Source organism: Mytilus galloprovincialis, chromosome 8 (assembly GCF_965363235.1).
Source record: "Mytilus galloprovincialis chromosome 8, xbMytGall1.hap1.1, whole genome shotgun sequence".
Taxonomy (NCBI): domain Eukaryota; kingdom Metazoa; phylum Mollusca; class Bivalvia; order Mytilida; family Mytilidae; genus Mytilus; species Mytilus galloprovincialis.
Genome location: NC_134845.1, coordinates 33,301,090 through 33,361,225, shown reverse-complemented (window position 1 = coordinate 33,361,225; position 60,136 = coordinate 33,301,090). Strand labels below are relative to the sequence as shown.

The following is a 60,136-nucleotide window of genomic DNA, read 5'->3' as shown; positions in this document are numbered from 1 at the left end:
ACATGTCGCACCGTAACTCAAAAACGATTCTTGATTATTGCTTAACACTTTACACACTTCTTAGTAATATTAATCTTAATATCTGTATACTTTTTGGTGATGATTCAAAATTTCATTTTTGAGTTATTGAGTATTTTGTAAAAAAGGGGGAGGGTTTTTTTACATGTCGCGCTGTATCTCAAAAACGATTTATGATTATTGCTCAAAACTTTACACACTTCTTTGTTATATCAATCTAAAGATCTGTATACTTTTTGGTGATGATTCAAAATTTCATTTTTGAGTTATTGAGTATTTTGTAAAAAAGGGGGAGGGGGTTTTTACATGTCGTGCCGTATCTCAAAAACGAATTAGGATTATTGCTTAAAACTTTACACACTTCTTTGTTATATTAATCTAAAGATCTGTATCCTTTTTGGTGATGACTCAAAATTTTATTTTTGAGTTATTGAGTATTTTGTAAAAAAAGGGGAGTTTTTTTTTACATGTCCCTACGTATCTCAAAAACGATTTATGATTATTGCTTGAAACTGTACACACTTCTTTGTTATATTAATCTAAAGATCTGTATACTCTTTGGTTTGATTCAAAATTTAATTTTAGTGATATTTAGTTTTTTGTAAAAAAAAACCAGGGTAGGGGTGTTTCACATGTCCCGCCGTGTCTCAAAAACAATAAATGGTTATTGCTTAAAACTTTCTCAGAAACTATTTATGATTATTGCATAAAACTTTCACACAAGACGTCGGGCGTATCATGCGCTCGTGGCGCAGCTGTTTATTTTAATAATGTTAACAAAATAATTATTATTGAATTTTTTCGATGACCTGAGACTATTATACTAATTTGTATATAGCAGTATAGTTACAATTAGTGATAAATAAATTTTATTTTAATGCATGGTAGTTGTAATCCTACTATCATTTTCTATGTCGATTATGCATGCATATACGTTTGTCTTATTATCAACGTTTATCCTTAAGAAGATTTATTTTTAACGATGGTAGAAAAGATTACATACATGGAATGATTAGATTACTTATAAAGGTGTCCATTCTTTTGAGCGAGAAAATCACATATTAATTGTGTGTTTCGATTTTTAAGACCGTAAACTTTAATTTCAAGTTTAAACATGTTCAACATATTTTCCCATAACTCATATAGAAAACGCATATTAAGAGAGCTTTAATCTCAATATGCTGTTAAAAAAGTTCGGAATGCAAAGTAAAATTAAAATATTTGTGTTCTATAAGAGTAGGAATTTGCTTATTATTCATTTGAATCTGAGACTCATATAAAATATAAGCCGCTGTCCGGTGAACGAACTTGTTTTCGAACGACCCACAAAACTCCTTTTGAACGCTGAAGTTAAATAATCAATTATAATGTAATGTGATTATGATTTTTTTTATTTGACCAAACCGGGTTATACATTTTGAAATCTATGACGAAACCGGGTTGTATACATTGACGAAACCGGCCAGTTCCATTTTGACATGACCCATTTCTTTCGTTCCATACACAGAGTTACAATTATTGAGATGCTCATAATAACTAAATTTGCAATCTCCGTGTCAATATCTATCTTCCCGTACCTTTCTTTCCGTACAATGTGAACAATTTAACGAGAAATTAAACAATTTCGAGGCAAGGTTCACTCAATTCGTCATTTTGACGTGCATTTTTACTTATTTCTCCATTAATATAGAACGGTTGTAGAAAATATTGCATATCACAATAGAAAATAGTTGTATATGTATTTATATTCTTCGATATCATAAAAAAATAAGAAAATAAGGAGAAACTTAGCTTTCTTCTGTCTATTAATGTTCCGTCATTGTGCCGGATGTTAGATACCATCGAGTCCGAACAAATTTTGCCGGTGTGGTTTAGACACAGTGATATCATCTGACATTAAAAGGGGCTTTATTGATACCAATGCACCTGTATAACTTTTATCACGATAAGTATCAAAAATAATCACCGGCTTTTATTGGTCTATTTAAATGCTTTGTACAGCAATACATGTATATAGTTTAATAGGAAGTAGATAAAATGTTGTCACGTGATGTACTTGTACTTATTAAATCTCTTCCTATTTCGTAAATAAGCGGAAAGTTCAATTCAAAAGTATTTCAAGTTGTGATTTTATTAAATAAGCTTATTCGCGTTGAAGCCCATTCGGATGACGGTCGTGGTGCAAACATAGTCGACAACATGCTCAGGTCAGCACATTTAACAGATTAACATTTTAATCTAAAAACAAGTTACTTCAAATTATGAAAATATAATAATACACAATTAAAAAAACATATATACAAAATTTTAAAATACAGTTCGACAGATTATCAGGGATTAAGCAGACATTACACATCAATAGTATGAACATAAATTGATATTGAATCGATAGGAACATTTAGATGTTTATTCTGGTTTACAATATGTATATTAAACTAATATTTCAAGGGTGTTTACTGTTATGATTATCTTTGTTTCTAAAGAGACACAAACTTTTGAGATTCATCAACTAAACCGGTGCAATGTTCAAGGATGTTTTTGTTTTACAAAAGTACGAGGAGGTGAACATCATTTGTAATAAGTGTTCATCAGTTTTTGAAATATCATATTTGGTTCCATGCTTCTAAACCTTAAATAAATATATATTTGTATATATTCAAATTTAAAATTCGCAGACTACATTTCACATCAAATAATAACAGTGCGTTAAAATATATATACATGTTTTTCGTTTTACTGAAGTACAAATATCAGCAGTTTTACACATGGAATGATTTTATTGAAGCTAGGTAAACGTTCAGTGACTTACATTTCATACATTTTAGGACGTATCAAATTTATAATAAATACAAAAGGTAAAGGCTCTGTAAGGTATATCTCAGAGTTCAACATTTGTGCTCGACACACTGAAGCAAGAGATTTCATTGATGGATTTCTAAGTCTGTCTACAAAAGTCGTACTCCAAAATTTTATGACCACAAGGCCAGGATGACGGACGGCTAATTGGGACCGTCAAGATAAATGGGATTATGTTTGAAAAGCCATTGGCATTGTGTAAAGTGTCATATTTGTGTTTTGTAGCATAGTCCATGTTATTGTGATAGTTCTTTGTCTCGGATTATCTATTACTGAATTGTGTTTGCCGGACGACAATGTGTACTACCACAGACAGTTAGAGACTTGCGAGAAATGTGACAGTTGTCTGCGTGGAGCAGAAAAGGATACAGTTAATGTAAGTCACTTAATAATGGTTGTTGGTATGTTATCGTAAATAGTTATTTTTGAAGTAATTATGACTTAACATTTATATATTTCTGATCAAATAGATTAAAATTAGATTACGGAAGAAACCTGTATACAGGTATTGTTAATAGTTTCACAATGCTACACATAATTGTTGTATGTTCAGCTGTACACTTTATTTTCCGTAAATTAGTGTCTTTCAAAAAAGTATGATACCTTATGTTCTTAGTATTCCTTCCCTAAGATATATTTTGAAATAAAAAAAATAATCTTAACTGAATGAACCCGAACTGTATACAGGCAAATCGTATTATATTAATGTTGACACTGGACGGGAGATAGTGTAACATTTTTATTTTTTTCACACAAAAACCTTGTTCGTAAACTGAAAGATTAGCAAAGATGAATTATTTCCAAATACTCCAAAAACAATGAAATACGTACTGGGCTCATGTTACATACGGGAAATTTGCCGTTAGCATTGAAACGGGAAAAATCAGAAAAATTATATAACTTGAGACACTTTGCAATTACAGATATTATATTTCAAAAGGATACACTAATTTGAAAAATTTGAAAAAAATAAAATTAATAATAAATATATACAGCACCACTTTTGTTTTAATCTAAGAATGATTTGCAAATATATTATATTATATTATTTGTGCCAAATAGTCAATTGATAATTATATCGTGACATTATCGAAGCACTGATATTTACCTCATTTATGAATAACTTTACTGTATTGAAATCTCACATGTTTGCATGAATATTTTTGTTTTCAAAGGTTAATAAAAAAATCAGATGGGATGAAAATCATGGAGCATTGACTTGTACACCTTGTGTTCCATGTTCGAATGGATACTACAACAATCGAAGAGCATTCCACTGCCAACCATGCAAGAACTGCTCACAAGAGAATCGGTACGAATTACTGTCATGCACAAAAAGAAGAGACGCTGTTTGTGGAGACTTCATTATGTGAGTTAAAAAAATATTTTAGGTAAACCATGATCATGTACTTTTGTTCTATTGATATAATATCAGATTTTGGGAACAGTAGTTTTGTACTTTTGATATATTATCAGATTTTGGCAACAGTAGTTTAGTCCTATAATGTCATGTTGTCATTTTAATTTTATATTTAACGTTGCTATTAAAGCGGGAGGTTTGACATGCCACACAACCAGGTTCAACCAGGTTCAACCCACCATTTTTTTTCTTTATAAAGAATATCCTGTACCACGTCAGGAATATGGCCATTGTTATATTATAGTTCGTTTCTGTATGTGTTACATTTTAACGTTGTGTTTCTGTTGTGTCGTTTGTTTTCTCTTATATTTGAGTGTGAATTCACATTACTATAAGACATGTCACGGTACTTTTCTATCCCAAATTTATGTATTTGGTTTTGATGTTATATTTGTTATTCTCATCGGATTTTGTCTAATGCTCATGTCGTTCCTGTGTGTGTTACATTTTAATGTTGTGCCTCTTATATTTAATGCGTTTCCCTCAGTTTTAGTTTGTTACTCGATTTTTTCATCGATTTACGAGTTTTGAACAGCGGTATACTACTGTTGCCTTTATTTATCAATGTTCATATAACAAAAAAGAAATTTGCATTTACCAAAATTGTCACAGGAGGGCATATAACACAAATACAATATCCTATAAAATATTTGCAAAAATATATCATATAAAACATTTGCAGAACAATATTAAAAACAATTTAGACAATAGACAGCCGGAACAAAAACAGCAACGCATCATGATAAAATTAATATCATTTCACATTGATCCAATGACACTAGGCAAGTGTAATTTGACTTCCAAATGAACAGAAGGCATACTGCATAATGGAGAAATCTCTCCAGATAAGTAAAAAATATTAATAAAAAAAATACATTACTATGAGGTATACTGCAAATACTGAAATTATTTAATACAATACAGAATATAACGCTTAAAATGGATTACAAAAAAGAACAGTACAATGGAATTATAAAGTTACTGGACATACGATTGATATAATACATAAAACTGTAATATTAAGGCTTTATTTCAATTTCAATAACATCGCTGTTTTCAATTCCTGATTATTAAAGCAATACTATTTCAGTATATTTCGGTTGCCTTTATGAATTGAATTAGATATATTTTTCCCCTGTTTAATGATAAAACTTGAATGTGAAAGACTGATATGTAAACACTCCCACACTAGGAAGTTAAAGTTCGTCTGGTCATTGACACTTCAATAGTAGTATACTTCAGGAAGTTTGTAACTTTGAATAGTATTTTTTGCATTTTTTTTTATGAATGGTGACAAAGCAGAATGGGATTGGTTGCAAGAATATATTATCACGGTCATATTTCATTTTCCTTGTTGTAGATTTCACAGTAAAATGCAATTTTTGAAAGAATGTGTTTTTCTCTGAAATCATGTCATTCATCATCGCAGATAATTGGTTACTCCAAAGTTAAGAACTTTCTCTACAATATGTTTTTAGCTTTTGGGGATGTTTCGAAAAAAACTCGTTTCAGGGTCTTGGTTTGTTCATACATAGTTATGTGTGTGTTCCTGTGTGTCCTGATTTGTTTCGCTTATTTTTGGGGAGGGGTTCTGGCCATGGTTGTGTCTACTAATATTTCCAATAATTGGAAAATTAACCCTATAACCGTACGAAATAATCAGATGTACTATTGACTTAAATGTTACAGAAAATAGTAATATTATATCAATATGACTGTTGGATAAATATTGTTGCAGTCAGTTTAAATTAAAATTAAGTTATAGCTACCAGACGGAAAAAAACGAACATGATTTGTAAAAAAAAATCCCCGAAAATACAGATATATTGGTGCAAAGAAAAACACGGCAGTGAAAGATCGATGAATTACAAACGTTGAAAAACAGAAGGTTCATCAAGTTTCTTGTTGCAGGAAGCTGTCCTTATATTACCATGTGAGCATTAAAATAAAAATTTACAAATTGTAAACAATATTTAAATCATGTGTTTTAAATATGTTTGACAGAACGGAAGTACCTGTAACATACAGCACAAGAGAATCCATCCCTTCAGGTACAAATTGAATCTTTATATAGACGTTTTTGTGTATATGTCTTAAAGTTTGAAATAAAATGATATTTAATGATCAAGAAATCTGCCTTGGTATCTTAAAAATGTACATGTATTATAAATATTTAGTCAAAAACATGTCAGGCATAACATTTGTTTTTATCTTATTTTTTTGGTACAAGGTATTCGAGAAACAAATAATATGTTGTTATGCTAAGCGTACTAAAGTCAGTTAATAATTGTCTCAAGTTTTTTCTAAGTTAAATTAAATGCAAAAGGTTCTTATGCGTTTTGTAGATCGCACATTATGTGAGAAGCTATTTTATCATCAAATAATTATGATTTCATGAACATTTCTGTATTCTTGAAATGGATTTTATTTAAGAGAAATGTTTCCAGATTAAAACAAAAAATAAAACAATCAGGTTATTGCAGAATATAAAACAATAATAATCAGAAATATAGAAAAATCCAAAATGGAGGTGTAATTCATCATGGTGAGTCAGCAATGCCAATTCAAATGCAACGACCATTTATAAGCTAATTCATTGTTCGCAAAATGACAGAGATACCTTATACATTCAAATTAATGATGGCATTAAACAAATTCAATTTGGTTGTGAAACACCGATTTATCGTCTTATTTATTCTTGTTATTTCTTTCAGAGCCTTCGTATTTGGTTACATGGGTGGTCGGTGCCGTTGGCTCTGTTGCGGTAGTTTTGGCAATCATTGTATGTTTGCTACTCCTTCAAAAAAAGTTGAAGCAGTCTGAGAGTAAGTGTTGTAATAAATTATTCATATAAGAATTGTCTTATAAAAGGGGAGGTTTTATATTTAGCCGTATTTGGCACAACTTTTTGGAATTTTGGATCCTCTATGCTCTTCAATTTTGTATTGTTTGGCTTTATAACTATTTTGATATGAGCGTCACTGATGAGTCTTATGTAGACGAAACGCGCGTCTGGCGTACTAAATTATAATCCTGGTACTTTTGATAACTATCAGTTTATCTATATATACAATCATTATTTGGCAAAAAAAAGGGTATTTTTCCAATCCATTCAAAATTATATCGATTGAATAGATTAATAAATATGATGATGTATTCTATTTCGTTTATCTACTAACATGTCAATTTTGGTGGTTCTTTAATGTTATAATTGACATATGGACATTTTGCAATAAGTATAATTTTAAGTTAGTGTAAATTCATAAATTATTGCGGGTATGCATTATTGGGGTTTTTGAAGCAACAAAAATGCGAGAGTTATTATTGAAAATTTAAAAAATCTGCATACAAATAAATGTCTCAGATATCTGAATGAGAGTTCTTAGTACTCCGATTATCACACAATCGCATTAATCGTAATAATTTCAGAATTAACAGAATGTAAAAACTAAATGCAAAAATATATTTAACATCAATTTAGATCTTTAAGATATTTATGTAGTAGGGTAGCATGTAAGGGTTTCTCAGATTTTAGAGGGAATGTGGTTCTATCTTTAATTTTCAAATAACAAATATTTTTCTTTTTTTTTCAGAAAACTTTGAAATGAATAACCATTCGGAATATGCACAGAAGTAAGTTATTGTCAAACTAGACAAACATGTTTAATTTTTTTTTTTAATATATCTTGGATATATAAAAAAAGAAAAATAAATAACTAATAAAACGTCGATTGTATGCGTGTGTATTATTTCTTATGATAAATGTTTCACATAAGATCCAGGGTATAATAAAACGGTTATTCTTTTAAAAAAATTATATCACATACTTACATAAATGTAATTATTGTTATCTGAAGAAAAAAAAAAAACGCAAAAAAACGGAATAATCATATGATTTTTACGCGTACATCACAATTTATGTATGTGAACGAAACAAGTAATACATACGATTCACTGGAAGAAATTTTGATAATCATCCTTATTTAACTATTTTGTGAAAATAATCATTGTTTTTATTTATCATATTCTACCTTATGGTATAGGCTACCTTTGGTTGTTCTTGATAATAAATATTCTACCTTATGGTATAGGGTACCTTTGGTTGTTCTTGATAATAAATATTCTACCTTATGATATAGGGTACCTTTGGTTGTTCTTGATAATAAACCAAATTCCAGTGGTCAGAAATGGTTTGAAAGAATTGGTAGCTTCAGTTCAAACCGGGAATGAACAAATACTCTCTCAACCACTGCTGACAACAGCAGAAACAGTGTGTGTGACTGCGAAACAACACCGAAAGTGATTGTTGCCAGCGTTGACGATACAAATGACCACCAAAATCGAGAAACCACTGTCCATCTTAATCATGGAGAAACACTTTTTCATCAACAACACGCAGAGACAAAAGTAAAGAAAACTAACCTTATTTGCTGTTCTGCTACATTTGATCCGTCCATTGAGGATGTCAGCAAAAGCTCCTACATTTGCGATAGTTTGGATTCATCATCAGAAACATTATTGAAAGAAAGATCTTCAAATAATAAAAATACAGCTCTGTCAAAAATTGAATCACGTGATGTTAAAATATATGATTGTAGACCTCTGAATATCTTTTCTCATTTGAAAAACAGTAATGTGAACTATCCGTACTCTACTACAGTTTAATTTAAGGTGGTACCTAACACTACAGTGAAATAATTCTGAAAGATCAGCTAAACGTTTTAATCACGTTGTATTGCTAAGTAAATCTAAGCTTTTCAATGATCAAACTTAGTGTCAAACTGCTATATATCCAATAATTTTTTTTTTCTCGAAAAAGTGATTGATTCAAGTTTTTTGAAAGGGTCAAAGTGAATATTTCGTCAAAGTTTTATGAAACTGAAATGAGCCAAATAAATTTTGGTCAAGTTGTTGGGTACCACCTTAAGAAAGGGTATTATTAACATTTTGTCTTACAAGCTACTATGACCTTGAAGATATCTTATTACCAGGGTTATAATTTAATTTTCATCTATTCATTTTAACATATTCCAAGTCATTTCACATGTTTCACAATAATATTCTTATGTTGAAATATGCATTAAGAAGGGATATAGTTACGATACTGTTGTCAGGTCATCAAAGATTGCATATTTTGGCGTTAATATTGATTCACTTATAGGGTCTTTGCATCGGAACTAAACACATTTATTCAAAAACCAGTTGTTGTCATGACACGGGTTATGTTCTTCTCATATATGTTATGATGGTATGATACTAAACCCCTAACGGGAAGGATTGTGCCTGATGTTCATATGATGAAATCATAATCTTTCAGTCAGTTTAATTGAAGTCTGGAGCTGGCATGTCAGTTAACTGCTAGTAGTCTGTTGTTATTTATGTATTATTGTCATTTTGTTTATTTTCTTTGGTTACATCTTCTGACATCAGACTCGGACTTCTCTTGAACTGTTTTTAAATGTGCGTATTGTTATGCGTTTACTTTTCTACATTGGCTAGAGGTATATGGGGAGGGTTGAGATCTCACAAACATGTTTAACCCCGCCGCATTTTTACGCCTGTCCCAAGTCAGGAGCCTCTGGCCTTTGTTAGTCTTGTATTATTTTAATTTTAGTTTCTTGTGTACAATTTGGAAATTAGTATGGCGTTCATTATCACTGAACTAGTATATATTTGTTTAGGGGCCAGTTGAAGGACGCCTCCGGGTGCGGGAATTTCTCGCTACATTGAAGACCTATTGGTGACCTTCTGCTGTTGTTTTTGTCTATGGTCGGGTTGTTGTCTCTTTGGCACATTCCCCATTTCCATTCTCAATTTTATGTATATTATAGTATATTGTAGATTTCGGCTTATATCCCTGAAATCAAAGCATTTAGAGCAAATCTGACATGGGGGTAAAATTGTTTATCGGACAACCAGTTATTAGGTTGCTGCCCCTAAATTGGTAATTTTGCCAATTTTGGTTATAATCTTGAATATTATGTTAAATAGAGATGAACTGTAAACAGCAATAATGTTCAGCAAAGTAAGATCTTCAAATAAGTCAACATGACCAAAATGGTCAGTTGATACCTTAAGGATTTTTTGCCCTTTATAGTCATTTTTTAACAATTTTTCGTAATTTTTTTTAATCTTTTACAAAATTCTTCTACTCTGAAACGACTGTAACAAATTACACCAAACTTGTCCACAATCATCATATTGGTATCTTGTTTAAAAATGTGTCCGATGACCCCGCACATGAACCAAGATAGCCGAAATGGCAAAAATTGTACATAGGGTAAAATGCAGTTTTTGGCTCATATCTCTGATACCAAAGCATTTACAGCAAATTTGTTAACGGTAAAATTGTTTATTAGGTCAAGATGTATCTGCGCCGAAATTTTCAGTCCAATCAGGCAACTTGTTGGGTTGCTGCCCCTGAATTCGTAATTTTAAGAAAGTTTTGCAGTTTTGGGTTATTTTTTTTGAATATTATTATAGATAGAGATAAACTGTAAACAGCAATTATTTGCAGCAAGGTAAAACTACAAATAAGTCGACAATATCAAAATGGTCAATTGATCCATCAAGGATTTATTGTCCTTTATAGTAAATGTTTATCAATTTTTTTAAAAAATGTATTTTTGGTAATTCTTTACAAAATATTTTCCATTGTCACTTCTGGGCCCAGTTTATTATAGATAAAGATAATTGTAAGCAGCAAAAAATTTCTACAAACACATCACTATGACCAAAACACAATTTTTGTCATGAAGCCATCTGTGTCCTTTGTTTTAGATTCACATAGACCAAGGTGAGCGACACATGCCCTTTATGATATAATATTGATAACCGAAAAAGTTATAAGAGCATAGAAATCAAACTTATCATAGATGACAGTATTAGAATTGTGAACGGTAGACGCGAATGTCACCTCTAAAAGACTAAACTATGACGCTGGAAAAAGCAAAAAGGTTAAAATAAGAATGAATTTGAAGAGCACGGAAGATGCATAATTCAAAACTATTTCGCTAAGAGAGGGACAAAAAATACCAGAGACTCATAAATGGAAAACAAACTTACAACGGCATGGCTAACAATGAAACAGACAAACATACAAATAATAGTACACAAGACACAACATAGAAAACTAAAGACTAAGCAACACGAAACCAACCAAAAACTAGGGATGATCTCATGTGCTTCAGAAGGGTCAGCAGATCCTGCCCCACATGTGGCTCTCGTCGTGTTACTCATGTTATTACAAACCCGGTGAATTGTATCTTACAATATCTATTTCTGGGATAGGAAACACTTTTATTCATTAACAAAAATAATAATTTTTGTAAACAGTTAATTTATAACTATGACCATGTCAATGACAATTTATGTCAACACTACGATGCTGACTACTGGTTTGGTGATACCCCTGGACAGGAAACCTAAATAAAAATTGTTGTTTTGCTCAAAGTGATCCATTTATTATATATTCATATTACATTGACACATAACACATAATATTGATATGTAATCGTAGAACTAACACCATACTTCTAACAGCTAGAGCTTAGTCTTGTTTGAATGTATAATGTGCACTAAGCAAACATGCATTTCTCAATCAGCAATGTTGATGTAAGCAACCCTACCTAAGTAAAATAGAATGGCGATTATAAACTATCATTTGTATATGTAAAATAAACAAAAACCAATGAATTTGATTTATGTCTTTATTTTGTGCCAACAATATGTTGATAAAATGTAAATGACAGGCGAAATAAACCGGAGGGACAGTCAAAAATAAACTGAAACAGCCATTGCTTATAAAAAAAATAGCAGACAAATGATAAGTAAACAAAATCAACACAGAAAAACTTAAGACTGAACAACTCCAACTCCATATATACTCGGAATGATATCATGATCAGATGTTCCAAAAGGTAGACAGAACCTGCCACCCATGCGGCACCTACATGTGTAGCCATAGCATGATATTATTGTACTTCCAATGCAAGAAAGTCAAGAAATGGCAATGTTGGGTAACTTTTAAATTGATGACAAAATGCAGATATAGTTTAAATGAAAACACCATTGTTAACCAAAAGCGAAACGACGAATGGCAAACATTCTAGTTTTCCCATTTCTGTTTATTCATAAGTTTCGTATAGTATTTTACAAGATAAATTTACGAGATATAAACATCATTAAGCTGATGTTGTGACATAATTAAAATGACTGGATAGTTAAGCTTGCACTATTGTTGGACTTTGACCTAGGTATATAATGTAACATTAATTAATAAATTCCCCGACTAGTAATTTTGTATTACTAAATTTTTATTAGTGATTTAATTGAAATAGCCGGAGTTACGACTATACAAAAAACAACACGTATAGTTAGGATTAACAAAAGTAATTTTAGAATGATACGCCGTTGTTTTCCCCACATAACACTAATTATGAACACACCATTAAAGGAGATCTGTGACATTAACAATCAATGAAACAATCAGTATACATTTAAGCGACTTTTGAAAATTGAAATTGAGATCCACGCATACGTTGCTGAGGTGTATTTTAAATTAAACTGATCCGATAAATTCCACTGATGTTACCTTGGAATTCCTTAATAGACAACCTATAACCACGTTACCTCAGCAAAGAATCGACAATACAAACAAGATTGAAGATGTTTTATTATTCGAAATAATGAATTGAATACATGAATGTGTATTCGAAAAAAAAAAACAATGTAAAATCAGATATACTGTTTTTCATTTTTTCAACAATGGATTAAATTCTGCGTATCATCATTCCAGCATATTTCAGAGAATATTCGGAACCTTTCCATTGATCCCACTGTATAAGACTCTTTGTAGTTAGACCTTCTTTGTTGTTTGCGTATGCTAATGTAAAGCAGACAGAATCACATGCATTGAACCACCATCCGCTACCAACTCTTTTGCCAAGTGTTGCACAGTTCGATTTATGTTTATCATTGTCTTGATCAGATGTCTGAATTTCATCCCGTTATGATTTGTGGCTGCAAAAGCATTGCCTATAAAATAAAATTGAAAAAAAAAGATTTTTGTTTCTATTGAACCTAAAGACGTTAGAGCATCTTTTTATTATACTATGTAAATCGTGTTTAGATCTTGTCTAGCAATGCATCAATATGGAGTTTCACATGCGTATAAATACTTGTATTTTTTTTAACATCTTGGATCTCCCTTGGCATATTATGTCATTAAGTTTCTGTCTCATTGATATATTCCCTGTTAAATATATACATGGAATAGGCAGAAAACATGGAGAAACACAAATAAATTATGTGAACTACAAAAGTTTGGAAATATTACGATAATCAAATTAGATACTAAAGAAAACATGTCTGACACGGATCAAGACTGATAAGAACTAGACGTTTGCTGCGTGTTTCAAAAGCAATAAAATTGAGAAAGGAAATTGGGAATGTGTCAAAGCGACAACAACTCGACCATAGAGGAGACAACAGCCGAAAACCATCAATGGGTCTTTAATGTAGCGAAAGCAAGAATTCAATTTCATTATTAGTCCCTCATACATTTTTACTCACAATTTGAAGGAAAATGTAGTTTATATATATTTTGCACAATATTGTAAATCGTATTACCGCCATTTCCAGAATATCCACCAACGGTTAGTTTATATTTGGAGGCAGCATCTCTAATACTGAATTTTGAGTATTTGGCATCCCTCTTTTCACCTTTAAAATTCTCTTTGTCCACTCTCATCTCAGTATTTTTCACTGAAGTCAGTGTATGAAGATATTTGTTTCCTATAAAACGAAGGAAAAACATTTTTTATTATTATCTTTATTCTATATATCTATGATGTGTCAAGGTACAGCATTTTAAAACGGTCAAACAAATTACAGAAGATATAGGTTTAACATTCAACGGGACAACGCATTCTCTTATACAAGCATGAAAGGACGACACTTGGATATTTTTAGCTGGGATTTTTTTGTTTACGGACTGACTATTTCCTTGTCTCTGATGTCCGCGAAACTTAATTTTCTCTTTTCTACATTTAATTAATCATGTCTTATGACTGAATATATTTTTTCATAAAGGTATTCTATCAAGTATATGTAATATCTAACAGTTGTATTTGTTTGGCTTTATAAATATTTTGATAATAGCATCACTGGTGAGTCTTATGTAGACGAAACACCTGGCGTACTAAATTATAATCCGTGTACCTTTGATAACTATTTACACCACTGGGTCGATGCCACTGCTGGTGGACGTTTCGTCCCCGAGGTTATCACCAGCCCAGTAGTCAATACTTCGGTGTTGAGATTAATATAAAAAATGTGGTCATTTTTATAAATTTCCTGTTTACAAAACTTTGAATTTATCGCAAAACTAAGGATTTTTTTATCCCAGACATAGATTACCTTTGTCGTATTTGGCACGCTTTTTTGGAATTTTGAATCCTCAATGCTCTTCAACTTTGTATTTGTTTGGCTTTATAAATATTTTGATATGAGCGTCACTAATGAGCCTTATGTAGACGAAACCCGCGTCTGGCGTACTAAATTATAATCCTGGTACCTTTGATAACTATTTACACCACTGGGTCGATGCCCCTGCTGGTGGACGTTTCGTCCCCGAGGTTATCACCAGCCCAGTAGTCAATACTTCGGTGTTGACATGAATATCAAAAATGTGGTCATTTTTATAAATTTCTTGTTTACAAAACTTTGAATTTATCGAAAAATAAGGATGTTCTTATCCCAGACATAGATTACCTTAGCCGTATTCGGCAAACATTTTTGGAATTGTGGATCCTCAATGCTCTTCAACTTTGTACTTGTTTGGCTTTATAAATATTTTGATATGAGTGTCACTGGTGAGTCTTATGTAGACGAAACCGCGTCTAGCGTACTAAGTTATAAACCTTCGACCTTTGATAACTATTTCGTAAACATTTAGGTAGTGACAATCATAACAAATTTTGTTTTCTCGATGTGCATTATAATGTTGTGTTTACATTGAAAATCCAAAATTGTTGTCTTTATTTTTCTAGTTTAGATGAAATGCGAAAACATTCGGTAAATAAAAAATCCGTAAAATAGAACTCACAAAATATGACAGATTCTGAGAAAATGTCAGTGGAAGATCGATATAATATAAAGTGTAATGTGATAAATTGATGTATTAAACCGTATACTTGTACTAAATTACGAAATTAAAAGACACAAAAGTTCGAAGTTTATGATAAACATTTAAAAACAAAATCAAGTAGACAAAAAGAAAATATAGTGCTTGACTTACCTAACCAAAATTCTCTTTTTAAATCTCCAAAACCATTTTCATATTCTATCCAATTTTTATTGAAATTCTGAGAGCCATGCATTTGTCTGATAAGAACCTTGGAATGTTAAAGATATATCAGGTTACTGTTTGTCCGAAAAACACCAACCCACAAAAGATGTGTTAATGTCAATTAGTATTTTGTTTGATTCTATGTATCACATGTGTAAGTTCCAAACAATAATATGTAAAGGTGAGTTTGTTGTAAGAATGCTTTCACAATTTGATGTTTAAACGATAGACCCTTTTAATATTTACAGTTGTTTTTTTTTTACATATTATATATACACAATATATTTAATTATGGCATATTATATTTATATAACTTATTGATTATTGCATCAGTGCTACTTAGTTTTTTTATAAGATGGTAGTCCGGTAGGCCAAGGCGAGGGTTTGTAGACAAACAAAGTCACACAATTATCTGAATTTTTTTCCACAATTGGCTGTTATTTATAGGAAGGTCCTTCCTCATCCTGATTTCTGAAAATCATAGATACGTTACTGCTGTTATAGATTCCTGCTAAGACATACTAACAAGTTTATATGCAAGTGAAAGTGTGGAAATTTATCATGTTGAATATCAGTCGTATTCAATCAAAATCTTTTTTTTCATCTAGTTTTAAAAGTATGCATAATTTTAAATTATTCACAGATAACTTACAGTCCAGCGTCCACCATCAGTCTTCATATCACAATAAACCTTGAATCCCCTTCCGGCAGTTGGATATATTCTATACACTCCACTGGTGGCATGTTTAAGGTCAGAGTCTGAACAGTCCTTTGGCTTACGTACTGTTAAGTAAACGAAGGAGACAGATATTATACATCATCTGAATGAAAAGAAAATGAAGGAAATACGTCAAAAGAGACATATGTTTATGTTAATATAAGTAAAAGAAAAAGTTCGATCTTAACCCTTTAGCCCCTAATCCCGCCTATAGGCGTGATGGCGACAACCATTCTTTGAAGGCCCGTATGACCCTCCATACTATTTTTGAACTGCCCCAGCTGAAATGTCATGATAGCAGGGACTTCAACCAAGCAGTTCATGGTCCACAAACTCTTCTCAGATGTCTGTTTATGAAATTATGGCACTTTGAAAGCCGTTCAAAATCGGAAAAACGTGAAAAGTATCCAAAATCAGGTGGGGTGGGTATCTTTTGATGGCCACTACGTAACTGGTAGTCACTGTAGGTATAAACTATTATCATAAATGCATGCATAAGTGGTACAGGAACACCAATATGTATAATATGGCCAATAGGAATCTAGTCTGTAAAATCTAGGACACCGTTTTGTCAAAAATCCGTAAAAACGGACATTTAGGCAGACCTGACTTGACAATAATAATTCCCCAGCAAGACATTTAAGTCCTATATACTCCTAGTAAACATAAATGGACTGCTGTAACTATAGGGTAATACTTGAATGACAAAGAAACTCAGACTGGTAAATTTTCACCTCTCAAGGTCTTTTTAAAATCGGAAAATACACTGAAAATGACCATTTTTTCAGTGGGGGTGGGTTCTAACCCACGAAAAAATGTTCCACCACCCAACCCATCCTCCACCCATGCCATCCGCCCCCAAATCTCATAACATAGTTAAATAGATGAGCATCAGTACCAGGAGACTGCTAGTTTGCATATAATTCTCATATGATTGCAGTTTTTCGAAACTGTCTGATTTTTCAAAAATCTCTTGGGGGCGAATGAGTTAAGATAAGACGTTTTATATTATGGAGGAGGAAAGGGCATGATTTGATTATAATATACTGTTATATTGTCTTGACTACTTGTGCAAATTGAACGTCAAGAGAAACTGTGAATTTAATTTTTGATTAAGTTGCTCAAATATTGAGAACTCTTTCAGCAGTCGCGCCATAGAAACAAACACCTAGAAGATATGACGAAATCTAAGTGGAGTTGCACATCGGTTACAAAGTGAATCACAAAACATGTTTCCGAAACATTATAAGTTATGAATACTTAAGATCCTACATCCTGTTGATATTTATGTTGGTCTTTACATTAAGCACATTGAATGAGTACTGATGGACATTTAAATCAGGAAACATGATATGATTTATGTTTTAATTGCAATTGGCTTTGAACTACTTATTTCTTTTTCTTGGTTCTTTTTCAACCTAGTATCAATCCGAGGATGCAAGACTTTTGTAACTAATTTTTACGGTGAATTCTCATGTTATGCTGATAAACTGTTGTCCACGGTAGAGGAAGGGTAGGGCGCTTGCAAACATGTTTAACCAATCGTAATCTGTATATACCTCCCCTATGTCATGGGTCTGTTTGTTTCCAACGATTATATTTGTTTTTCGTTTATTGTCATTTTGCAGAAATTCGACTGTGATAAAATCTTTTGGTCTGAAGTCCGTCCACACAGGATAATCTGATGGAATCTATTTCATCGAATATATTGCGACCAGAAGTTTGCAAAGCCAAAAGTATAAAACATTGAAGAACATGGCAGATATGACCGTACATTTGTTTTATCAGTGATGCATATTCATAATCATTCATTGCAATAAACCGCACAATAAGTTTCCACAATATGCAAATGAAATAATCATTACTTGTATATTCAAGTCATAGTTCTGTTGAATAAGATAACTTAATTTTGTTTGATAATTTCTCTCATAAAAACTGTAAACTTACCTAAATCAGATGATGTCTTCACCATGTGTTTGTTTGAAATTGTATCCGATGCATTCAACACACGTAGGAACGTTGATTTGGCACTATTTTTTTATATTTTTTTTGATTAATATATATGCTTGCGTAATACGACTTATGCAACAGGTGGTAACGAGGAAGTATCTGTATAGGAACGATATTCGGAAGTTCTTGGATTTGACAATCGACATTACAAATCGGTTGATCGTTATGAAATATCTGTTTCACAGTTGACAACGGATATGTACCAATTCCCCAAACCATAAGAGATATGTCCAAGATACGATGTAGTTACGATATCGACAATATCATCGATATCGTATCGTTATCGATATTTACTTAATCACTATATGACCCGTATCGACTTCACCAGTTGCCCTGGTTCATCTGTATCCGTCGATATCGACGATATCGTGTCAATATCGATGTTCACATAATTACTTTAAATCCCCATTTGTCTACTTCATGAATAACAGTAAGTTGTCCTGAATCATATGAAGGTGTCAATATAGACAATTTATTAAATTTACTTTAACATGTATTTGGCAAAACTTTTAGGAATTTTGGTCCTCAATGCTCTTCAACTTCGTACTTTATTTATCCTTTTTAACTTTTTTGGATTCGAGCGTCCCTGATGAGTCTTTTGTACACGAAACACGTGTCTGTCGTAAATACAAAATTTAATCCTGTTATCTATGATGAGTTTATTTTCTAATTTTTGATTATTCCTTTGTTCATTTTGTCGACATCCTCGATATCATCGATATCGACATTTCAATTTCGCTCGTTTAATGTTACTTTGAATCTTATATGTTGTATGCATCTTAAACCATTGTCGATATCGACATTAACATTTTCCCCTGGTAATATGAAGCATTAATAATTTTCCCTTGTTATGTGTTGTTTTCATTCATAACTATGTTTATTTCAAACAAGTGTCAATTTCAAGAATATTGATTCAAAATTCGAATTTTTAGTTCATATGTTTATGTTAAATTTTTCTCGTCATAATTTTTTACTCTTACAATGCTTACTTGTAAACATTTTATGCAAGTATAGATTTTTCTTAGGTCATCTTGCAACATCAGCATTTAACATTTCTTCTAAATAAAGGCAACAGTAGTATATACCGCTGTTTAAAATTCATAAATCGATAGAGAAAAAACAAATCCGGGTAACAAACTAAAACTAAGGGAAACGTATCAAATATAAGAGAACTACGACACAACAGAGACACAACAGCGAAATGTAACACACACAGAAACGAACTATAATATAACAATGGCCATTTTCTGACTTGGTACAGGACATTTTATGAAAGAATGATGGGTTGAACCTGGTTTTGTGGCATGTCAAACCTCCCGCTTTAATGGCAGTGTTAATTAAAACATTAAAATGACAACATTACACGACAGAGTTTCAATAAATAAACAGATAAATGGGAGAAAATATAGGACAGAGAAACAAACAAATAATAGCCATCAAAAGGTAACAGGTTAAAAAAAAATAGTTTTATACACCAGACGCGCGCTACGTCCACACAAAACTATGCTCAGATGTAAAAAGTTTGAAAGCCATAACAACTACAAAGTTGAAGATCGCCGAGGACCAAACGTTCCTAAAAGTTGCGAGGCCAGGGTTATCCGCCTCGGACAAAAACATCATTATTATCAAGAATAATTCATAGTTTTGCAAACAGTAAATTTTATAAAATGACTATATAATAAATATACATGATTAAACTTAAGTGGTGACTAGCTAAAGAATAAAAACGAATACATTACAAAATTACAGCCCTGTTAGCCATATTCAATGCAACGCCCAAAGTGACGTCACATAAATTTGTTCTTTTTATTTCTCTAAAAACGTGTTTCCCATATAAAAACGTGTTCCCCATATATTAATTTGTTTAGTTTGTATCAAGTTTTTGCAAGAGTTATATCGATGAATACATACATGTTTGTATTACTCGATTTATTTCACTTGACTGGGCGGGGTTTTACCGGTTCGCTTATAATAAACAAGTCCAACTATAGATAGGTGTTTTAGGATAAGCTCATCAATGAAGTGTACAGACATACATTTGTATATCCGTTTGGTGACACTGATAGATGAATGGAAATCAATAATAATTATAACGGCAATCATCCTGTTCACACACATCTTCGAATAGACTGCCCTTATGCAAATTGAAACGTAAGCTCCAGCGGATCAGTTGAACTTTTAGGAGTTTTGGATCATAATGCTCTTCAACTTTGTACTTTATTTGGCATTTTTATTTTTTTTTTGGATTCGAGTGCACTGATGAGTCTTTTGTTGACGAAACGCGCGTCTGGCGTATATACAAAATTTAGTCCTGGTATCTATGATGAGTTTAATTGAAATAAAATTGAGAATGGAAATGGGGAATGTGCCAAAGAGACAACAACCCGACCATAGAAAAAAAAAAACAACAGAAGAAGGTCACCAATAGGTCTTCAATGTAGGGAGAAATTCCCGCACCCGGAGGCGTCCTTCAGCTGGCCCCTAAACAAATATATACTAGTTCAGTGATAATGAACGCCATACTAATTTCCAAATTGTACACAAGAAACTAAAATTAAAATAACACAAGACTAACAAAGGCCAGAGGCTCCTGACTTGGGACTGGCGCAAAAATGCGACGGGGTTAAACATGTTTGTGAGATCTCAACCCTCCCTCTATACCTCTAGCCAATGTAGAAAAGTAAACGCAAAACAATACGCACATTAGAATTCAGTTCAAGAGAAGTCCGAGTCCGATGTCAGAAGATGTAACCAAAGAAAATAAACAAAACGACAATAATACATAAATAACAACAGACTACTAGCAGTTAACTGACATGCCAGCTCCAGACTTCAATTAAACTGACTGAAAGATTATGATTTCATCATATGAACATCAGGCGCAATTCTTCCCGTTAGGGGTTTAGTATCATACTATCATAACATATATGAGAAGAACATAACCCGTGTCATGCCAACAACTGGTTTTTGATTAAATGTGTTTAGTTCCGATGCAAAGACCTTATAAGTGAATCAATATTAACGCCAAAATATGCAATCTTTGATGACCTGACAACAGTATTGTAACTATATTCCTTCTTAATAAGTCTATTCAAAGGTTTGATTAGTTTTTGAGGTGAATACTGACACCTTTGTGCTTTATAAAGAATATTTCCATAAAAAATTGGATGTGAAATATCTGAACGTATAAGAAGTCTGCATGTTGAGCTATATTTACGAATGATGTTCTTCTACCGATAATAAAATTTAGTAAATGTTTTGACTAGTTTGTGATATCGAAAACCCTGGTGTAATAATTTTTCAGTAATACATAAATTACTCTCGTTAAAATCTAAAACATTGTTACATGCACGAGCGAATCAATACATTTGTACAATATGAATGTTATAGACGATTATTCTACAACCTGAAATTTAATCGGTCAATATCAAAACTTTAAAGCTGAAACATCTAGTGCTTATCTTTGAAACAGTAATGGTTAACATACTATATAGGAAAATGTCATTTCTATCGATCATCGCGGTGGGAAGTCGTCAAGAACACAGTATTATTTTATTTAGGGGGTTCACTCTATACACGCAAATTTTTATTAGTCTTCACTTCAAGGTTAATCGAACAAATTTATTTAATAATTGATTTTTACATTTTTTTACTTTACACCGAGCTCATGAGGGTCTTATATCTGATCTTATTGCTGTGTCCACAATTATTATTTTACGTATTTCACCTGTATCGGTGTGGACAATTCCATATATATATATATATCACATGACATTTCCGCGGGAAATTCTTCTATTGAGACCGTACGAATGGATGTAAATTTGGATTAATGCATATGTATTGTGAAATATATTGTTCTCTGTGTATATATTTTTGATAAATTGATGATCACATTTTCTACAACATAGTTAGATGTCAGGTTTGTACACATTTAGTTCCCATTTAGTCTCTACTGTAGTCTATTTTTCAAAACTGAAGGCAGTGAACTGGTAAAGGGATACATGTGCTGCATAAACCCATCACATTTCAGGACATTTCAACCAACAAAAAACTATTGAATATTTTATCAGCTGACATATCTATTTTATTTCATCTAATGTCAGTCATACCAACTGATAGTCCAAATAATAATGACATGTTGAAAGGCTATTAGATTTTTTTTCTTTGACGCCTTACTTCGACAGGAAGAAATAGCCTTCCAAGACGTCATAATTATTTGGACTAACCAACTGACAAAATCAGCGGAAACCGTGTATTCGTGAATTCTCTGTCTTTCACCTGCTATGGACGATTCTCTATAACATTGTATTTTAGGGGTTGTTTACATTTTGAGTCGTATGATAAATATATGTTGGACAATTCCATATAACATTGTATTTTAGGGGTTGTTTACATTTTGAGTTGTATGATAAACGTATGTTTGTATTTGTTTCTTAATGAACACAGCTCAATTTTATGATACTTTATATCCCAATTGACTCATGGCATTTACATGGGAATTCCGCAAATACCATACTGCCATATCGAAATTACCAATAACAAAACAAATATATACATGTACATGTATAGTCACAGAGTTTGAAATTCTAGCAATGACGGTGTAAAGATATGACAAACTCGACTATCACAGTAGAATCAAGAAATAGGGAGGTACACCCGAAGGTACACTCCCACCCCATCCTTATTTTTATCTAGAAAAGGATAGGGAGGGGGGTAAGGTTCTACTTTGACGAATTTCATTTATATTCACATTGATAAATTACATGCGAGTATATGTCAATGAGGACCCAATGACAAAGAAAACAAAACGACATATAGAACATATAGAGGGCAACAATCAGTCTTCAACAATGGACAAAATAAAGATCTAAAGCTAACTGTTTTGAGAGTATTATAATTTGGACTTTGTTAGACATTTTTCAACAAATTTATATTTTTATTTTGTTGTGAACATATTGACATAGAACTGTCTTTACATCTCTCTCAGACAATCGAAGTTTCAGTTGGTATAACATGTATAAATCTTTTCAGTCCCAATTTTCAGTGTTGTTCATTTGTTTTGGACATTTCCATATATAATGTAGCATGTCAGGCCAAATATCTCGGCGTTTGGATCTTTGCATATGGCCATAAACCTGACGTCAATTCGAGAAGCTAAAAATTGGACGTCTATTAGAGAGGCCAAAAAATTGATGTCATTGACCCTGAACAAAAATGTATAGATGTACCGATTCAATTCAATAGTCTGTTCTCAGATGCCTGAGATACACTTCAATATTTATTATTAATTGAAAATACAATGAATATATGTGGAATCATCTTTTAGAAAAGTTGTTCTTATGGTAATGACTACCCCACCCTTTATTTAAGTTAAAAAGACTACATCTTTTTACCCTTATTTTAAAGCAGCAAAATATCCCTCATTTTTTTAGCGGGGATACTTTTCATGTCGGGACAGTTTTCCTCATATTTGAAGTCTGTATGCATATACGGTTGCCTGTAATTGCTATGTCATCTGAACCTTGATATCTTAATCAAAAAATTAAAAATCAAACTTTCAAAAAGTGAAATAATCAAAATTGCACGCTAGGTTTAGTATTTCAATAGTTTAATCAAATTTCTAAACTATCAAATTTAAAAACGATATTTAGAATTTCAACATTTTAATTATTTGGTTAAAATTTCAAAATTTCAAAACTTTTACACAATTTGGAATTTTGATATTTTAAAACTTTTATCAAAATTCCAAATACCTAAAATTTCAAAACTTTTTAAAACTATGAATTGATAAGTGTTACACGGACCTTTATTAATATAGAGTAATTTTGGTAAGTATGGCTTATTGATGTTAAGGTTCTCGAGATGTGCTTCTCTAAACATTTTTGACTGTCTTATTTTATATATCTCAATATTATCCCCGATGACAGAAATGTCAACCCGACCTATTCGTGTAAAAAGTGAAAATCTAATCTATTTGATGAACTAATTTCTTCTAAAACTGTACATGCATTATTTCTGTATTATTTGATAATCAATCAAATTCACGTTGCATGTTTGCATGATAACTGGTTCTGTATGAGTGAACTGTGTAGTGTATTGCAAGATCGATGCAAATTGTGACGTCAATGCGCGAGCACGTGACATTATTATTTGTAAACAAACCGGCTCATGTAACACGTGTCTGAAGGATATATTCAAAGTGCAATCAATCTTTCAATCACTATTTTATGATATTTTTGTGTCTGTTTTTAGGGTTGCATATCAGTAGTCGAAGTAAATTAGACATAGTGTCATATTATTCCTGTTCTGAGTTGTGATTTTTTTCATATAGAATTAGAAGGTAAGTCTAAATAAGTCATTATTTAGGAAGGGGGATCGGAGGGGTCCTGATCCCGAGATCCCCGGCTTACAAACATGAAATCTTGAGGTCCCGAATTTAAAAAATATCAAATCCTTCATCCCGAAATTCGAAAAAAGTTATCACTGACCCCGAAAGTGTCAATCCCGAAATCCCAAACTTAAAAACACCAGATCCCGACGTCCCGAAAAAGGTCCTGTCCCCTCTCATTTAACTTGCGTCTAAAAAGATGACTCAACTTTAAAATTTCCCTCTAATTTGCTCCCCTTGAACTCTATTTGGCCCCTTCCTCGTCATTTTCCTCTACATTTGTTTAAAAGTCATATACTCTTTAGTCCATTTACTGTAACAGCTGTTTGGTGATTTTGATTCGGTTTCCATGTATTTGTGTCTTATATGGAGGAGGTTTTAGGTCATGTTTTCCTAAACAAGTTACATCTTATTGCTATTTGTCTGCCATGACTGGACATCACCCAGGTTCCTGTAAAATTTTGACTTCACAATACAAAATAACTGATGCCACAATGGAAACGGGATTGTTGTATGAAGTGGGACAGATTATCTGGTCAGCTGACAATAGTAAGTGATATAAGGTGACTTGAATCTAAGGGTCATTTGCTAAAATCGGTTCCAATAATGCATTGGACATACACAAAATGTTAGGTTTTTCTGTTGGTCAAGTGACAATTTTTATACGACAAAAATTTGTTTTACAATGGTATTATGTTGTCGTCGCCTCTTCTTCCGAAGACGCATTTAGTTTCAAGACAATATCTTTAGTTTTAGTGAATGGATTTTTATAAATTTTAAACAGAAAGTTCAATACCACTAAAGGAAGGTTGGGATTGATATTGAGGGCTGGGTCCCAATAGTTTACGAATTACGGGCCAAAAAAGGGCCCGAATAAGCATTTTTCTTGGTTTTCGCACAATAATTTAAGTATAAGTGAATAGAAATCAATGAAATTTAAACACAAGTTTAATGATCACAATAGGAAGGTTAGGATTGATTTTTGGAGTTTTGGTCCGAACAGTTAAGGAATTAAGGGCCCTAAAACTAAAAGGGCCCAAATAAGCATTTTTCTTGGTTTTCGCTCAATAACTTTACTGCAAATGAATAGAAATCAATGACATTTAAACACAAGGTTAATAACCTCAAAAGGAAGGTTGGAATTGATTTTGGGAGTTTTGGTCCCAACAGTGTAGGAAATAGAGGCCAAAAGGTTCAAAATTAAACTTTGTTTGATTTCATTAACAATTTAATTATTGGTGTTTCTTGAAATGCTGAATCTAACCGTGTATTTAGAATCTTGATATCTATTTATTTTTAAATTGGTCTACGTCATTAAGGTCTAAAGGGTTCAAAACTGAACTTTATTAGATTTTATTCAAAAATTGAATTCTTGGGGTTTCCCAAATGATCCGGGTTCGACCTCTGCTGTGTATAAAGCTGCACCCTGTTATGTACAACAGTCAAACATCAACCCACACCAAACTGAATGTAATTAAAAGACATCTAGGACAAACAAAAGAAAAATATAGCGAATTTTGGAAAATTTATATCATTACATGTACATGTACATGCATTTGAAATATTTAAGATATATTGTTTCAATTTTTTTTAGTTTTAGGTTCCACCTAGCTACCATTTTAGAAAACAGGGATTTCAATGCTAGTCTATTAGAGGGATATTTGATTTTCATTGGTTGTACATGTAGATATGGAATCTTATTTTATCAAAAAGTCAGATTTGAAAATGACTTGGGGAATGAAGTTGTCAGTAAAGACAGAATGTCAGTTTTAGTCTTATATATGTACTTTAAAATTTTAGTCTTACATGTATATAATTATGTGTACTGTACATATATCACTGATTCAGTGGCAATGGTAAATAGACACTGACAATTCTTAGATAACATTTTATAGTTTTGAATGTTTGTTCATCAGTTGACTAAAATTAGGTGGAGGTGTGTTCTTATTTCCAACAGAGGGGCACTCAACCTATAATATCAATTTGTGCATGAAGCAAATTGATAGTTGCTAGATACTGAATGATTATACCACAAGAAAGTTTTAATCTGTGCATATATACTTAAAAATACGATTAAAAAAATCATGTCTTTTTAAGGACTTCTGACCCAACCATGTAGTATGGCATGTTATTGAGAATATGGTTTTGGTCGATGGATGTTCATGAAGGACCTGTAGTACAAAGTATATCACTGGATTTAGCTCTTTGTCTAAGTGTACTATTAAAGTACTTTGCTTTCAGCTCAGTTCATTGTTATGCAATTCATTCTTTGTGAAATAAAGATTTGACAGACAACTCTCATGTACAAGGATTTATCACCTCTATGTACAATGTAAGTAATAGGGAGATAAAAGCATTCTGTTTCGATTTGAAACAAACATTATATGTCCATTGACCAAATTTTAAAAAAAGACCAAATTTACCCGACAACGCTTCTCCCGATACTAGCAATATGATGCTAGATTATTATAATACATCTGTACTGCCTAATGATGACCCGGTCCTGAGTGTAAATGGTCCTTCAATTATGTTTTTAAAAAAAACTATAAGGCCTATCTGGCCTAATCGATTTCTTAAACTATGTTTCATTGTACATGTTCAACATTTTTCATTCATTTGTTTATTTCTTAATTTGTGTGAATTAACATTGTTACAGTAAATGTTAATTACTACACTTTCATACCACAACAGATACTGTATTGGTACATGTATCATTTATATTTGTATCCATATAATAAAAAAAAAATGAAAAGAGAATTATTTTGCATAACCTTTTGAATACTATTAACTTTTTAGATATTTAGACATATTAAGACTAATTAAGTAGCTGTTGATAATATCCACTTGACATACTTGAAATTCTATCAGATTACTTTTGGAGCAGTTATACATTGTAAGTCATTGAAGCATGCGCACAAAGGTTCTTTTGGTGAAATCATTGTCATATTGGTCAAAATTTTTCTTTGCTTCAAACAGATTTGGAGAAGATATTATCAAAGAATTGATAAAAATCAGCACAAAGGTTTACTTCCTAGATCATCTAGCCCCAAGCATCATGTCAGGTATTGTCATTACTAAAAATTAAACTAATAAATGTATTCTAATCTGAGGAACAATTTAACAAAAAATTTACTAATGATACTGATGATCCACCACAAAATAATATAAATAGAACCATACAAATAGTAAGCAAACACTTAAAAAAATTGCGGTATGAGTGCCAATGAGACAATTCTCCACAAGAGACTAAAATGACACAGAAATTAACAACTACAGGTCACAATATGGCCATCAACAATGAGTGAAGCCAATAACCCTATTATCAGCTATAAAAGGCCCCGAAATGACAATGTAAAACAATTCAAACGAGAAAACTAACGGCCTTATTTATGTACAAAAAATAAACGAAAAGCGAATATGTAACACACAAACAAACGACAATCACTGAATTACAGGCTACTTATATTATGCTATCAAATCTATATATCATCTCCCATTTAGAAAAAAAAACACATGAAAAAATGAACCTATTATGTGTTGCTCTCCTGGCTACAAAATGTATCCAAAATCAAAGATGTGGAACATATTCTATCATACTCATTCGGTAACTAATGTAATTACTGTCTCTTTCATGCCCGTCTTGAACATAAAAAATAAATATTAAATAAACAATACTCCTAATGCTCAGGTTGGTTGTCATCGTGCAACACAGTTTATAACACCATATAGAAAAACATAGAACTCCCTTTTGTCATAAGACACTGTCAAACATCCAAACATACTATCCACACTCATCTGTGTCCACACTTGTTTAAAAGTGATAAAACATTCTGCTTAAGAAGTTCACGACGAAAATTAACAATATACTTATAATTATATTATTGATATTAGACCAACATTTTCTTCTACATCCAAGCTCCAAATACATGTCTAAAATGAACGAATCATCACTTAAAACCCTGAGTGTCATCTATTTCTTTTTCACATGTATTTTAAAAACGCAACTTCCAAAACTACCAACATTACTTTTATATACAAAAACAATAGCGATGCTGACAATTAATTCAGGTTATAAAGTTCGAGTTCAATCCATGGTTTGGGAGGAAGTAGGCAATCAAAATCTTCTAATACACTGTCAAGGGGTATTAAAACTGATTCGATGTGGAATAAAACCTCTAATCCGGGCTCAGTCATGAAGAAAATGTAACATATTTTAACCAAAACAGTTACAATGCATATCCGTAATTTTATCAAAAAGTAAAAAAAATATGGTTGTTTTTGTAAATGAAAGCTTCAATACTTGGAATAACTGTAGAACACTTGTTGAAAATGTCTAAAAAAGTAAAATCACAAAAATACTGAACTCCGAGGAAAATTAAAAATGAAAAGTTGCTAATCAAATGGCAAAATCAAAATCTCAAACACCTCAAACGAACAAACAACAACTGTCATAATTCCTAACTTGATATATTTGATAAATTTCGTATGTAGAAAACGGGGGATTAAACCTGGTTTGATAGCTAGCTTAACCTCTTACTTGCATGAAAGTCGCATAAAATTCCATTATATTGACACCGATGTTTGAACAAAACAAGATAGACATAATAGGTAAAAATGTCAAAAATAGGAGTACAGCAGTCAATATTGTGTTATTATCTTAATCACTATAAAAACGAAACAAATTTATAAATAAACATTAACAATGGTACAATAACACAATGACAGAATGATTTAGTACAGAGCCACGATATATGTAACAAAGAAACACAAAAAGGCATACAGACAAAGCATATCAGCAACAATGAACGACAAGAATACAAAAAAAATCAAAGAATAATAACAGAAAGACGGGATGTATAATAACAGAGACACGACAAAAGAATATCACCAAAACAGACTAAACAGTAAAAATAATATCAACAAGGTCTTGGTACCTTCAGATAAACTTTTGTTTAGAAAAACGACGAGACGTTCTTTGGCATACCCCTTGTTCATCATGTTTCTCAGACTCTGGATAATAAAATAAATATACGAAATTATGAAAGGAGGGCATTTTACTCTGATGGTCAGATCAGAAGTGACTTATTTTATACTATCAAACTTCAGGAAATTTAGTGCGCTCTTTATATTATGCAACTGAAGTTATGTTGAATTTTTCAGCACTAGTTAAGATAAGTAATGGCTTAAAAAAAGATTTAATATACTTCATAATTCGAAATAATAAGTAAAATACATAAATGTGAACTAAAAAAGAACAATGGAAAATCAGATATTTTTTTTTTATTTTTTCATCCTCGAATTAAACTCTCCGTATCATCATCGTAGCATATTTCAGAGAATATTCGGAACCCTTCCATTGCTCCCATTGTATAAGATTTCCTCTTGTTATACCTTTCTTATTGTTTGCATATGGAAATGTAAAACAGACAGATTCACATGCATTGAACCACCAACCGCCACCAACTCTTTGATGAATTAATGCACAGTTTGCTTTATATTCATCATTGTCTTGGTCAGATGTAGTGAATTTCTTCCCGTTGTGATTAGAGGCTGCAAACGCATCGCCTAGAAAATAAAATTGAACACATTTTGTTTTGATTGAATCATAAGTTTGAGTCATATCTTATGCTATACTAAGTATTCAGAATGTGTCTAAATGTTTTGGAATATTACATACAGTGCATAAACTTTTCTTTTATTGAACACAGTTAATCTTCTTCCTGGTCTTACTATGTCGTAAGTTGCTTTCTCATTGTTACTGAACCCAATATATTTAAACATGAAATTATGAAAACAACGGAATCTTTTCATATTAAGTTTTGTCAATTCACAAAAGTTTTGAGAAATTAGGATGAACAAATCAAAAGAAAATACGAATGACACAAAGGAAAACAAATCAAAGTTAGACGAACATCTGGATTAAAAAGCTGAATACTATGAAACTTACTGTATCTAAATAAAAAATAAAATATACTGGTATACGCCATTTATCAATTTGCACTTTTGATTTGAAGGAAGTCTAGTTTATTAGTATTTTGCATAGTATGGTTAACCTAATTACCTGCATTTCCAGAATATCCACCAACTGTTAGTTTATATTTCGAGGCAGCACCTCCAATACTGAATTTTGAGTATTTGGCATACCTCTTTTCACCTTTAAAATTCTCTATGTCCACTCGCATTTCAGTATTTTTTACTGAAGTCAGCTTATGAAGATATTTGTTTCCTAGAAAACACGGGGAAAACATTTTTCATTATTATCTTTATTCTATATATCTATGATGTGTCAAGGTGCAGCATTTTAGAACGGTCAAACAAATTTCAGTAGGTATCGGTTAAACATTCAAAGAGGCAGCGCCGACTTTAATACAAGTATGGAATACGACCATTGGATATTTTAGCGAGGAATTTGTTTCTTTGCGTACTGACTATTCCTTTGTGTCTGATGTTACGCTTGTTAATAATTTCCTTTCTCAATTTGATGTTATATCTAGCTATTCCATAAATATGTAGTTAGTGACAATCCTAAGGTGTTATGGAATAACACAAGTTTTGTTTAATTCTTGATGTGCATTATAGTGACTTGTTAAACACTGTTCCCTACATTTTTCAAACTAGTTTCGGATAAATACACACAAATTCATGAAATACACATGCTTTAAATGGAACCCACAGAGTATAACAGATTCTAAGAAAAATGTCAGTGGAACCTCGAGATAAGATAAAGTGTAAAATGGTAAATTGATGTTGTAAACCGTATAATAAATGGTACGAAATTAAAAGACACACAAGTTTATGTTAAACCTTTAAAAACAACTAACAAACGTTTAGACTAAAAGAAAATATAGTGCTTGACTTACCTAACCAAAATTCTCGTTTTAAATCTCCAAAACCATTTTCATATTCTATCCAATTTTTATTGAAATTCTGAGAACCATCCATTCGTCTGATAAGAACCTTGGAATGTTAAAGATATATCAGGTTACTGCTTGCCCGAAAAACCCACATTAGATGTGTTAATTTCAATTAGTGTTTTGTTTGATTCTATGTATCACATGTGTAAGTTCCAAACAATAATATATAAATGTGATTTTGTTGTAAGAATGCTTTCACATTTTGATCTGTAAAGATGGACCCTTTTAATATTTACAGTTTTTTTTTTACATATTATATATAATATATATTAATTATGGTTAGATATGTATATACCTTATTGTTCATGGTATCAGTGCTACCTAGTTTTTTATTGGATGGTGGTCCAGAAGGCTGAGGCGAGGGTTTGTAGACAAAACAAAATCAAACAATTTTCTGATTTTTGACAACAAATGCTTGTTATTTTTAGGAAGGTTCTTCCTCATCCTGATTTCTGAAAATCATAGATACGTTACTGCTGTTATAGGTTCATGCTAAGACTTACTTGCAAGTTTTATATGCAAGTGAAAGAATGGAAAATTATCATGTTGAATACCAGTCGTATTAAATTAAATTCTTGAATTTTCATCAAATTTTAAAAGTATGAAAAAGTTAAATTCACAGATAACTCACAGTCCAGCGCCCGCCGTCGGTCTTCATATCACAATAAACCTTGAATCCCCTTCCAGCAGTGGGATATATTGCATACACACCACTGATGTGATGTTTGGGGTCCAAGTCTGAGCAGTCTTTCGGCTTACGTTCTGTAAGATAAACGAAAGAGAAAGTTATTATACATCATGTGAATGAATTGAAGAAAATGAAGGAAATACGTCAAAAGAGACATATGACAATGTTAAGTAAACGAAAACGTTCGATCTAAAAGATAAAAAGTTTTATATGATGTAGAACGGGTGTGCTTTGATTGTATTAGACTGTTCTATTGTCTTGCCTACTTTTGCAAATTGAACGTTAAAAGAAACTGCGAATTTAACTTTTGATATTATGTACTAACCTGAAGGTTCAACTGATCTGAATTTCCCAGTCGCTAAGATATTGAGAACTCTTTCAGCAGTCGCTCCATAGAAACAAACACCTGGAAGATATGACGAAATATAAATGGAGTTGCACATCGGTAACCAAGTAAATAACTAAACATGTTTTTCTAAATATTATACAGTTATGATAACATTAGATGCATTTTTCATTATAACACGTTATTGTGATTGGCTTATAGCAATATTGCGTCATTCTTCATTTCAATATGAATTGCATGAACTGTAACATACATGAGACAAACGTTTGCACAATAAAGTGCACAGGTAGATAAAAGAAAAAAATCACTTTATATTTATCGTGTTTTCATGATCATCCACGCTTCATACAAAATGTACTTCGGTCAACGCTTTTACACTCAAATGAATTTACAAAAAGAAGCATTCAATTCTCAAATGAACACTTACGATTCAACACATCCTGTCGATACTAAGGCTGGTCTTTACACTAAACACATTGAATGTGTACTGATTGATATTTCAATCTGGGAAACAATATTTATGTTTTATGTGTAATTGGCGATGAACTGACGTTTGGTAACTGTGAGTAATCGCCGATCGAAACGTTGTACTTTCTTTCATTTTCTCGGTTCTTTTTTATTAACCTTGTGTCAATCCGAGGAGTTAAGACTTTTTCAATTAATTTTTTTTGGTGAGTTCTCATATTATCCTGATAAGCCGCTGTCCCTGCTAAAGAAAGAATAGGGCTCTCGCAAACATGTTTAACCCACCATATTCTACATATGCCTGCCCCATGTCAGGGGCCTGTTGGTTTCCAACGATTATATTTGGTGTCTTTAATTGCCATTTTATTTTATAAATTAGGCCGTGATAAAACACTGGGATAAAGCATGTTTTGCTGGAATTTATTCCATCGAATGAATGTGACCAGAAGTTTACAAAGCCAAAAGTATAAAACGTTGAAGAACATCGTTAACATGACAATACATGTGTTGTATTAGTAATGCATATTCAAAATCATTCATTTGAAGAAATCGAACAGTAAGTGCATAAAATGAGCAAATAACAACCATGTATTTCCTGTCAAAGATCTGTTGAAAATGATCTCTTCATTTTGTCTGGCAATTGTTCACATAAAAACTAAAAACTTACCAGAATCAGATGATGACTTGACCATGTGTTTGTTTGAAATATTATCCGATGCAACCAACACAATTAAGGCAGTAAAAATAATCGTAACGGTAATATGTCTTGCCATTGTTTACTGTCAACTTTAGAAACGTTTATGTGGCACTATTTTATACTTTTATAATACATAGATATCCTTGCGTGACACGACTGATGCAACAGATGGTAACAGGGAAGTATTGGCATAGACACGATCTTTTCTGAAGTTCTTGGAATTTTACGAAAATCATACTGGTTGACTGTTTTGAAAGATCTGTTTCACAGATGACAACGGATATGTTCAAATTTTCGTAACCACAATTCTGTCCTCTATTTCCTCGAATTAGACTTCTCATCGTATGTGTATTTTCATGAGAAACACTACAGGTGCCACATTTGGAGCAGGATCTGATTAACCTTGAAGGATTCTGAGATAAACCGGTTTTTGGTTGTGTTCGGGTTGTGCAGTCTTAAACTTTCTATGTTTTGCTTTGTATACTGTTGTTAGTCTTGGAGTCATTTTTCATGTTGCTTTTTTGCATGCCATTGTCAGTTTGTTTCGACTTATGAGTTTGATACCCTGTAATTGGTATTTTTGGTCTCTCTTTTGTGGTTAACAATTACTACAAGAATAAAAAGAAAAACATAAGTAACATTTTTAATATGAATAAAAGAAGGTCTGGGGGGAAACTTCATTAAGACAGGACAGCAAAGCAACGACAAAAATAAAAAAAAGTGATTTGATCTTTAAATAAAGAGAGGTCAATAAAATAGTTTATCCAATGAATACCTCAATTTTGAAAATTTTCATTTTCATGGTTTATTGCTTAATAAATTCATTTATTATTAAAAAAAAACAACGGAAAAATACCCCAAATAAAAAAGCCGTCATTTAGAAGGCAGTAAGTGTTCGCCGGAAGTGAAAAAGACAAGAAGTAAAGTGTGTGTTGCCAAAGTGGAAAATCGAGCTACGTTGTACGGAAATTAACTAGGAACAATATAAAACCTGGAAGAAACATAATCAATGACTATTGGAAAGCATACGAGTGTTTGGGTTAAAAACAAACAGCATTTAAAAGAACCGTTCAATTTAGTTGATCAAGATAAAGGAGCAAATGGAAACACATCTGAAAACGCCTGGTGCATCAGCCCACCATAGAAGATTCTAACCATAACTTGCAATTCTTTTCCTCAATACATAAATGTAGTGACACGATTTACATAATTATAAAAAGGAATTCAAGTTAAACCAGTGATATTGGAGGTTTTGAACTTGGAATTTGCAAGAGTTTATTTATTCACAAGTATATTACAGCCGATTTCATTGAGTGTGTAGCTAAATGTAATATCTTTGGTTAGCTTGCTTGCCAGCTAAATCGTTAAGTCATTGTTAGGTAAAGTATATTACCCTCCTTCCGAAGTAGCCTAATCCTACTGACAGATGGATTGGTTATCTGTCGGACTAGCCTACTCTTAAAGGAGGGTAGTTTACCTAACCTAATAATGACTTCTAGGTTTAGCTTGCAAGCAAACTAACCAAAGATATTATCTTTGCCTATACACTCAATGAAATCGGCTGTAAAAGTGTTTGTTTTTGGATATTGTAAGCACTATGATTTTTTTTTAAATAAGGATGTGGTATATCCAAAAATTGCATTGGAATATTAAATCATAGATAATATAATAAACATTTATACATTGGGTGCCGGATGTCTTGATATATATATAAGTTTTAACTTATAGATTATAAAATTATTGTTAGTGGATAGATTTATCTTTAATATGTCCTCTCGATACATTAAACTCTTCGTATCATCATTGAAGCATACTTCAAGGAATACGCAGAACTTGACCATGTATCCCATTGTATTAGTGCTTCCCCAGTCAGACCTTTATTATTGTTGGCATATGAAAATGTGAAGCAGACAGTATCGCATGAGTTGTACCACCAACCGCCACCAACTCTGTTACCCCCGTTTGCACAATTTCCACTCGAATTATCATTGTCTTGGTCGGGTGTTGAGAACTTCATTCCATTGTGATATGCAAAAGCATTGCCTGAAATGAATTAGTTGTTGATGATATTATTTGTGTGATATATTGAGAGCAATCTTTTAGCTGAACATGACTTGTGTAAACGATAATTGCCTACTGTGGGATATGAACATGGCAGGTATCTGTCCTAGTCTTTTGATGGTTTGGGTTATTGTCTCCTTGTAGAATACATACTAATTTAAACATAAGCATAAATGATATTTGTATAAAAAATATTAACCGACTAGCATATTTATAAGGCTTCAAATTTATGTTGTGCCAGCTAGATTTCTTTATTGTTCCGTTACGTAGATCGGACTTGTAACGGGCTTGCTAGTAATTTGATTCGTTGAATTTGGTTAAACCTACGTACCAGCATTTCCAGAAAATCCACCGACTGTTAGTTTATATTTACATCCAGCATCTCCAATCTTGAATGTTGAGTATTTGGCATACCTCTTGTCACTTTTAAAATTTTGCATGTCAACCCTCATTTCAGTTTTCCCAATTGAAGTCAGTAAATTGAGGTACTTGTTTCCTACAAAAGTGAAATCTTTTTTCTCATTTGATGTTTAATTTTAGATAATTATTACCTTATATAACCATAGGAGTAACAGTTCGTATTTAATCACTTGATTAGAACTCTTGAAAAACATATCCTACGTGCGGAAACCTACCTAAGTAATATATATATATTTAATTCTCTTCACCAATCGATAGCACTGGCATTACAACATTTGAAATCTCTGTTACGGTTATCTTTAATTTCTTTAACATGTTAATCAAAACATATTTACGCATAAGATTTTGTATCTGCATCGTAATATTTTAATTAAAAAATCTAGCTCTCAATGAGCCGAAGTATTTCTCGTATTACATATCTGGTGAAGCCTTGGTTAATTTATTATTGAAAAGCAGTATTGATTTAAAAGCAATAGTTTGAAGCTCTAGAGTAAATCGGCAATTAAGACATTTATATGGTCTTAATTAGGAATTAACTTCATACACAAATTTTAATTCTTCAAAATACTAAGCATTTTCTACACAAGGAGTTGATTATTATAGCTGTATTTGGCAAAACCTTTTTGAATTATGAGTCCTCTATGCTCGTCAACTGGTTATGCTCATCTGGTGTTCAAAAATGTAAGTTGAGTTTATTGTTTAAAAGACGTTATAAATCAAATTCTTCGTAAAACCAAATACTAGTAAGATGGATTTAAAAATCTAAAGGGACGGATTGTGTACAAAATATTACTAGAATCTAACTTTGCTAAACTTGAAATATGACAATTGAGTACGAATAACATAAAATCGATTATCTCATAACAAATATTAATATTCTTAACTGCCATATTGGTCATCTTAAAAAAATGTAGTTATTTTCAGACCGCCTATGCATATTGTTTTTAATTTCTTATGGAAGATGTGAGATGAATTTCTATAATCTTTGAAAACAATTTTTTTGAGGCATTCGCCATGGAAAATTGACAAAAAATCTATCATATCACAGACTGAATATATATAGAAGATTTTACTTTTGAAAGCCAGCAAATTGTATACAAAAAACAAGCTTTCAATTTTATATAGTCAGACCTCTTCTGAAAACCCTTATTTTTCATTTGAACATGGTAACAGAAGAGACAAAATATTGCACCACCTATCAAAAAAAAAAAAAAGAGATTCAATATTGCAGTTTTTATATGTTGTTCTATAAGTACTGTTTTTTGGATTTTCTTATGGCAAGGGATGTTTGAATTAGAAACTTTAAATCAATTTTGCAATTTCAAAATTCGTATTTAGAAAAAAAAATAACCCATATATTAAATAAAAAGGGAAACATTATGTATTTAAAATAGAACAATACAAATATTAGAATATTACCGAAATTTATTATAGAAACTGCGCTTGTATTGTAGCCCTTCATCTTGGTCGTATCTTGAAAAAAAGTAAAACCACAAGAATACTCCGTGGAATATTCAAAACGGAAAGTCCGCAATCAAATGGCAAAACCAACATGAAAAGGATACACATATTAAATTGATAGACTTACCTAACCAGAATTCCCGATTTAAGTCTCCAAAACCATGTTCATATCCTATCCAATTTTTATTGAAATTTTCAGAACCATCCATTCGTCTGATAAGAACCTTAAAAGAATAATGAAATGCAAAATTTGTTGAATAAAAGGATAAAATGTGAAATAAGTTCAAAGATAAACAAATCTTGCGTGTATACACACAAAATGTTATATGATGTTGCACATTTTAAGAAGTGTAATAAATTGTGACTTTGTGCCGATTATTGAATATCTTATGTAACAATTTTTAGCAAATTTTTGTTCTTCCCATTGCCAGGATTGGAACTCATGCTATAGGGAAACCGAAACAAAACCGCATGCACTATGTCCTTCGATTTAGAACACTCGGCCCCCTAGACTGAACTAAAAAACTCAGCTTTCAATTGCCTAGTGTTACCTTTCCTCGCCAGTTGAATCTAGAACATGATATATTAGGCATGAAGATTGAATTGACTGCATATAATATAAGCTCAATATCTTTCATAAAGGATCGTATGATTAAGTCACAGAAATAATAATTTTGATAAATACGTCGATTTATTAAGTGACACCTATGCGACAGATCCTCCATCCATTGGATAGGCTATATAAACTGTTTGGGTAAAACCAGTTTTCTTGTGCAAATGATATACCCTATCCACACTTCCAATTATCGTTATATATATTTTATTCATTTATGATTGCCAAGTGTGAATATTAGAAATAAGTGTGTGAGATCGCCAATTTTGAAAATGAAGGATGATAATCAATTCAAATTGTCCTCTATACAATTCAAGAAGATGTGGTATGATTACCAGTGAGACAACTATCCACTTCAGGTCAAATATAGTGGATGGAAGCACCTTAGGTAACCATACGGCCTTCAACAATTATGCAAAACCAATACCGTATTGTAGGCTATAAAAGGCCCCGACATGAAATAATTTAATTGAGAATACTAACGGCCTAGATTAAAACCAAATAATTTACAAAAAACGAAAAGAACAGACGTAAACCAACGCCAGCCACTGAGCTACAGCAGAAAAATCTTGTATCGACGACTAAAATATCATTCAGTACACATCCAACATCCAATGGATTTTGGATAAAGACCTCTCTAACAGTTAGAGAAAATATGACCTTATGCAATGGCAATATATAGGTATTTGAGAGATTGTAGTACCGTAAATGTGCAAATCACCTACATCAAAGTTGACATAATTACATAGATAACGCTTATTCATTGAAAATGCCAAAAGATATCACTACAGATACGGGCATAGCAAACGTCTTAGGATATAAAAAACCACCGTTACACCGTCCAAAGAAGGAAAATTCTCGTAAAATTTTGTGTAGATTTTCTCGTGTAAAACTTTTCTTAGTTTAGAATATTAACGTTGTTGCTGTTACATGTAATATTTGATGTATATGAAGTAAGCTCTTTTATGTAAATTTCGGCAGTATGTTTTGAGATTTCTTGAGTATCTTACAAAAAACAATATCCCCAAAATAACGGTAAGTGTTGTTGAAGTTATTAGTTGGTAAGTGTTGTTGAAGTTATTAGTTAGAATTTATTCCGGTTTGTACTGAGTTTATAATTCATAACAGGAAAGGTAAAAGTCTGATATTAAAGGAGAAAAATGTGTGATCATAGGAAAACCAACAACATGTCAATTCACATTATAGCCGAAACGTACATAAATTCAACAAGAAGAAAATTTACGGTTTTAATGATCTCATCACACACATTAAGTAAGTCTATATAGCATATACTAGTATATTAGGTAAAAACAAACCTTTTTATGACTTGCAACAAACAAGTTTATAATCAGATTTTGCAGATGACCATGACATTAAATAGAACTTTTTTGTTTGATAAGATTGTTTAAAAGTGTAGTATAAAGAGTGAAAAAGTCAAAACTTGTTGACCGAATAAAAGGACCATCAAAAGCACGTAATTTTCCTTAAACATCTAAAAATCTGAAGGCCATAAGTTAAGATGTGGTATTGACATGAAAGTGGAGTGTAAGGTATTGTATGTAGGTGATTGTATAATTTCATTTTAAGGACATACGTGTTTAAATATGTCCAGTTAAGACAACATTGTTGGCTGCTTTGTCGGCCGGTACGAACACAACACTCTTAGCGAGAACATAGATTTTGTTTTTAATCCCAGATATGAACGTATTTATCGGTAGCGTACTTTGGTGTTTCCTTCGCTTATATAAGTATTGTATTATTTTTGTTGTAAACACCACAGACCGAATCTAACAGTTCATAATTTTACCCATATAAAGTTGTTTTTTTTGTAAATTGAGTAGATATTTAAGCAATATTTATATAACTTACTGTCCAGCGCCCACCATCGGTCTTCATATCACAATAAACCTTGAATCCACTTCCGGCATATGGATATATTCTATACACTCCACTAGGGTCACGTTTAGGGTCCAAGTCTGCACAGTCTTTCGGTTTACGTACTGTTTATAAAGATAAGTTATAATACTTATGCATATCATTTAGTTGGTCGGAGCCGAGCGAACACACGACCTTCTCGCAAGGCAAGTACGCTAATAAGTTTAGAAAAAAAAGATATATGGAGAGAATACGGTAAAGAAACATCATGAACAGAAGGGAACGTCTACCACATATATTTCTCTACATAAAATGTCCAATATTTCAAAGACTAATTTAGATTTACCGTCAACAAAAAGTTATTAAAGAATATAATCGCCCCGATATACTTATTACAGTCCTAACTATTTACACAAATTAATAAAAATAGCTTTTGTCTTTTATCTTTTATATTGATCATTCCATTTAAATTACAAAGACAACACAATTTGATGACAGACGGTATCTTACCTTCTTATATAATTCTATGAATATCAATGGTTGAAAGCGAAGTTGTGGAGACGCTAAGATTTGACATTGGGTCATTAGTTATGGACGTCAAGTTGGTTACCTATTCCCTATTCCCTATTCGTTACCTATTCCCTATTCCCTATTCCCTATTCGTTACCTATTCCCTATTCCCTATTCGTTACCTATTCGTTACCTATTCCCTATTCCCTATTCCCTATTCGTTACCTATTCGTTACCTATTCCCTATTCCCTATTCGTTACCTATTCGTTACCTATTCCCTATTCCCTATTCGTTACCTATTCGTTACCTATTCCCTATTCCCTATTCGTTACCTAGTATTCGTTACTTATTCCCTATTCCCTATCGTTACCTATGCGTTACTTATTCGATTTTTAATATCCTTCACCCTTTTTAATTAATTATTATGTCATCCGATCGACAATGTCGGGTGACATATTGCTTTTCCTCTGTTTCTTTTTCTGTATTATTATTATTATACTTCCACCTAATTTTGTCCGCCCGCTTTCTCAGAGCCAAAAGTACCAATCCGAATGATGGTGCACTATAACAAGGAACCCTGACTCCCCAGAGTCTGTGCAAAATTGGAACTAAAAAATGGCTGCCATCACCATGGAAACGGAAAAATGGTGAAAAAATAAAATTTTGGAGTTCCTTGAATTATTTGAGAATGCTTAAGCTTAAAATCTTTAGATTTTAATACAATGTAGGTGCCCACTATATACAGGTTTTGGATGATTTTGGCACATTTTGGAACTGCTATGTTGCCATGGAAACTACACCAAAAATTTCAAAAATATGGAAATGCTCCAATTTTTTTGAAACTTTAGCATAACGATGAGCAACTTTGGTAGATGTGGAATTTGGCGTTGGAATTTCCAAAATGTCTGCCATTTCCATGGAAACAATGCAAAAAGGTCAAAATGCTCCAAAAACTTCCGGGTTTGGTGTATAACTTTGGTATGCTTGAACTTAAAATCATCAAATTTTTATACAATATAGTTGTCCACTATATACAGGTTTTGAATGATTTTGATAATCATTGGAACTACTATGTTACCATGGATACAGGAGCAAAAATTTCAGAATGCTTCAAAATTGATGAAACTTGATATGATTGTTAACTGTCAAGTCTAGATATGACTTTTGAAGTTGGAATTTCCAAAATGGCCATGGTTGCCATGGAAACTGCAAAAATGTCAAAAATTCTCAAAATGGTTTTAACTTAATGAAATTTGATATTATTGGTTAAGATGAGACTTTTGACTTTGAAATTTTCAAAATGGCTGCCGTTGCCATGGAAACGGTATAAATGTGAAATACTTTAAAATGCTCTGAATATACTGAACATTTACAAAAAGATGAATAGCCATGCATATTTGTGCATTTACTGTTAAACAAGTTTGAAATGGCTGCCGCTTAGTGGCAATAGGGGGAAGGGTGACATCCGCTATTGCTTGCAATGGCAATTCTAGTTATTCTTCTTCTTCCTCTTCTTCCTCTTCTTCTTCCGCCACTTTAAAAATGAACTTGTCCGCAGCATTTCTCCAAAACTACTTGTCAGATTTACTTAGGGTTTCATAAAATGTTAGACTAATATGTCTAGGTGAGCCATCAATCGCTCATTTGTGCATTGGGGTCTATAAAGGGGTATTTTGGGGGGCAGACAGAAGGGAGGGGTTTACTATAGAACCCTATGGGATTTTATTTTCTAAAATTTTCAAATGAATATAACTTGAAAACTGTAAGTGATAGATACATGCAGTCTTCAGAAATGATTAAAGGACAATAAAACAAATCACATGAAATATAGGGGAGTCCCTGGGGGGTCATCCCTACCCCCTTCAATTCGAGAATATGCTTTTAACTTGTAAACGGTCCTGATCCCCACCCCTAAACCATATATATTCTTGTATGGGACAATAAAACTAATCAAATGAAATTAAATAAAAGTTCCTGGGGGTCACCCCACCCCGTTCAATTTGAGAATGTACTATTATCTTGTAAACGGTCCAGATCCCCACCCCTAAACCATATATGTTCTTGAATAGGACGATAAAACAAATCAAATGAAATTAAATGGAAGTCCCCGGGGGTCATCCCCACCCCGTTCAATTTTAGAATGTGCTATTATCTTGTAAACGGTCCAGATCATCACCTCAAAACCATATATATTCTTGTAGGGGACAATAAAACTAATCAAATGAAATTAAATGGAAAATCCTGGGGGTCACCCCCGTCCCGTTCAATTTGAGAATGTACTATTATCTTGTAAATGGTCCAGATCCCCACCCCTAAACCATATATTTTCTTGTAGGGGACAATAAAACAAATGAAATGAAATAAAAGGAAAGTCCCTAGGGGGTCACCCCACCCCCTTCTTGTTTGAAAACTTATAAACGGTCAACATCCCCACGCCGAAACTATATATATTCTTGTAAGGGACAATAAAACTAATCAAATGAAATTAAATGGAAGTTCCTGGGGGTCACCCCCACCCCGTTCAATTTGAGAATGTACTATTATCTTGTAAATGGTCCAGATCCCCACCCCTAATCCATATATATTCTTGTAAGGGACAATAAAACAAATGAAATGAAATAAAAGGAAAGTCCCTAGGGGGTCAGCCCACCCCCTCTTGTTTGAAAACTTGTAAACGGTCAACATCCCCACCCCTAAACTATATATATTCTTGTAAGAGACAATAAAACTAATCAAATGAAATTAAATGGAAGTTCCTTGGGGTCACCCCTACCCCGTTCAATTTGAGAATGTACTATTATCTTGTAAATGGTCCAGATCCCCACCCCTAAACCATATATAATCTTGTAGGGGACAATAAAACAAATAAAATGAGATAAAAGGGAAGTCCTGAGGGGGTCATCCCACCCCCTCTTGTTTGAAAACTTGTAAACGGTTAACATCCCCACCCCTAAACCATATATATTCTTGTAGGGGACAATAAAACAAATAAAATGAAATGTAGGTAAAGTCCCTGGGGGTCACCACCACCCCCTCCTGTTTGAATACTTGTAAATGGTGGAGATCCCCACCAGTAAGCCATATATATTCTTGTATGGGACGAAAAATCAAATCAAATGAACATGGAACCATATGAATTGCGAGTTATGGGAGCTTTGTTTGGGAGACTTCGTAACAGCATCCTGTTACAATTACTTCTTGTTGATTATACTCTTATATCTGGTACTAGTTCTAAATTTGTTGAGGTAAAATGATCTTTTTATGACCTATTTATATGTGTTTGTGCTCAACCGATCCTTTTACTTTATGTTCGATACTCATTTGTTCCTTATTTGATTTTTATACGTTCTACCTTTTAACTGCTTTATGTCCGTATGTTTGAAGATGGATCTTGGTTCGAAGGGATGAAATCACCGTGTTAGCGCTTGCATAAAAAAAAAAAAGATGTGGTATAATTGCCAATGAGACAACAACCCACAATAGACCAAAATGACACAGAAACTATCAACTATAGGTCAATGTACGGCCTTCAACAATGAGCATAGCCCAAACCGTGCAGTCACCTATAAAAGGCCCAGATATTACAATTTCAAACAACTCAAACAACAAAACTAACGGCCGTATTTTATATACAAAAAAATAACGGAAAACAAATATGTAACACAAAAACAAACGATAACTACTTAATTTCAGGCTCTTGTCTAGGGAGAGGCACATACTAACATAATGTGGTGGGGTTAAACATGTTAGCAGGGTGTACATCGTTTCGGAGCATGCTATTACCTTGTTTAATTCGTTCCATCACTCGCTTATAATTCGCTTATAATACGTGTATCATACGTTGCACCTTTTAAAACATGATTTTCAATTGTTTTGTTGTCTCTGGCGGTAGATTTGGGTTCTTAGAGGTGATATAACTCTATAAGCGCATATGTACCCGTTCCAGCGCTCGGATAATACCCTGTTACTTATTCGTTCCTTATTCGCTTTTAATGCGCGGGGTAAGTATACGTTGCACCTTGAAATAAATCGTTTTTTAATTGTGTGCATGTCTCTGGTGGTAACAATGTGTTCTTAGAGAAGAAATGACCCTATTAGAGCGCATGTACCCGTTCCAGCGCTCGGTTAATACCCTGTTACCTATTCGTTACCTATTCGTTACCTATTCACTTATAATACGTTTGTTGTACGTTGCACCTTTGAGAAAAGGATTTTCACTTGTGTTCATGTCTCTGGTGGTAACAATGTGTAATTAGAGATGAAATGACCCTATTAGCATGCATGTACCCGTTCCAGCGCTCGGTTAATACCCTGTTACCTATTCGTTACCTATTCGTTACCTATTCACTTATAATACATTTGTTGTACGTTGCACCTTTTAGAAAAGGACTTTCACTTGTGTTCATGTCTCTGGTGGTAACAATGTCTAATTAGAGATGAAATGATATATTAGCGTGCATTTACCCGTTCCAGCGCTCGGCTATTACCCTGTTACCTATTCGTTACCTTTTCACTTATAATACGTTTGTTGTACGTTGCACCTTATAGAAAAGGATTTTCAATTGTGTCCATGTCTCTGGTGGTAACAATGTGTTCTTAGAGATGAAATGACTATATTAGCGCGCATGTACCCGTTCCAGCGCTCGGTTAATACCCTGTTACCTATTCGTTACCTATTCGTTACCTATTCACTTATAATACATTTGTTGTACGTTGCACCTTTTGGAAAAGGATTTTCAATTGTGTTCATGTCTCTGGTGGTAACAATGTGTTTTTAGAGATGAAATGACCTTATTAGCGCGCATGTACCCGTTCCAGCGCTCGGTTAATACCCTGTTACCTATTCGTTACCTATTCACTTATAATACATTTGTTGTACGTTGCACCTTTTAGAAAAGGATTTCCACTTGTGTTCATGTCTCTGGAGGTAACAATGTGTAATTAGAGATGAAATAACCCTATAAGCGTGCATGTACCCGTTCCAGCGCTCGGATAATACCCTGTTACTTATTCGTTTCTTATTCGCTTTTAATGCGCGGGGTAAGTATACGTTACACCTTGAAATAAATCGTTTTTTAATTGTGTTCATGTCTCTGGTGGTAACAATGTGTTCTTAGAGACGAAATGACCCTATTAGAGTGCATGTACCCGTTCCAGCGCTCGGTTAATACCCTGTTACCTATTCGTTACCTATTCGTTACTTATTCGCTTTAAATACGTTTGTTGTACGTTGCACCTTTTAGAAAAAGATTTTCACTTGTGTTCATGTCTCTGGTGGTAACAATGTGTAATTAGAGATGAAATGACCCTATTAGCGTGCATGTACCCGTTCCAGCGCTCGGATAATACCCTGTTACTTATTCGTTCCTTATTCGCTTTTAATGCGCGGGGTAAGTATACGTTGCACCTTGAAATAAATCGTTTTTTAATTGTGTTCATGTCTCTGGTGGTAACAATGTGTTCTTAGAGATGAAATGACCCTATTAGCGCATATGTACCCGTTCCAGCGCTCGGTTAATACCCTGTTATCTATTCGTTACCTATTCGTTACTTATTCGCTTTATATACGTTTGTTGTACGTTGCACTTTTTAGAAAAGGATTTTTACTTGTGTTCATGACTCTGGTGGTAACAATGTGTAATTAGAGATGAAATGACCCTATTAGCGTGCATGTACCCGTTCCAGCGCTCGGTTAATACCTTGTTACCTATTCGTTACCTATTCGTTACCTATTCACTTATAATACGTTTGCTGTACGTTGCACCTTTTAGAAAAGGATTTTCAATTGTGTCCATGTCTCTGGTGGTAACAATGTGTTCTTAGAGATGAAATGACCCTATTAGCGCGCATGTACCCGTTCCACCGCTCGGTTAATACCCTGTTACCTATTCGTTACCTATTCGTTACCTATTCACTTATAATACGTTTGATATACGTTGCACCTTTTAGAAAAGGATTTTCAATTCAATTTGTGTCCATGTCTCTGGTGGTAACAATGTGTTCTTAGAGATGAAATGCCCTTATTAGCGCGCATGTACCCGTTCCACCGCTCGGTTAATACCCTGTTACCTATTCGTTACCTATTCGTTACCTATTCACTTATAATACGTTTGTTGTACTTTGCACCTTTTAGAAAAGAATTTTCAATTGTGTTCATGTCTCTGGTGGTAACAATGTGTTCATAGAGATGAAATGACCCTATTAGCGCATATGTACTCGTTCCAGCGCTCGGTTAATATTCTGTTACCTATTCGTTACCTATTCGTTACTTAGTCGCTTTAAATACGTTTGTTGTACTTTGCACCTTTTAGAAAAGGATTTTCACTTGTGTTCATGTCTCTGGTGGTAACAATGTGTTCTTAGAGATGAAACGACCCTATTAGCGCGCATGTACCCGTTCCAGCGCTCGGTTAATACCCTGTTACCTATTCGTTACCTATTCACTTATAATACGTTTGTTGTACGTTGCACCTTTTAGAAAAGGATTTTTACTTGTGTTCATGTCTCTGGTGGTAACAATGTGTAATTAGAGATGAAATGACCCTATTAGCGTGCATGTACCCGTTCCAGCGCTCGGTTAATACCCTGTTACCTATTCGTTACCTATTCACTTATAATACGTTTGTTGTACGTTGAACCTTTCAGAAAAGGATTTTCAATTGTTTTCATGTCTCCGGTGGTATTAATGTGTTCTTATAGATAAAATACCCCTATTAGCGCGTGTGTACCCGTTCCAGCGCTCGGATAATACCCGGTTACTTATTCGTTACTTATTCGCTTTTAATGCGCAGGGTTTATATACGTTGCACCTTGATATAAATTGTTTTTTAATTGTGTTCATGTCTCTGGTGGTAACAATGTGTTCTTAGAGATGAAACGACCCTATTAGCGCACATGTACCCGTTCCAGCGCTCGGTTGATACCCTATTACCTATTCGTGACCTATTCGTTACTTATTTGCTTATAATACGTTTGTTGTACGTTGCACCTTTTAGAAAAAGATTTTCGTTTGTGTTCATGTCTCTGGTGGTAACAATGTGTTTTTAGAGATGAAATAACCCTTTTAGCGCGTATGTACCCGTTCCAGCGTTCGGCTTATACCTTGTTACCTATTTGTTACTTCTTATTTCAAGGTGCAACGCATAGCACGCGTATTTAAAGCGAATAAGGAACGAATAAGTAACAGGGTATTAGTCGAGCGCTGAAACGGGTACATATGTTCGATTAAGGTTATTTCTCCTCTAAGAACCGACAGTTACCACCAGAGACACAAAAATATTTCTTTTTAAAGTGCAACGCATTACACACGTTTTAAAAGCGAATAAGGAACGAATAAGTAACAGGGTATCACTGAGCGGTGAAATGGGTACATATGCGCTAATAGGGTTTTTTCAACTCAGATCACAGAACACATAATTACCACCAGAGACGTGAAAGCAATCGATAATCGATTTATTTCAAGGTGCAACGTATACCACGCGTATTTAAAGCGAATAAGGAACGAATAAGTTACAGGGTATCAGTCAAGCGCTGAAACGGGTACATATGTTCTATTAGGGTTATTTCACCTCTAAAAACCGACAGTTACCACCAAAGACACAAACATATTTCTTTTTTTCAAGAGCAAACGCATAACACACGTTTTATTTTTTAATTTACATATATTTATTTATAGTGGATTGGGAAACAAGTTTTGCAACTTATATTTACCCCTTTCCACTTTTCGGGTGCGAGTGCTGCCTCTAAGAACACATTGTTACCACCAGAGACATGAACACAAATGAAAATCTTTTTCTAAAAGGTGCAACGTACAACAAACGTATTATAAGCGAAAAAGTAACGAATAGGTAACGAATAGGTAACAGGGTATTAACAGAGCGCTGGAACGGGTACATGCGCGCTAATAGGGTCGTTTCATCTCTAAGAACACATTGTTACCACCAGAGACATGAACACAATTAAAAAACAATTTATTTCAAGGTGCAACGTATATATACCCTGCGCATTTAAGCAAATAAGTAACGAATAAGTAACCGGGTATTATCCGAGCGCTGGAACGGGTACACACGCGCTAATAGGGGTATTTTATCTATAAGAACACATTATTACCACCGGAGACATGAAAACAATTGAAAATTCTTTTCTGAAAGGTGCAACGTACAACAAACGTATTATAAGTGAATAGGTAACGAATAGGTAACAGGGTATTAACCGAGCGCTGGAACGGGTACATGCACGCTAATAGAGTCATTTCATCTCTAAAAAGACATTGTTACCACCAGAGACATGGACTTAATTGAAAATCCTTTTCTAAAAGGTGAAACGTACAACAAACGTATTAAAATCGAATAAATAACGAATAGGTAACAGGGTATTAACCGAGCGCTGGAACGGGTACATGCGCGCTAATAGCGTCATTTAATCTCTAAGAACACATTGTTACCATCAGAGACATGGACACAATTGAAAATCCTTTTCTAAAAGGTGCAACGTACAACAAACGTATTATAGAGAACTCTCGATATCTGACTTTACTAACGTCATACATAAAGTATACGTAAGAAATCACAATTAAGACTATATTTGAGATTGAATTGTCTCCCTTTTTCCAAACAAACAAAAAACCATATCAAAATGCATTTAGCTATAATTTCGCCATTATCTTCATATTTTTCTTAATCTAATTAGGATATTTGAATTAAGACAAAATTGTTGTACATAGGGAAAACGTTAATTTTCAGTTATGGAATCATGAATACATTGGACAATTAAAACAATCTTGATACTGTACGTGTAAGTCTTTTTGTTTATAAGAAACAAACCGATCAAAAACCAGATACAGCCCAATGCCATTAATGGACTGTTTTATGCTTTATGGTCTGGTGTGGTCTTTTTGGAATGTTTTCGTCTTTCATTTTTTTTATACTTCGTCATCCCGGGCTTTAATATCTCAGATCGTTAATCTATGTCCTACCTTAGACTATTTCTTACGAGTTATGTTTAGTGTGAATTGTTGCAACTGTCTTTTTAAATTGATTTTTACTTACTGCTGTTGCATCACTTTCTAAATTTAGGAGAGCATTTTGAGTCGGTAAACATGTTTGTCCACCGCCATAATTTATGCTCAGTCATATGCTACTCAGTGCTTGACTTTCTTGCTGTTTATAATATTTGTGTTTGGTTCGCACATGTTTGCTTTCTCGTTTTAATTCCCTTGCCTTTCCCTTTCCAAAATAGAGATTTTGTCAGTGCATAATTAATCGATCTTTAAGCGTGCATGCACGTCTTCAACTTGAAAAAGCAGTTTCGATTTTTTAGTATTTATAGTGATTCTTGTAACTTAAAATTATTGACCATTAAACCTTAAGAAAAATAATCGTAATTAATGGAAGCAAAGGAAGGTATAAAGAGCTGATATCCAGTTTAGGATTCAATAACTGGAGACACTGCTATACATCTGTTGTACTTTGTTTAAAATGCCAAGGGTTAATTATTAAGTCAAAGCACATTATCATTAAACAATTATAATTGAAATAAAAAATCTCAAAATACAAATATCATCTCACTTTGTTGACCGTCAATCCACGATTTTCAAACCAAAATAGGTTGTATCTCTAATTTAAAATTGTGTTTGTCGTACAGTTATCATAACTAGTATTTTCACGGCGGTTTTTTTTCTCCGGAAAAAAACCTTCAGATATACCTTATAGTCAAGTCAGAATCAATATATGTGTGAAATTATAAAAAATCAAAAGATAAATGTTTATGGTTGATACAAAACTTCACGCCAACATATAAATGTGTCGTATATCTTGTATCAAGATAGTTCTTGTTTGTTTATTGTTGTCAGTACATAATTAAGACAATCTGAAATTGAGCCCTGGGTCTGGACTAAAGCTAAACATACGGTAACCAATAGTTGCTTAAAATCAACATCATTTCCCCTGATAGTTAGCTATCTGATTGTTAATACTGTTAGATATCGACGATTCATCTTTTGTGGTTAAACAAAGGATTATTTTTAAAAGTTTAATTCTTTTTTGGCTTCATATATATACTTCATCAAATTGTCTGTACGAAATAAAATGCCCCTCCGCACCAAATATTTAAACACATAAAAAGATGGTTCGTTCCTTCTATGATGTTAACATTAGAAAGAAAAATAACGGAACATCTGAGTTGCTATCTCCTTGCCATATTACATCTCTTTCAACGAGTATACACAGTATAAAGGTTGAACATACAAATAACGAAGTTATTTTTTGGGAAGAATTTCTTGCAAATACGTTTACGAAATATCGAATGAAACAGGTGTGGACACAGACTAGCGTGGACAGTATCCAGCATATCAGAGAATTACTCGGTCAAACTCATAAGACCCAAACAAATTCGAACTTGATCTGGATTTTATCATGGACATTTGCCAGCCAGACGATACTACCAGATAGACCACCAGAAAGACAGATAAACAGACCGATCAGACCACCAGAAAAACAGATATACAGACAGATAAGACCACCACACCGACAAGACCATCAGACAGACAGACCAACAGACAAGACCCCCAGACAGTCACACAAACAAGACCACAAGACAGACACACAAAAAAGACCACCAGACAGACACTCAAACAAGACTACCAAACAGGCACAGACAGACAAGACAATCAGACAGACAACAAGCCAGACAAGACAACAAGACAGACAGACAGCCAGCCCAGAACACCAGATAGACAGAAAAGACCACCAGACAGACAGAAAAGACGACAATACAGACAGACAGACAAGACCACCAGACAGACAGACATACCAGATAAACAGACAGACAGACAAGAACACCAGATAAACAGACAGACAGACAAGACCACCAGACAGATATACAGAGGAGACCACTAGACAGTCAAGACAAACAAGACCACCAGACAGACAGACAAAAACGACTACAAGACAGACAGACAAACAAATATAATAAAGTCTCCTACAGCTCCACTTCACAGGTCAGGGACTTATATATCTAGTTAACACTAGATGATTAACGATCTATATCAATCAACAAAATATTTTATAGCTAATTAGGCACAAGTTCCACACAAATCAATTTAGTTTAATTACCAATTAAACTTAACCAAACTTAAACTAAATCAGCATATCTTTGCGTCTTGGCTTTAAAAGCCATATATAAATATGTAACATAACGTTGCTATGAAATAAAGAGAAGAGCAAATATATTTTGTGGGATTCCGCCACATTACGTACATATGTGCCTGTCTCAAGTCTAGAGCCTGTAATTCTGTGGTTGCCGTTTTGCCGTGTTACATATTTGTTTCTCGTTAATTTTTTTTGTACATTAATTAGGACGTTAGTTTTTTCGTTTGAATTGTAAAACGTTTTGCATTTGTCATTTCGGGGCCTTCTATAGCTGACTATACGGTATGGGCTTTGCTCAATATGGGCTCTACTGTGACCATTTTTATTAATTTCTGTGTCATTTGGTCTCCTGTGAAGAGTTGTCTCATTGGAAATCACACCTCATCTTTTTTTTAATTATTATTTTAAACGAGAAACATATATCAAACATACCAACAAACGACAAGCACTGTTCCTGACTTAGGACAGGTGCATATAATATATGCTGCGTGTTTGGACGTTTAAACAAGCGCAAACCTTCACCCTAAAACTGATACAGCAGTATAACATTACAATTGAAAAGACGCACTATAAAATATTAATTGAAAATGGCTTTACTCTTAGACTATAAAAAATGAATGTAATATGAAATCGTGTACCAGTGTTTGACTGAAATTTCTGCAAATACTTTGCATATGTTGTAATGGCTCTTGCTCTTTCTGCAAGAAAGAGAATAAACTTTCAGAAAGCAAAAAAAAAAAAAATTTGCAACCCTCAGCTACATTTTCTTTTATCTGTTTTGACTCCTTATAATTATAAAATCTTGATTTATTTCCTTGCAAAAACTTCTAAGCTTGTTCGATTTCATGTAGTATGTGCTGCAACGCATTTTAAAAGATTGGAATTGATGACAGGGAACTCTACAAAGATCCTTTAGTAATCTAAATAAATGTTGATCGGTTGACAAATGACATTACACATTAACGGAACAACTGTAAAAATACAAATTTCGTCTTCACCGAAAACTTTAATAATAAATTTGGAAACAAATGTACATGTATAACATATGTCAACTTAAATTAAAAGATACTGATAAATTTTTTGCTTACTGTCAAAAAAAGATATATATCTGAAAAAAACCAACCATCTTACGTATGCAGTCAATGATTAAGTTGGTAATACATAAGTTTTCACCTTTTTAACGGTCTAAAAATTATTTTGGGAAAAGAAAGACAATCCAAATTAATAATTTTCACTTTCATACGTACAATGCATGTTACAATGACGCTTGAAAGGTATGAATAACATGAAGTTGACGCTTCATACGTACAAATACCATTGTTAAGTTAAATTTAATGTATAAAGTAGATACTTATGTCGCTTGTGTTGTTTTCTCTATATATAAGTGAATAGGTAACGAAAAGGTAACGAATAGGTAACAGGGTATTAACCGAGCGCTGGAGCGGGTACATGCACGCTAATAGGGTCATTTCATCTCTAATTACACATTGTTACCACCAGAGACATGAACACAAGTGAAAATCCTTTTCTAAAAGGTGCAAAGTACAACAAACGTATTTAAAGCGAATAAGTAACGAATAGGTAACGAATAGGTAACAAGATATTAACCGAGCGCTGGAACGGGTACATATGCGCTTATAGGGTCATTTCATCTCTAAGAACACATTGTTACATGTACCACCAGAGACATGAACACAATTGAAAATCCTTTTCTAAAAGGTGCAACGTACAACAAACGTATTATAAGTGAATAGGTAACGAATAGGTAACGAATAGGTAACAGGGTATTAACCGAGCGCTGGAACGGGTACATGCGCGCTAATAGTGTCATTTCATCTCTTATTACACATTGTTACCACCAGAGACATGAACACAAGTGAAAATCCGTTTCTAAAAGGTGCAACGTACAACAAACGTATTTAAAGCGAATAAGTAACGAATAGGTAACGAATAGGTAACAGGGTATTAACCGAGCGCTGGAACGGGTACATATGCGCTAATAGGGTCATTTCATCTCTTAGAACACATTGTTACCACCAGAGACATGGACACAATTGAAAAGCCTTTTCTAAAAGGTGCAACGTACAACAAACGTATTATAAGTGAATAGGTAATGAATAGGTAACAGGGTAATAACCGAGCGCTGGAACGGGTACATGCGCGCTAATAGCGTCATTTAATCTCTAAGAACACATTGTTACCATCAGAGACATGGACACAATTGAAAATCCTTTTCTAAAAGGTGCAACGTACAACAAACGTATTTAAAGCGAATAAGTAACGAATAGGTAACGAATAGGTAACAAGATATTAACCGAGCGCTGGAACGGGTACATATGCGCTTATAGGGTCATTTCATCTCTAAGAACACATTGTTACCACCAGAGACATGAACACAATTGAAAATCCTTTTCTAAAAGGTGCAACGTACAACAAACGTATTATAAGTGAATAGGTAACGAATAGGTAACGAATAGGTAACAGGGTATTAACCGAGCGCTGGAACGGGTACATGCACGCTAATAGTGTCATTTCATCTCTAAGAACACATTGTTACCACCAGAGACATGGACACAATTGAAAATCCTTTTCTAAAAGGTGCAACGTACAACAAACGTATTATAAGTGAATAGGTAACGAATAGGTAACAGGGTAATAACCGAGCGCTGGAACGGGTAAATGCACGCTAATAGGGTCATTTCATCTCTAATTACACATTGTTACCACCAGAGACATGGACACAAATTGAATTGAAAATCCTTTTCTAAAAGGTGCAACGTACAACAAATGTATTATAAGTGAATAGGTAACGAATAGGTAACAGGGTATTAACCGAGCGCTGGAACGGGTACATGCATGCTAATAGGGTCATTTCATCTCTAATTACACATTGTTACCACCAGAAACATGAACACAAGTGAAAATTCTTTTCTCAAAGGTGCAACGTACAACAAACGTATTATAAGTGAATAGGTAACGAATAGGTAACGAATAGGTAACAGGGTATTAACCGAGCGCTGGAACGGGTACATGCGCTCTAATATGGTCATTTCTTCTCTAAGAACACATTGTTACCACCAGAGACATGAACACAATTAAAAAACGATTTATTTCAAGGTGCAACGTATACTTACCCCGCGCATTAAAAGCGAATAAGGAACGAATAAGTAACAGGGTATTATCCGAGCGCTGGAACGGGTACATATGCGCTTATAGAGTTATATCACCTCTAAGAACCCAAATCTACCGCCAGAGACAACAAAACAATTGAAAGTCATGTTTTAAAAGGTGCAACGTATGATACACGTATTATAAGCGAATTATAAGCGAGTGATGGAACGAATTAAACAAGGTAATAGCATGCTCCGAAACGATGTACACCCTGCTAACATGTTTAACCCCACCACATTATGTTAGTATGTGCCTCTCTCTAGACAAGAGCCTGAAATTAAGTAGTTATCGTTTGTTTTTGTGTTACATATTTGTTTTCCGTTATTTTTTTGTATATAAAATATGGCCGTTAGTTTTGTTGTTTGAGTTGTTTGAAATTGTCATATCTGGGCCTTTTATAGGTGACTGCACGGTTTGGGCTATGCTCATTGTTGAAGGCCGTACATTGACCTATAGTTGATAGTTTCTGTGTCATTTTGGTCTATTGTGGGTTGTTGTCTCATTGGCAATTATACCACATCTTTGTTTTTATGCAAGCGCTAACACGGTGATTTCATCCCTTCGAACCAAGATCCATCTTCAAACATACGGACATAAAGCAGTTAAAAGGTAGAACGTATAAAAATCAAATAAGGAACAAATGAGTATCGAACATAAAGTAAAAGGATCGGTTGAGCACAAACACATATAAATAGGTCATAAAAAGATCATTTTACCTCAACAAATTTAGAACTAGTACAAGATATAAGAGTATAATCATCAAGAAGTAATTGTAACAGGATGCTGTTACGAAGTCTCCCAAACAAAGCTCCCATAACTCGCAATTCATATGGTTCCATGTTCATTTGATTTGATTTTTCGTCCCATACAAGAATATATATGGCTTACTGGTGGGGATCTCCACCATTTACAAGTATTCAAACAGGAGGGGGTGGTGGTGACCCCCAGGGACTTTACCTACATTTCATTTTATTTGTTTTATTGTCCCCTACAAGAATATATATGGTTTAGGGGTGGGGATGTTAACCGTTTACAAGTTTTCAAACAAGAGGGGGTGGGATGACCCCCTCAGGACTTCCCTTTTATCTCATTTTATTTGTTTTATTGTCCCCTACAAGATTATATATGGTTTAGGGGTGGGGATCTGGACCATTTACAAGATAATAGTACATTCTCAAATTGAACGGGGTGGGGGTGACCCCAAGGAACTTCCATTTAATTTCATTTGATTAGTTTTATTGTCTCTTACAAGAATATATATAGTTTAGGGGTGGGGATGTTGACCGTTTATAAGTTTTCAAACAAGAGTGGGCGGGGTGACCCCCTAGGGACTTTCCTTTTATTTCATTTCATTTGTTTTATTGTCCCTTACAAGAAAATATATGGTTTAGGGGTGGGGATCTGGACCATTTACAAGATAATAGTACATTCTCAAATTGAACGGGATGGGGGTGACCCCCAGGATTTTCCATTTAATTTCATTTGATTAGTTTTATTGTCCCCTACAAGAATATATATGGTTTTGGGGTGATGATCTGGACCGTTTACAAGATAATAGCACATTCTAAAATTGAACGGGGTGGGGATGACCCCCGGGGACTTCCATTTAATTTCATTTGATTTGTTTTATCGTCCTATTCAAGAACATATATGGTTTAGGGGTGGGGATCTGGACCGTTTACAAGATAATAGTACATTCTCAAATTGAACGGGGTGGGGTGACCCCCAGGAACTTTTATTTAATTTCATTTGATTAGTTTTATTGTCCCATACAAGAATATATATGGTTTAGGGGTGGGGATCAGGACCGTTTACAAGTTAAAAGCATATTCTCGAATTGAAGGGGGTAGGGATGACCCCCCAGGGACTCCCCTATATTTCATGTGATTTGTTTTATTGTCCTTTAATCATTTCTGAAGACTGCATGTATCTATCACTTACAGTTTTCAAGTTATATTCATTTGAAAATTTTAGAAAATAAAATCCCATAGGGTTCTATAGTAAACCCCTCCCTTCTGTCTGCCCCCCAAAATACCCCTTTATAGACCCCAATGCACGAATGAGCGATTGATGGCTCACCTAGACATATTAGTCTAACATTTTATGAAACCCTAAGTAAATCTGACAAGTAGTTTTGGAGAAATGCTGCGGACAAGTTCATTTTTAAAGTGGCGGAAGAAGAAGAGGAAGAAGATGAAGAAGAAGAATAATAATTAATTAAAAAGGGGGAAGGATATTAAAAATCGAATAAGTAACGCATAGGTAACGATAGGGAATAGGGAATAAGTAACGAATAGGTAACGAATAGGGAATAGGGAATAGGTAACGAATAGGTAACGAATAGGGAATAGGGAATAGGTAACGAATAGGTAACGAATAGGGAATAGGGAATAGGTAACGAATAGGTAACGAATAGGTAACGAATAGGGAATAGGGAATAGGTAACGAATAGGTAACGAATAGGGAATAGGGAATAGGTAACGAATAGGTAACGAATAGGGAATAGGGAATAGGTAACGAATAGGGAATAGGGAATAGGTAACCAACTTGACGTCCATTCATTAGTTTAACACACAGTTTATAGCAGCAAGCTCCTCAAAACTGGTGATATGAAGCTACGCTTCTCTTTTTGTAGCGAAAAGTAGGTGTGACCTGAACAATAACGCTGTACATTGAGTTTGGGTTAGTAGCAGTGTTACGTCCCTTAAAGATTACTAAAAAAATCGAAACGATACTATCGCTTAAACCACAGATGAGGAAATTGATTCTAACGATCGAAAATAAATGCAGGAGAGGTCTACAAACTGTTACTGTCAGTACTTTTGTGTCTGTATAGATCAATCAAAGTAAGTTGTTTATTTTGATGGCCCGATCACTTTAGTAGTTCACTTGTCTGAATACCATTGGTAACAAAAATTCTTTTCACAATGTGCTAGTGACCTGTGTAGTATCAATACTCCAAAGTATCACGACGTAGCCTTTAAACTGATTCATTAAGTTTAATGAACAGTATATTGGTTGGAAAGACAATACACTAAAATACAGCAAACTATATCAAAAACGTTTTAATAGAATTTCCTTTTAAATACGTGTATGAAGTATATCTACATCAGAGAACTATATTTTAAATAGACTGGTGTGTTAATAATATCATGTTTTGTCAAAATGTAAGTTAAATCATTGTGGTCAAACCTGGACGCAAAAATAAATTTTCATCTCTATATGCCAAGACATTTAGAACTCGTTCTGCGGTAGCTCCATAGAAACAAACACCTATAATGTATAAAGAAAAAAATATTAAATCATATATCTTAACATATAACTGATATAATAAATGTGTACAAAAGCATTGACTAAATAATCAAACAGTATCAACAACAACAAAGAACGATATGAAAGGTCATTTTTAAAAAGCGGAAAAAATCTCTTAAACCTGATATAACAAAACACCCGACTTAATCGACCAACGGAATGAATGGAAAACATGTTGTTCTGGAATATAACAAATGTCCAGGACTCAATTTGGAACATTTTATGAAAATGCAAAAATACAAAGTTGTATCAACTAAATCATAAATACTTTCTAAAAAGTATATTGATATTTGATATTATAAATAGTTTTGCAAAACATTATTTCTTTATATACAACTTTCAACAATCGAGAAATGTAATTTGAACATAGCTTTTATTATTTTATTGACCAATAGTTTTGACCTCATACTATCGTTTTGTTCATTTCTAAAATTTTGTTAAAATTAAGACAATTTTGTCACTAGAGTTTCCCTGTACTTTCTCTTCTCTCAGTAGGTGAGAATGTTTTTTTAAAAAAAACGACGTGTTATCTTAGATTATCATCCATCAAGAATTTAATGCTTACCAGAATCTGATGTAGATACAACTCTTTTTCTGTTTAACTTAGTATCCGATGCAACCAACACATTCAGGGTGGTTAGAACAACAAAAACAGATAGACAGGAAGCCATTTTAGCCCCAAATGGAGAACTATACATGCGATACCATTTTATACTTTCAGGATGCATGTAAACAGATATGCTAGTGTTATACAAGAAGGCAACAGATGGTTACCAGATAGTTTTAACATGAAACAATTTCCAAGAATCTTGATATTTCTTGTTTTTCTTTGATATACGCCAGAACAAGTCATAAATAACTGATCAGTCGTTTTCACTGTCTCTGCTGATTAATATGTTTAAATTTGTCAGTTTGATGGATATCCTCCTTTTTGACGTTTGGTTCCCCCCCTTTTATATATTATGATACTTACAAAAAAAAAAATTACATGTGTATTTTTCTTCCTTTATATGCATGGGAGTATCACCGTCCTGTTGTATGTTCATGTTCGATGTGAGATCAACAAATGTGCGGGTATGTGCGAATTAATTATATATAAGTTCTGCTTATAAATTCGAATATCCATTTGGTATCTTTTGTCTCTACGATTATAAACGAGCATAGTTACTCTTTATTTTTCATGTATAGAATAATTAGTACCGCAAGAAAAATCGATTTGGTAATCGTTATTATTGGTCGCTGTACTTTTATATGATGATAAGTCAATAAGACGAAATTTTATGAATCATACTGAACAATCTAAAAATAAAATAAAGACACCTTGTATGATTGCCAATAAGACAACTAACTACTAGAGACTAAATGACTGTTTAGATATTAACCCTCGTAGTATTCCTTGTGTTTCCCTTATTAACACCTTCTCCAACAAGCTGATGCCAGAATTGCATGCATTTGACATAGAGTGAGGTCGGGTGCCTCAACAAGACAAGGTTATTTTGCTTTTCTTACCTCTACCGTAATGTAAATCTAGATTCAATACGAAAAGTGTATAAAGAACAACGGTAAATTATATATAGAAATAAAAAGACGACTATTCTGGTGTATTTGAAAGAACTGCATTTTGTAACACAACAAAACATGGATCTCGTGTGCTTCAAACTTTACATTGTGTCTATCAACTAGTACATATACTCA

The 60,136-nt window shown here is 33.3% G+C and overlaps 2 protein-coding genes and 1 long non-coding RNA gene across 3 annotated transcripts; 1 reads left to right on the top strand and 2 right to left on the bottom strand.

The window, feature by feature from the left end:
• The first annotated feature begins 2,123 nt into the window (after positions 1-2,123).
• Positions 2,124-7,119, top strand: LOC143043247 (uncharacterized). Its single transcript, XR_012968271.1, has 5 exons — positions 2,124-2,225; positions 3,100-3,250; positions 4,050-4,243; positions 6,299-6,345; positions 7,009-7,119. It is a non-coding gene; the product is annotated as an uncharacterized LOC143043247 (long non-coding RNA).
• Positions 7,120-30,025: 22,906 nt separating this feature from the next.
• Positions 30,026-34,496, bottom strand: LOC143043246 (fibrinogen-like protein 1). Its single transcript, XM_076215645.1, has 6 exons — positions 33,841-34,496; positions 32,688-32,768; positions 32,306-32,436; positions 31,621-31,717; positions 30,822-30,986; positions 30,026-30,325 (listed from the first exon to the last, which is right to left on the bottom strand). The coding sequence occupies exons 1-6, from the start codon at positions 33,944-33,946 to the stop codon at positions 30,060-30,062; spliced, it is 846 nt and encodes a 281-aa protein (XP_076071760.1). The 5' UTR covers positions 33,947-34,496; the 3' UTR covers positions 30,026-30,059.
• A 1,023-nt stretch (positions 34,497-35,519) lies between these two features.
• Positions 35,520-59,137, bottom strand: LOC143043245 (fibrinogen-like protein A). Its single transcript, XM_076215644.1, has 6 exons — positions 59,007-59,137; positions 58,322-58,402; positions 40,295-40,425; positions 37,940-38,036; positions 36,263-36,427; positions 35,520-35,913 (listed from the first exon to the last, which is right to left on the bottom strand). Exons 1-6 carry the CDS (start codon positions 59,110-59,112, stop codon positions 35,654-35,656), a joined length of 840 nt encoding a protein of 279 aa, XP_076071759.1. The 5' UTR covers positions 59,113-59,137; the 3' UTR covers positions 35,520-35,653.
• Between the last annotated feature and the right edge of the window lie 999 nt (positions 59,138-60,136).

Bases quoted from the DNA above. Each gene is read 5' to 3' on its own strand.
- LOC143043245 (XM_076215644.1), bottom strand. From the start codon at position 59,112: ATGGCTTCCTGTCTATCTGTTTTTGTTGTTCTAACCACCCTGAATGTG. The intron at 40,426-58,321 runs GTTTGACCACAA...CTTTATAAACAG, and splicing joins AAATTTATTTTTGCGTCCAG to TACGTAAACCGAAAGACTGT. The intron at 38,037-40,294 runs GTAAGTTATATA...TATTCTTTTAAG, and splicing joins CCGATGGTGGGCGCTGGACA to GTTCTTATCAGACGAATGGA.
- LOC143043246 (XM_076215645.1), bottom strand. From the start codon at position 33,946: ATGGCAAGACATATTACCGTTACGATTATTTTTACTGCCTTAATTGTG. The intron at 31,718-32,305 runs GTGAGTTATCTG...TAACATTCCAAG, and splicing joins CCGACGGCGGGCGCTGGACT to GTTCTTATCAGACGAATGGA. The intron at 30,326-30,821 runs GTAATTAGGTTA...TTTATTTTCTAG, and splicing joins TGGATATTCTGGAAATGCAG to GCGATGCGTTTGCAGCCTCT.